The sequence below is a fragment of the Arachis hypogaea genome, chromosome 19 (assembly GCF_003086295.3).
Source record: "Arachis hypogaea cultivar Tifrunner chromosome 19, arahy.Tifrunner.gnm2.J5K5, whole genome shotgun sequence".
Taxonomy (NCBI): domain Eukaryota; kingdom Viridiplantae; phylum Streptophyta; class Magnoliopsida; order Fabales; family Fabaceae; genus Arachis; species Arachis hypogaea.
Genome location: NC_092054.1, coordinates 150142621 through 150205727, shown reverse-complemented (window position 1 = coordinate 150205727; position 63107 = coordinate 150142621). Strand labels below are relative to the sequence as shown.

At 29.6% G+C, this 63107-nt stretch overlaps 5 protein-coding genes and 1 long non-coding RNA gene across 8 annotated transcripts; 2 read left to right on the top strand and 4 right to left on the bottom strand.

Annotated features, from left to right (window-relative positions):
• Positions 1-19194: 19194 nt before the first annotated feature.
• On the top strand, positions 19195-24946 carry LOC112775617 (carboxypeptidase SOL1). Of its 3 annotated transcripts, none has more exons than XM_025819370.3 (15): positions 19195-19487; positions 20035-20107; positions 20227-20322; positions 20493-20523; positions 20621-20677; positions 21066-21161; positions 21683-21805; positions 22013-22117; positions 22644-22690; positions 22921-23046; positions 23145-23247; positions 23472-23534; positions 23864-23947; positions 24202-24265; positions 24497-24946. In XM_025819370.3, the coding sequence occupies exons 1-15, from the start codon at positions 19364-19366 to the stop codon at positions 24808-24810; spliced, it is 1506 nt and encodes a 501-aa protein (XP_025675155.1). In that variant the 5' UTR covers positions 19195-19363; the 3' UTR covers positions 24811-24946. The 3 variants fall into 3 exon arrangements, with proteins under 3 accessions (XP_025675155.1, XP_029151308.1, XP_072083786.1); XM_029295475.2 differs by having other exon boundaries at positions 19482-19890; XM_072227685.1 differs by lacking the exon at positions 19195-19487 and adding an exon at positions 19518-19649.
• Positions 24947-25822: 876 nt separating this feature from the next.
• On the bottom strand, positions 25823-29635 carry LOC112775618 (S-adenosylmethionine carrier 1, chloroplastic/mitochondrial). The gene is made up of 12 exons (XM_025819371.3): positions 29447-29635; positions 28945-29049; positions 28766-28848; positions 28592-28668; positions 28106-28196; positions 27557-27610; positions 27386-27481; positions 27156-27245; positions 26961-27012; positions 26641-26702; positions 26459-26539; positions 25823-26268 (listed from the first exon to the last, which is right to left on the bottom strand). Exons 1-12 carry the CDS (start codon positions 29478-29480, stop codon positions 26164-26166), a joined length of 930 nt encoding a protein of 309 aa, XP_025675156.1. The 5' UTR covers positions 29481-29635; the 3' UTR covers positions 25823-26163.
• Positions 29636-35424: 5789 nt separating this feature from the next.
• LOC112775913 (probable choline kinase 1) lies at positions 35425-39920 on the top strand. Its single transcript, XM_025819814.3, has 8 exons — positions 35425-35755; positions 35961-36373; positions 38447-38568; positions 38663-38858; positions 38961-39078; positions 39191-39238; positions 39354-39454; positions 39552-39920. The coding sequence occupies exons 2-8, from the start codon at positions 36017-36019 to the stop codon at positions 39687-39689; spliced, it is 1080 nt and encodes a 359-aa protein (XP_025675599.1). The 5' UTR covers positions 35425-35755; positions 35961-36016; the 3' UTR covers positions 39690-39920.
• A 778-nt stretch (positions 39921-40698) lies between these two features.
• On the bottom strand, positions 40699-41877 carry LOC112775914 (uncharacterized). Its single transcript, XR_003189743.3, has 2 exons — positions 41744-41877; positions 40699-40906 (listed from the first exon to the last, which is right to left on the bottom strand). It is a non-coding gene; the product is annotated as an uncharacterized lncRNA (long non-coding RNA).
• A 4794-nt stretch (positions 41878-46671) lies between these two features.
• Positions 46672-48099, bottom strand: LOC140182410 (serine/threonine-protein phosphatase 7 long form homolog). The gene is made up of 3 exons (XM_072228606.1): positions 47513-48099; positions 47323-47419; positions 46672-47232 (listed from the first exon to the last, which is right to left on the bottom strand). Exons 1-3 carry the CDS (start codon positions 48097-48099, stop codon positions 46672-46674), a joined length of 1245 nt encoding a protein of 414 aa, XP_072084707.1.
• Positions 48100-50583: 2484 nt separating this feature from the next.
• Positions 50584-61213, bottom strand: LOC112776301 (probable aquaporin NIP5-1). Its single transcript, XM_025820402.3, has 3 exons — positions 60473-61213; positions 51692-52176; positions 50584-51143 (listed from the first exon to the last, which is right to left on the bottom strand). Exons 1-3 carry the CDS (start codon positions 60704-60706, stop codon positions 50939-50941), a joined length of 924 nt encoding a protein of 307 aa, XP_025676187.1. The 5' UTR covers positions 60707-61213; the 3' UTR covers positions 50584-50938.
• Positions 61214-63107: the final 1894 nt, after the last annotated feature.

Here is a 63107-nt window from a genome sequence, read left to right as displayed (position 1 = left end):
TGCATTATAACATTCACGAAACTACAGTACGGGCTCTATCAAAGCATAGAGGCTGATATTGTGAAGAGGGTAACCAACATTCTCTACAGGAGTCCAGTTGTCGTATTTGGTGGCCTGATGCAATTTGAAGTTATGCCAATCGTCGACGAAACAAGTATTCAGCGGATGTTTCGTATTCACCAGCAAACTCAGGTGCAACACCCGAGGATTGAGTTATATGTTGAGTTTGAGCATATTGTTGCAGATGAGGTTCAACATGACCCAAATGTACAAGATGACAGAGGTGAGGCATACTTGGGAAAGAACGATGATAACGATGAGGAGTTCGAAGCTACGTATGAAGCCGGTGATGAGGACAATGACGGCGATGTGGGAGGTGAGGCAATGGCAGAAATTTTAGTGGTTCTAGCAGCAGTTAGTCAACCGATGGGCGTTCCACCCATTATGCGTAGTTTGGATCTTGACGCCATGCATGCACCGGAATTTCCCGAATATACAAACATAGGTACATGAACAGTGGATAATATATTTACTTGATTTTGTTTTAGCGGATCAATGAACGACAAATATGTTTTTTTATAGGTGTTGCTGATCCTGAGGATGGGGAGTTTAGGATCGGAATGGAATACGGTTCAAGAAAATCAGTCATTGCGGTAATTCGGAGTTACACTATTTTCAGAGGAGTCGATTACGTTGTTTATGAATCCGAGTCACAGATGTTCTATGCAAAGTGTAAGAATTACGGACGTGGGTGCGACTGGCTTATCCGAGCCAGCTTGATACAGAAAAAAGCATGTTGGGAGATTCGAAGATACAACGGGAGGCACACGTGTTCCATGGGAATGATCTCACAAGATCACTCGAAGTTAGACTCGGACACGATTGTTGAGGCTATGAAGTCATTGGTTGAGTCCAACCCATCCACAAAGAGGGTGGTACCCAGCAGACAGAAGATGTGACACCTAACATAACGCATAACTAACTCCCATGTGTCCAAAGACCGTGTGTCTCTAATATGGCGAATCCATGAAATATTTATATAGCTCTTCGAGGAACTGCTCACTTGGGGTTCGCTGCCGATTATCGCGAGACTCTGGGTGACCAAGAAGTCGTGACTGCTATCGGTCCAACCAGTAACAATCTCTCCGTCGATCGGTAGGCCGAATAAGTGTAACACGTCCTCTAGTGTCACTGTAATCTCACCCACTGGCATCACAAAAGTATGTGTCTCCGGCCGCCACTTTTCAAAAGAGCAGCTAGCATCACGGAATGTCCTGTGATCACTCCAACTCTCGAGACCTGGTAGAACCCAGTGGTTCGTAAGGCTTCCTCAACCGTCGGATGTCACGTTTCTGGATGGTCAAGCTTACGGGACAAAAGATTCGTATGAACCTAGTAAAGTTCAACAAAAAAAGAATTAATTTAATAAATAACAAAAAAATAATAATAATAAAATAACAAAAATATAAAAACACAAAACAACATATAATAGCCCGTTTTATTAATTTATTTTACTAAACAAATGAACCACACCTAACGAAAGCAATAATAATAACAACTAATTTTAAATTAATAAATTAGATAAAGAAAAAGTATAGGTAACGAACAATATTTTTGAACAATATGTGAACAATGTGAATTAATAGGGTTAAAAGAATAAATTAATCTTAAATTTAATTAGTAACATTAAATTAGGATGTAGTGTACTTTTATTTGATTGGTGGTTGTTCATGTTGTTCAAGATGATCATTGTTTACCTAACACTCCCCTTAGATAAATTAATAATTTTTTTGTGTACATTCAATTATCTTATATTTAGTGTTAAAAATATATAATAAATTTGTTATCAGTTTAAATTTATTATCTTATTTAGTTAAGATTTAATATTTTATTATTCAATCAGTTATATATTCTATCAAAAAATATGGAAACAAAACTATATCATGATCATACAAACTATTAAACTAATATTAATCAAGTAAATACTAATAAATTAATAAAAAATAATAAACTTACATAATTAGGATGCCCCAGATAATTGATAATATGATCTTTAAAAGACGTATAATTACGTACTATTATAAATATATTAATCCCACTCTCAATTTCAAAACTAATTCAAAATATTCCTAAACCCCAAATCACACCACTCCTTTGTCACTCTCAAAGAAAACAACGAAAACTATCAAAGATTCACAGTCCCACCACTATTTTATATATCCGCTGTCAACCCCAATATCCCACATTAATGGCTGCTATTCCCAGTGCATGGCCTCCCTCTTGCGACGCGACACGTGGCAACACGTATATAGCGTGCTGATATATGTGCGACATGTGGACGACCGATAGAAACACACAGGTTGCGTGTTGCGCAAGATGCTGACACGTGGACGGATGAGAGCAACACACAATTTGCCTGTTGCGCAGATGTTGGACATGTGGCTGGACTAGGCTTACACGCAGCCTGCATGCTGAGTTGACATTGATACGTTGTATTTGTGTTTTTAGTGGACACGTCAATACATTATCTGAGTATTGATCAACACGTTACTTGCGTGTTAGAATCCTTTTCTGATAAGTCCATAACTCTATAAAATACCTCAAATATTTATATTTAAATAAAGTATTACTAATTTTTCTCTATGTAAAATAATTTCCGTACCGATTAGCATATCCATATGGCATATGCAACATGTTTTGACTCCCTGTACAGGTTCTGACAGTAGAGAACAACGGTACAGTGTGGCAGTCCACATGTACAACGATGTTTGCTAGTTCGGCCATCAACAGTGGTTAGGTCAGCATTAACCATTACATTCTCTCCATTTTAGATCCGAATGCTTCCTTAGCTTTTGTATTTTTCTGTCTCATAATCTTAATGATTATATCATTCTTCATTCATCTCCCTTTGCCGCACATGATGCCATGTACTAGGCAAATACTAGTACACTTTCAAAAGATAGAAAGTACAATATTCTTTTGTATACTATGGTTAAATTTTTTATATACTTATTCCGTTATTCGTTAAATTAAATATCCAAGTTTTAATCTGTCACAAATATTATATTATAACAAATATTTAATTAGAATAAGAAATTATTTTTATGAATTTAAATTATCTATATAAAACATAATAAATATATTATCAAAATTTGTCCACATAATAAGAAATACAACAGCGTTTAACTTAATAATGAGCGTTTTAAGAGTATAGATCAATGAAAATTCTCTTAAATATTATTCTTATATTAATATTAAATAAAATAAAAAATAAATATAATTAAAATTTTATTTCTAAAATAATAATAGTGTAAAGAAATTGTTTATTTATTGTCGTCTAATCATATTTTATTCTACATGATAATTTACATAATGAGTTTAAAAAAAAAAAGTACTTTTAATAATATAGTGTAACATATGATTATAATAAATTAAATTTTATGACTAATGCCTTAAAATTATTATTCTTATATTTAAAAAATTATATTAAATTCAAAGAGGAAGAACACAAGAATTAAAATCTGTCTAACCATAAAATTGGATTGCGTTACTATATGTTAAAAAATGTCTCACGGAAGATTGTAGAACTAGAAATTAATCAAACTAACTTAAATTCGACTCATTAATAATTTAATAAACTATCATCAACTTGTGAGTCAAGTTCAATTCATTGATTCGAAAATTAGTTCAATTATATATGTATATTAATTATTATAATTAATTATATATATTAATATTTATTATATATAATGTATTTTATATTTTAATTTATAATAACAATATAACACACACATGTTATTTTTGTATATAATTATCATAAAAAACATAAATTATAATTAATAAATAAATAATATATAATTAATAATTTATATATATAAATATTAATTTATTTATATAAAATTATAAATTACGATCATATTATTTAAGTAAACTCATAAACTTTTAATATTCTATTTAACTTGCGTAGCGAGTAGCGAGTGACCGTTAACAAATATCTGGTGCTGGAGACGCCTGGAAGATATTTATGCTAGGGACTCGGGCGAGTTGACTCGGTGAATACGTGGCCCAATCAGAGTGCAGCTTCAGATATACACAGATCTATTTCTCAACGCGTGAACCCTGCTTCGTTGTTTCGGGGATTCAGTCCCTTGTTTTTTGTTTTTTATTTTTATTTTTATTTTATATGTGCCTCCACTTGCTATGGGTCCCACATTCTCATGATGATGGCTTGCACATCATGGTTGTATGCTATGATCCCATGATGTATGTCATGCATTGGAAGTTACGTGTTTGTTTTTTATTGGTTGATAAAGTTATTTGTCTAGGTGGCGTTGGATTCTAAGTTTCTAACCCTTTTTTTTCCTCAACTCCTGCTACTTGTATTTATTTGAACGAAATGACTAAAACACCCATCCTTTACAATATTGAATATCTCACTTCACCCTTTTTTGACATCAAATAATTTTATGAATTACTTATTTAATAATTTTATAATAATTACAAATATTTATATTAATATATACATATCATCTATAGTGTTAATTTTGTTTCAATTTTTGTTTTGAAAAATTCAATTTTCTCTTACAAATAGGGTCTTTACCTCAACATACTAATACTATAAGTTATTAGAAAATGTCAAAATGTTTTGATATTTTTTCTTTTCATTTCTCTTATATTTGAATTAATACTAACTATTTTTTCACTAAAACTATTAGTTTCCTAACATTCTTTAATTTATTAAAAGCAAAAAATATATTAACATACACAAATCAAGGAAAACATATGGAGTAGATCTTGGTAATATTAAAAAAATAATGTAAATAGACATAATTGTCTTTGTAAAAAAAAGGGTAAGTTTTAATTAATACAATTAATATTATACATCATTTTTCTTAAAATTATATTATTTATAGGAGTAAATTTAGAAAAAAAAACAATACTTGTTAACTAAATAATATAAGGGAATAAAATTTTTAAGATTTTAAAAAATATAAATAAAAAAATATAAAATAGAGGGAATATATAACAAAGTAATAAATAACCCACATGCGCCATAGCTCATTTGCATTTATTGTCGATTTTTCTTATATATAATATAATGTTAGCTTATAAAGTAAAGATGTAATTGACGTTTTAATAAGTAGCCTCATGTTTCACCAATTTTTTTGTTTGTTAAAAAAAATTGCCAAAAAACATAACAAGTAAAAGGAACTTATTACCAGAAAGGAGTATTAGAAGGTTTGATTTGGTAAAATTTTTTGAAATATGTATTTGTGTTTTTAAAGAGTATAATTTTTTATTTTGTATTTGATAAATTAAAAAGATTAGATGTTTGTGCTTATAATTTTTGAAAGATAAAAATGCTTCTACAAAAATCTAAAATTGAGCTTTTTAAAAATAACTTATATTTATCAAAATTAAAAAATATATATATAATATAACCTTACATATTAATTAATATCTGTTATGCAAATTTTTTACCTAAGTCGTCGATGTCAATAATCAACTATCAAACGTTGGGAGTTTTTAAGCCAAATTATAGAAAATTTTAAGATAAAAATAAGGAAAAAAGAAGAATCTGAAATATAAAATGGTAATAAACTTCAATTAAAGATTATAATAAAAATAAAAAATAAAAAATAAAAAATAAAAAGGAGAAGTATAAAATATAAATGAGAGATTGAAAGGAAAAGTGAAAAAAATATTTGGTTTTTCCTATGTGAATTTATTTGCGTTAGTGTGACATTAGGATATTTAGAGTATTTATTCTGATTATGAAATTTTTATTTAGAGAAAATTCTAAAAGTTGCATGTAGAAGATTTATCAAAAATATTATTTTTGATATAATAAAATTTAATTTTTTTATATTAATATCTATTATAATATTTTAAAAATTTAAAAATTATCTTATTAAATATATTTATTATTATTTATATTTATTAAAATTTATTTTTAATTTAATTTATCAAACATAAATATTATAATTTTTAAAATTAATTTTTATAAATTATTTTTAAAAAATAAAAATTTTACCAAATCAAATAGAAGACTATTTAATAATTTGTAAGCATGTCAATGTAAAAAACGAAAAAGTATATATATATATATAAGAAAATAAAAATGGAAACAATATTAAACTTGAAAACAATATATATATATATATATATATATATATGTTTTGGATGGTAATGTATTAGGCATGATAAATTAGTGATTATTTTAAACAATGTTTGAATATACAATGACAACAAAGAGGAAGGAAAGTACAACAAAATCAAGAGCCATGCATTTTACCTTTTTGTCATTGAGAAATCAACAATAAAATCATATATCATCAATAAAAATATCAAATAATACAAAGAGAAAATCCTACGAGCAATGAGTTAAACAATGGATTGAATATTTTGTTTTTTTATTAAAGAAACATGGCAAATCATACTAATTGAGTCTATTATTTAACTATTTTTATTATATATTTAAATATTTTTATCAATTAAATTTAATTAAATTAACCTAAATTTAATAAAAAATGTTCATAATATGCGTGTAAAATTACATATTTTATCTTCTTTCTATAAAGAAACGGTATCAAATTTTTTTAACGGTGACATAAAAATTTTATTAACTTTGACACAAGATTTTTTTTTACATCAAACTTTTTTTAAAATTTTAGATTTGATGCTATAGTTTTTTTTTCTTTCTTCTTTTTTTGTGCATAATTTATGTATTTTTATCTATATAATTTGTGTTTTTGTCATTGTAAAAAAAAAACAAAAAATAACAAAATTATATCTCTTTTTTATATTTTTTGTTTAATTTTTTAGTCTCTTTTTATGTTTTTATTTTTTTAGAGGATAACACAATAATAATTACGTGAGTGTAAAATAAAAAAAACTATAAAAAATAAATAAGAAGGAGGAGGAAAATTTACTCGAAAAAAGTATAAAATAAAAAAATAGCCACCGAAATTTTTAACTGCAACACAAAAATCTCTTAACTTTAATATCAAAATTTCTTAACTCTAACACATAACAAAAATGTTACAATTTTTTTTTTTATTCTCCTTATTCTTCCTCTCTCTTTTTTATATTTTTATTTATGAAGTTATGTATTTTTTTTTCGAATTTTTTGTGTTTATTATCAAAAAAGATAAATTAAAAAATGAAATAAAAAGTTACATAAATTTTTTTATTCTTTTTGTTTTTTTATTTGATTTTTTTTATTTTTTTTAGCGGGTGAAACAATATAAATTATGAGAATGTAAAATAAAAAAAATTATGAAAATATAAACAAGAATGAAAAGGAGAGCATAGGAGGAGTTGTTTGAAAAAATATAAAACAAAAAATAATATCAAAATTTATTAACAGTGCCATAAAAAAATTTTAATTTTGACACTAAAATTTTTTAAATGTGATACATAAAATTGAGTACTGTAGTTTTTCTTATTATTTTTTGGAAGAAGAAGACAATAATGATGACGACGACAATGCTAAAGAAGAATTATGCAGAAAAAGATGACACACTACAATTTTTTTTATTATTTTTTTGGAAGAAGAAGACGATGATGATGATGAAGATGAAGATGACAATAACGATGATGATGATGTTGTTAAAGACGAAGTAAAATTTTTTTGTTTTGATACAAAAAAATTTTAAAAGCAACACATAAATAAAACGTTGCATTTTTTTTAAATACAAAGATAATGTTGAAAAAGAATTGCATAGAAAAATATGAAAAATAAAATAGTGTTGTGAATTTTTTTTTTAAAGAAAATAACACGTTACAATAATTATTAAAATAATGATGAAAGAGAAAAATGATAAAGGTAAAAAGGTAAAAAAAGAGAAGGTGATAATAATGATGATAATAAAAAATAAGGAAAAAGATAAAATAAAAAAAAACTTACAAATTAACTTAATTAAAAAAAAAAGCATACATAAATTTAACTTAATTAAAAAAAACCTAGGTTATCTAGTATTTCTATCATTCAACTAGTCGATTAACATGGCAAGTTAAATAAACATCAAATGATTCAAATCTCATATATTCTTATGAGAAAATAATTAATGACAATGTTTAGCATGATCCTTGGATATTTGTGAAAGCAATAACATCATATTGTTAAGGGTTAATCCAGTAATTATGAATTCTAAATATCTTATGAGTATCGAGTATGAAGCTTTCAAGTTTGCCAACAATGGAAAAGAACAATCTAGAACCATGACAAGAAAATAAAAGCTAAAATAGCACTACATGGTTATTAATCGAATGTGGTCGGTATACGCAATCACAAAAGCCCAACAGAATTGGACACCTTTCAATTCCAACGGCCGAACTAATCACTTGCTTAGCTAGCTACTAATTACTTATTAATTCCATCTTAGTACCTATATCATTATACATGTTAGGTGAATATGAAAAATAATTATTAAATTTTTTATATGTATAAAATATATATTAAAAATATATATAATTGTTGTGTATACATATATTTTTTATTATTATAATACTAATTAGAACATTGATGATGGTGAATAAATTTGTGTTAATTAAAGAAAAAAATAAAAAGGAATGGACAAATTTGCATCACGGGGGCATCGTGACATGATAACAACCGTACACGTGTCCCAAATGATGTAATTAGTAACACTTTATGTTAACATCATGTGTTAGTGTGGTCTTTGTGTCGGCAAAAGATATGCTATTAAAGTCTCTTTGGACGGTTCTTATGGTTAATACTTAATACTACTTAATTAGCACTTTCTTCTTCGCAAATTAATTGTTTTTTTTTTTTTTTTGTCTTATCTTACTACACTCACACACATTAAAAAAGATTTTTGATTCTATGTTCTAATTCTGAGTTCTGAGATTTAAACTTTGGTGCAGCTGAATGAGAGATCTATAAATTTTTCATTTGTGCCAAGTATCAACTGTAACAAATTAATTGTTTCTCTTCATGTTTTATGTCTATTTTTTTTAATTTATCATAAAATTGGTCTATTTTAAAGAAAAAAATTTAAAGACCAATAAATTTTATTATTTTTTTATTAATATTTTTAGTTATTAGTCCAATTTTTTTAATTAATAATATATTTTTAGTTCATACTTTTAAATATTATTGATTAACTGCTATTAAAAATAATAAAATTTACTGATCTTCTAATATTTTTCTATTTTAAATACATTTTTATCTGAATATATTGATATTTTATTAAATAAAAAATAATTAATCTAAAAAAACGTATATAAACTTAAAATAATAACTTGCGTGCTATTACCGCTGACTTGGTTTTCCATTAAAAAAATCAATGACCAATCACTTGGGCCTTTCGGGTTTTTCCTTTTATAGGTTGAACTTTTTCATCAATTTATTACTCTCTTTCTATGAATAATTGATTTTAAAAGCATAAATATTTATATAACAATATCTCTTATTTTAGAACTTTAAAGTAACAGTAATTAATTAGTTTCATTTATAATAATTTTTAATTTTAAGTAAATATTTTACAATTAATTAAGAACCGGGATTCCGTTCAAATCATCATATAAAGCTCTAAAACATGATTACTTAGCTTGTGGACAACGAAAATATCTCCCTTTATTTATAAGTATTTTATTTTAGAGAAATTTTAGGTAATTAACTATTTTTTTAACTAACACAGTCAATAGCTTTCTTTAATTCTCTTTCATTCACACAAAGTGAAAAATATGAGATAACATAGTACTATATTAGTTGTTTTTTTTTTTTTTTAATTTTGTTTTATCATTGTTCTTGATGTCGTGCCCATATATGTTGTAGGTTCGCTATAAAATGTTATGTACATGTGAGTGTGCTTATTTATTGAAAGGGCAAAACACATAAACAAGCTATTAGGGTTTAGAATTTACTCGTAGATGTCCTAAATATAAAGAGAGAATATGAATGTTACCTTAAATCTATATAAATCAAATCATTGTAATTTGATTTATTATCATTTCATGTAAATCAAAGCAATCTCATTTGATTTGCCTTAGTTTTAAATAAATCGAAGCCATTAAACTCGATTTACTACCAAAATACATAAATCGAATGATATTGATTCGATTTATGTTTATGCATGTAATTCGAATATGATTGATTTGATATACGTGGGAGGAATGTAATACATATAATTCGAATCAATATGATTCGATTTACACTAAATAGCTCGTCATAGTAAATCGAAGCTACTAGATTCGATTTATTTGAAAAGAAATGAATATTATTAAATCGAAATGATTTAATTCGATTTACTTAAGGAGCGACTCCTATATAAATAGGATTATAATGTGAGGAGTTGAAGAGAAGTGAATCCACAATGGCTCGTGAAGAGAGTTTTCTAGTTTTTGTGCACTACAAAGACACGATTAAGAAAAAAATACGAGCGGGTATAAAATTTATTAATAAGAATCCGTTGAGTGTCTTTATTAGACTTTCTATGAGTCTAGTTGATTTTCAGAAAACCGTATGATAGAAATTGGAACTGCATGGAATGAAACTGACAAAGAAAGTTATATTATAGAATTCCGATTTCTGTTGTTAACGATAGGGTGAAGTACGACTCGTTTGTGATAGACATTGACGAGGATCTGCAAGTTTTATTTCACTTTCGTCGCCAGTTTCCAGAAGTGAGAATTCCTGAACTATTGGCTAAGCATGTGGATGTGGTCTATAGCTCAGGAGGGTCGAACCGAAATCATCAATCAATACCAATGGCAGTAGCCTCCAGTTCAACCCCTGTTGGTGTGTCTTCGTCTCTGCCTACAATGACATCTACGGAAGATTTGGTGGCATCTCGATCCTTCGCAGCCGATCTGCACCGCGATGAGATTATTGATGTAAGTGCTAACATCAATACTCCTGTTATGATCCCGCATTCTGTGGAGGTTGGAGAACCGGATGCGGTGGAAGATGTACTAGGGGATGACAATGATGTCGAGCCCGCAATGATTGAAGATGACAGCGATGATGACATAGGGAAGAGTATTCTTGTTGGGACTGGTGGAGCATCGAGCTCGAAAACTCAACAATACTCGCCGCACTTTTCGACTATAGACTTAGATGCCATGAGACATAAGGGGTTCCCGATGTAGAATCCAGTTTTGGGGCCAAAGATTCACAAGATACTGCAGGTCTAGCTGAGTTTCAAGTCGGATAACAGTTTCAAAATAAGGAGAAAGTTGTATTGTGTGTGGAGACTTATAGCATCTGGTGGGGGTTGAGTACAAAGTCCTGGAATCGGACCATGCCAAGTACTACGAAAAGTGTAAGACGGTATAACAGATCTAGGATGTTAGACGGTATAACAGATCTATACATGTTTGGCCACCTCGACTCCAGTGATCACAGGAAGTTTGACTATCATGTGATATCTGCTTGCATCCTTCCTATGATCAGAGCTGATGCGGCTGTGTCCATCAAGGTATTGCAAAATGCGACGGAGGCACGTTTTGGGTTTAGACCTACGTTCAAGAGGGTTTGGCTGGCTAAGTAGAAGGCCGTTGTGCATATATATGAGATTGGGAGGAATCTTGTAATGAGTTGCCAATGTGGGTATTTGGTGTGCAGATAACGATGCCAGGAAGTATTGCAGTTCTGAAGACAAGATCTATGCGAGTTGGAGGCCAGGTTGACGGGTCGTCAGCATTTTTTCACAGATTTTTTTGGTCGTTCCCACCGTGCATCGAGGCATTCAAGTATTGTAAGCCGTTGGTCAGTATTGACGGAATCCACTTGTACGGTAAATATGAGAGAATTTTGCTGGTTGCAATTGCTCAAGATGGAAACTCTAATATCGTTTCCATTGCTTTTGCCCTAGTAGAGGGTGAAAATGCGGAGTCATGGTCATTCTTCCTGTCTCACTTATGACAGCATGTGACTCATCAGCCTGGCATTCTCGTGATATCAGATAAGTACAATGGCATCAAGGCTACCTTGGTGGCACCTGATGGAGGATGGGCTCCACCATCTGCTTATCGTGCATTCTGTATTAGGCATGTCGCTGCGAATTTTGCGCTGAGTTTCAAGGGAAAGGATGCAAGGAGGCTTCTAGTCAATGTTGCTTATGCGAAGACTGAGGTCGAGTTTTAGTATTGGTTTGATATCCTCCGGACCAAAGACCCGGCAATGTGTGACTGGGCCAACAGGATGGAGTATGACAAGTGGATTCAACACCGGGACAAGGGCCGAAGATTTGGCCATATGACTACAAATATTTTTGAGTGTGTTAATTCAATGCTGAAGGGTGTCAGGAACCTTCCAATTTGTTTCTTGGGGAAATCCACCTACGGGAGATTGGCGGAGCTCTTTGTACACAAGGGAAGAAAGGCTGAGGCACAGTTGAGGACAGGTAAGCAATTTAGTCAGTCACTTGTGAAGACAATGGAGACAAATCTAAAGACATCGAGATGTTTTACGGCGACACTATATGATAGGATAATTCGGGGTTTAATGTGGCTGAAACTACTCCAACAGGTAACTTCTCACTTGGTGCTTATAGAGTCTCGTTGAGAGATCGGACTTGCGACTGCGGGTACTTTCAGTCACTTCACTACCCATGCCGCCATGCAGTCGCTTGTTGTACATATTCCCGCCTGAGCTGGGCAACTTATATATGTCCACGAGGTATATCGGCTCAGTACGGTGTTTAGTGTCTACATGATGGGATTCAATTCTCCGATTTCAGAATGCTTTTCCCCACTATATGATGGTCCAACCGTCATCTCTGATCCCAGTAACAGACCTGCATCTGAACATTGTCCAAGGAGCACTAGAATTCACACTAGTATGAATGAGGTTGATCCGACTAGTCCTAAGCGAGGTGGGCTATGCAGACAGCCTGGTCATACTCGGTGGAGTTGTCCATAGGGAGGAGACTTTGGGAGGTCTGGAGCAACTAGCAAAGTTTAGTGGTTTTTTTTTTATTGTTGTCTTTTTTTTATATGTATCTTTATTATGCTTTATTGTTCTTTGACTTCTTTCGCAATGTGCGTGGCATTCTGTGTTATGTTTTCCGTATTTGTAGTTGTATTTCCCGTGTTCATTAGCAATATGATTGCGTGTTCTTTTTCATCCCGGTGTTACCTTCACTTTTTTTCCGTAAAATTTTAACTAACATCAATTATGAACATCTTTACTTTATAGTTTCCAACCTTGTTTAAGTATTATATAATGACATAGCATGATAACCTAATACTGAATACAACACAACGGTAATCACGCAGCATGATAACATAATAACATATAGCATATAAGTCAATCGAATAGTCAGAATAGATGTGATCCTGTGAAGCAATGGCGTGGGTACCTGATCCTCTGTGCTCTTTGGCTACGTTTGTTTTTGTGGACAGGACACACAGACATGGACAGTAAATATTTAAAAAGTGTTTGGATAGAGAGACATGGACACTGGACACAGTGTCTCCAAGACAATTTTTTTCATTTTTGTGTCTATTTTTAAACGAAGGACAATGATGGATACATAATTTGGGAGAGTGGACCAGATTTTTGTATGAATTTTTTTTTTGTCCATAGATAATTATTACCCCTTCTTTAAAAATAATAATTTGAACTTCTGCTCTACATCGTTGTTCTCATATAGGTATTCAGAGGTACTCTCTTCTCTTTCTCTATCTCTGTGTTCTTCTTCTTTCACTGTGTTCTTCTTCTTCTTCTTCCAATTAGAGTAAAAATATCAAATTCAATACCTATTAAATCTCCCAAAAAAAGATCAAATTCAATACCTATTAAATCTCCTAATTTACACAACAAAAAATTCAAAAGCAAAAAAATACAAAATTTAAAGAAATACAAAAATAAATTGTACAAAAAAAAATTTTAAATATTGAATTGGGCAATAGAAACTGAATTAGCAGAGGCATGAGTTTAATAGGTATAACAAGTATCATTTCTTTACCAATCTTTCAGCAACTGGGAAAGGGTAGGCAACAAAAAAAGAGTCAGAGATAGAAAGAGGGAGAAGAGAATATGAGAGATATGTCTATTTTAGTCATTTTACATAATATTTTAGCCTTATCCATGTGTATCTAAATATAATATTATACATTATATTCAAATACAATACATAAAGAATAATTTTTAATGTCTCTATTTTATTGTCTCTGTTTTAGTATCATGTTCTATCCTGTCCCCAAAAATAAATGTAGCTTCTGAAACTTCTAATAAAAACATACTTTAATGTAAACTATATTGCAGACCAGAACATAAATAATATAATATTTAAGAATTAAATTAAATTAAATTAAATTTAATTTAATTAACCTAAATTAAATTAAATTCAAACATAACATACTTAATCTAATATTTAAGATATAAATTAAAAAAATTAAACTATAACTAAATTTTTAGTGCCTCGTTAATCTAACATTTAAAAATTAAAATAAATTTAAATAAATTAAATCAAATTAATTCTTTTATAACCTTCTACTACCTAGTTAATCTAATACTGGAAACCTAAATTAAATTAAATTAAACTCTGATAAAACTTTTAACCTAGCTAAACTTCTAACATTTAAATCTTACAAATTCTAATCGAACCTCATATCACTACTCTAACTAATACTTATTGATCACTCCTCCAACTTATATTTGTAGTCTTCAACGTTCTAACAAATTATTAAATTACTATTCTAGCTACCATTTAAAGTTTAAAAATTCTAATAACACGAACAATAAAATTCTAAGCGACTTAATATCACTAACAATTCTTTATTTTTTAACGAAATTAAATTTCATTAACTAACTTCTTCATAGATGCTACCAGCAATGTGGGCGATTTCATCCAACCAATAGATATGATTCGGGTCGCATTCTATTTCAGCAATTTAAATATTGTGGTTTCTTTTCCTAAATTTTCTCTAGAACCAGTGTTCTGGAGAATAAGATTTGGTGAAATATAATTCAAAATAAGTGAATTTGAATTGTTTATATAGCCATATATATATACTAAATCGAACCTCGTGGATTCGATTTACCACTATCGAAAATTATTAATGAATCGAAGCCATTGAATTCAAATTACTAAGGACATAAACCATGGTATTAGATCGAAGTACCTAGTTTCGATTTACTATGGATAGAGAAAATTCAAATTGCAATTCATAATAAATCGAATCTACCAATATCGATTTACATATACACCTAGTAATTTGAATCTTGTTGATTTGATTTACTACTATAATGGATAAATTGAATTTAGTCAATTCGAGTTATATATAAATGTGATTAAAGACATGCACGTAACGTTTTTTGTTTTAGAGAATCCATATAATTTTGACGTCTAGTTCGTTTTTTTATGTGATTTGCCCTTTATTAAAATGTAGTTGAATATTAGTTTAAGCGATTCAAACAAAGATATTTAAAATATATTTAAATAAAGATGTTGATTTTGTTCATTGGATAAATTATTATGTATTAGATTTTTGATAGGTGACATAGAATAAATATTGTCATTATTAAAGTGTTACTATATTTTTAAAATCATTACTTTAGCTTTGATACCAATTTTTTAATTTATTTAAAATTTAGATTTTTAACAAATATTAGAGGATTATTTTATCTTTTTATTACTTTTATAAATTTTATGATATTAGTTTTTTACTTTTATTTCATTATTATTTTGATATTTTTTTTTCATTTTTTAAGAATTTAATAATTTTTTACGAGTTGAATTTTTATTTATAATTTTTATAATTCTTTTAATAATTCTTTTGTTTTTTTTTATTTTTGCAGATTTATATTTTAATCTATCAATTTTATTGCTAATTGTTTTATTTTTAGTTTAATAATTTTTATTAATTTTTGAATTTTTCAAATAAAATTTATTATAAATTGAGATTTTGAAAACAATAGTTTTTTTATTAATTTAATAAATTCAGTATGATTTGAATTAATATTAATTAGAATCATTAATTTTTAGTTTATTAGTTTAAATAATTTAATTATTTCTTTTCTTAAAATTTTTAATTTATTTGTTAATTCAATTTTATTCATAATTTATATTTTTATTGTTAACTCACACTCCTTAAAATATGTTTTTTAATTATGACCAAATAAATAACTTAAAAAAGTTATTTTGTCATATTTATACGAGTGAGCCATGGCTATTATTTTATTATGTCTCGCTTATTTAGTATTCACGATGTCCTTTGAGATGTATTTAAGCGATTTAATTTGTCTACAAAATATTTAGATAAAATTTTCCAAGTGACAATAAAAAAGTAAAAATCACTTTGCTAATTGCATACTAGCTTTGAAGCACTATTGGCTTATACATGTATGGGAGACCTAAACCTCCTTGTTATTGGCATCATTAGTTTAAGGGTAAAACAGAAAAACGAAAGAAAATTATTCGTTCAGAATTTAAATTTTACATATTTTCAAATACATTTTAAAATATTAAAAATGTTAGGATATAATTAGGATCAATTAGTATTATTTAGTATATCTGAATATTTATTATAGGAAATTACCTCTTTATTATTACGATTCTCTTAGTACCTATAAATACTCTTTTATATTGTATCATTCAAAACAACTTGAATAGACAAATTGAATACACTCAATAATATACAAATATTTCTCCAGTTTAATCTTTTGTTTCTAAAAGAAAATATTAAAATGATTTTTTTTAATACCCATACCAAGTAGTTTATTAGCTAATTCCTTGTTTTAGTTAGACTAACGAAAATAACATGAATCACCTATAGATCATTGTCTAAGAGTTTATGTTAGATCAGTGAGTATGAAAAATGAATAATGGAAAACCAGTAAATTACATTGAGTAATATCTGGTTTAAAATTTGTTTAAGTGAAGAATAGAATAGGCAAAGAGTGAAGATTTTTATTAAATTTATAAAAAAGATGTATATTGTGCATGACAAACTTTTTTTTATAGATTTTTTTTTACCGCAAAAAATTTTCATTTTTCATCCTAATATTACTTAGTTAGCAAGCTAACTAATTTAACTATTGAAAGACTAACTCTGCAAACTCAACTAACAAGTAACTAACCAACTTTTTTAAGTGCATGTTTGGGCGCCATTATTTTGTTAAAAAAAGATCTTTTTTCAATGAAAAAAGATCTTTTTTTATTTTTTAACGTGTTTGGCAAATTTCTAGTAGTAAAAGTAAAAGCACTAGTAAAATAAAAAAAAGATATTTTTTGAGAAGCTGTAATTTACATCTTTTTTTAAAAGATCTTTTTTCCTTAAAAAAAAGATGTTTTTCATGTAATAAATGAACAAAAAAGTACTTTTATACTGTTATACCCAAACATAATTGATAGATAAAAAGACCTTTTTACATGAGATATCCAAACATAAAATTACTTTTACTTCTCTATAAGATCTTTTAAAAAAAGATAACTCAAAAAAAGATCTTTTTTTAAAAGCTCACCCAAACAAGCTCTAAATAATTAAATACATCATCAGGTGCTAATAAAAGATAAAAAAAACTCTGGATAAGGGTATATATATGTTGAAGCAAAATTGAGGCCACATAAAAACCACAAGTAACTACTTAACTCACCATGGACCATGCTACTATATATAGTTCGTACTTCTTGTTTCTTCTTCTTTATATATAACGAAACTGAACAAATGGACCATCACAACGCAGACCTTATCCTTTTAAGCAAAAATATGCTTTTATTTATTTTGTTTTCTAGACAATAAGTTGAAGGAGTTTGGTAGTCCCACGTTCATGTTATCCTCCATTTCCCTTCAGTATTAATTCGTTGGCAAATTAGGTATTTAAGGGAGGTAGCTCCAAAAGCAGCAATATTTGTACGCTATCTTGAGTTAGCACTAATAAATTTTAAAATGTTATTTATACACTAAAATTTGTTATTATAATTTTTTTATAAATATATATAATTTAATTTATTTTTAATATATATTTTACATTAATTGATTAATTTTGGTGATTAATTTATAGTATATATTTAACATAATTGTAATAAATTATGTTTTTTCAAAAACTATGAAAAATAATGTCACGAAGAAGAATATTAGATAACTAATAAAATTTATTATTTTTAGTAGTAACTAGTTAATAATATTTAAAAATATGGAATAAAAATATATTGTTAGATTGTTAAACTAAAAGAATTAAATTAATGACTAAAAATGTTAATCAAATATAATAAATTCGACTAGTTTTGAGCTTCTTTCTATTACAAATGAATGTGATAATTTAATTTGTCTAATTTTACTTTATTGTTCTTTACGAGTAAAATCATTATCCTTTGAAACAAACAAACAAACAAAGATTGTTTTTTAACTGTAAGTTTACGTGGCATGTGTGGTGCGCTTGGTTGACGTATGTTGATAGGTCTTGGGCTATCCTGGGAACTGTCAAAGGATTGTTTGAGAGTTGGATTGGAGTATTTGGTCGTAACTCGGAGCATAAGAAGTGGCTGATAGGTTTCTTTGCAATTATGTGGAACATTTGGTTGGAATGGAATAACAGAATTTTCCAAAATAAAATTCAGAGACAGATATTGATGGAATTATAAACATGTTGTTTTTGAGTTAAAAAGAATGGTGTGTTGATTCGTTTAGTTATTGATGGTTATGTTCGGAGATGACAACGGATTATATTTCTTTTACTATATTTATTGTCTTGTGCTGTTTAGATGAGCCTTATACTCTCCTACTCCACTTTCTTTCTTTCTGTGTTGAGCTTGTTTTGTTCAAAAAAAACCCTCAATCTTAAGTATCATAACATCCGCATACTACCTACTCATCGAATACAATACCAAAGAGTTCTTTTCCAATACTTGACCCATTCATCAAGGTTCAAACCCAAATGTAACATACTAAGACAGTGAGACTTACAAATTACAATCATAATATTGGTAAAATAATATGAATATCCAACCTATCGGAGTTGCAAATTGCACTACAATCTTATCCCATTCACTTTTAATTCCTCAAATAGTCTCGTCCAACTTAAAAAAAAAAAAAACAGTAATATATATATATATATATATATATATATATATATATATATATATATATATATATATATATATTCCTAAAGTTTTTTTGTTTTTGTTCAAAATCTCATATTTTTTAAAATGTTAAAAATTTATTTTGGTCGAAGAAAACGAGAATCAATAAAATAAGTTAACGAAGCCCAAATATAGCACAGAGTTGGATCTGACACAATTTTTGTAAGGAAAAAAAAAAGTGGCCAAGTTTGCTTGAAGTTGAAGATGTCACGTCACGTGAGAGACACGTGATGATCAACGATAATCTAGAAGAACAAACAACGTTACAGCGAAAGGCTGAATCCGACACCAACGTCGTCGTCCCATGAATGAAGATGAAGAAGCTGTTGTTCTCAATTCTTCTCTTTGCTTTCACAGTTTCTTCTTTTCTTCTTTCCCTTTCTCTTGCTAAGGGTGCCTTATTCAACTTCGCTTCTTCTTCTTCTTCTTCAGGTTCTATATTTATTTATTTTCGTTTATTTGAATCTTGAATCTAAGTTTGCATCACTTGCTTTGTGTGCATGTTCCTATTGTGCTCTTTAATCTATTTACGGGAAGGGAAGAAATGGGTCATTGTAAATTCGAGCTTTTTAATAGTCTTTTGTGGTGAAAATGGTGGGGTTCTTTTGGTTAAATCCAAATCTGGAACTCAATTTGTTTAGGATTTCGGAGTTGTTATTTGTATTCTTTGTTGATAGATTCGAGTTGCAACTTCTTAATGTTCTGAATTAGATGTGAGAAAATATATTTATATATATGAGAAATTTCTATACCCTTTTCTTCCCTGCATGTGATTTTGTAATTGATAGTTTTTCAGAGTTTTTGAAGTGATTGATTTTGAAGTTTGAAGTGAAAGGTCAGAACTTTACCGGGAAAGAGGGGGGGGGGGGTAGAGTTGACATGGATTTGATTATTTGCTTTATTCAGCTAGTTCTTGTTTAACTGGACTTTCTAAAATTGCAAGTTCTTCTAACTGCTACTTTGTTGTTGGTACTTGAAGATTTTGATAAATGTATTAATACAAGTCATGCGAGGCATTTGCTCGAGGACGATGTATTAAGGACTCAGACAAGGTAATCTTAATCCATGATTTCCCTGTGTAACTATGGTCTAGTAATTTCTACCATCTGTTGTAGCATTTAACTTGAAATAAGATTTCATGTTCTATAGTATTTGAAATATTGTTTGGCAGTGTTGATTTGGCCAAAGGATACATGACAAATGCTGACCTTGAAAAGGCCATCAAGCAATTCGGACAAAGATGCAGCAACATTTCTAGGATATACAGGTGATTCTCATATCTGTGCTTCTTTTCTTTCTTGATTGCATATATCAAAATTATGTATCTACAAACGACATTAGAGATCGAAATATATTATTTACTAATGGCTTTCGTGAATGAACATACTGCTTGAATTTTGTTTCTCTCTGTGAGGGATTCTTGGATTTGGCTACTAGTATTGGGAAGAGTGTGCATGGATTTCCGCTGGTAATTTCTTTTTCCTTTTCATAACATGCGTATTGTTGGAAATATTTGTTTCGATTTTAAAAGTGAGTGTTGCATCCCTTTATTTTCCGACGTGTAGTGGGTGATAGAGATTTCTGACAAGCCAGGAGAAGAAGAGACTGAACCTGCATTTAAGGTGAGTGTTTTGTACTCAATGCCAGTTAAGCAAGATGCTTATGGTTCTTTTTTTTTAAAATTTTTTTAGGCTTTTGACATACTAGACTTAAAAGATGTAAAAATATTAAACAAAGAGATGTGAAACTTTACTACTTGCTTCTTATTTGGATTTTTAACTTAATGGAGAATGTATTCTTCTCCAGTTTTCCTTTTCTTCTTTGTTTCCTTAGGATTTCGATATACATAACGTAATGGATGGACTTTCTATACTCATATGGATTAGTAGGCTTTTTCTATGTCTTTATGCTCCACACCATATTTCTACTTTTGGCTTGTTAAATTAATTCCATAGTATATATTGAAATTCTGTATTCTGAAATTCTATGACCAACATCATGCTGATGCAGTATATTGGAAATGTACATGGAGATGAACCTGTGGGCCGTGAGCTTCTTATATATCTGGCCAATTGGTTATGTGACAACTATTTGACGGATCCTCTGGTATTTTGCTTCCACTTTCTGCACATAAATATATGCTGATCTCTTGCCCCTTCGATGTGGCATGCCAAATCCAATTTTCCCTATTGTTTTTCTGGTATTGCTAACAAATTATTGAAAGTTTTTAAGCTGTTGCAATAATATTGGAACCACAAATTATAGTTATTGGTAAAATTTGAATTATCCTACATCCTTCTTGTTTCCAATTTTTTTCATTGAAACTTATTTTATTTAGTAAATAATAGAGAAGAAATAATACTAGGTATATATCAACTCACATGATTTCTTGAGAAAACGGAGAGGGAAAAAACACCATCATTTCAGTTTCAAATTTTAGATGAGCAAATTCCATGTACTTATTTTATATGTTCATTTAATACATGGATATAAGCTACAAAATCTACAGTATGCTGGAATAATTTATCATTCTCAGTATTCAAATCCTGTATTTTTCAGTATAACTCTAGTTATTCTATAATTTGATCTTTGTGCTTAAAATGCCAACCTTCTATGAAATGTTTCAGGCAACATTGATCGTGGAGAATGTTCACCTTCATATACTTCCATCAATGAACCCGGATGGGTATAGTTTAAGAAAACGTGGTAATGCAAATGAAGTTGATTTGAACCGGGATTTTCCTGACCAGGTATATCTTTTCATAGCAAACTAATCTATACTATAATGAGAATCTTAATCTAAACTTAATGTTGCCTTTTGATGGTTTTAGTAGTAGGACCATGTGCTTTTTCTTTCTGGATAATGATGTATTGAAATATTTTTGTGTTATAATGTATATATTTCTAGAGATCATGTTGGCATTAACCTCACGTGTCTATCTCAAATGAAATTACAGTTCTTTCCCCTGAATTATAATGAGGATTCTCGGCAACCTGAGACAAGAGCCATAATAAATTGGGCGAAGGATATTCGATTCACAGCATCTGCCACTTTGCATGGGGTATTACTTCGTTGGGATTCATGTCATATTTTTGTGATGTCTACTCTGGGCCGAGATGTTTATTTTCTGATTTTATTCCACTTATGCGGATCCTGCTGTAGATTAAGTTAGACTGGTTTGGTTAATAGACATAAGTATTGTTGGTAAAAGTTATTGAAAACTTTTTTTCTTTTCAAAATCTAGAATAAAAAGGTAGCCAGTTTCCAGTGCATGCTTCCTGCTTTCTATAATTCTGAGATCATTCTTTCTTTTTTCCAGGTAGTTTTTCGTTTACAACTTTGTTCTTTAAATCAAAATCTTTGTTAGGAACTAAACTGAATATCTTTTTCCCATGTAAACACAACTTATGTTCATTTGTTTTTCATTCTGTAGTTGAAAGACCAACCTATGTGATTCAATCTTGTATACTTGATCTTGTAGAATTGATTACAACTATAAACTAGCTGCAGATTTTTTTTTTCATCAACTATTATATCTAGATTCTAGTTGTGAAATTTACTCGTGGATTGTTCTTTCTTTACCTCAGGGAGCACTTGTGGCAAATTATCCTTGGGATGGAACTAAAGATAGAAGGTGGTGAATTATTTTTCCTTTCTTCACGTCTTAATTTACAACTTCTTAGTTGGAATATGGCAATCAAGCTTTCACATGTTTTAATATTACCGCTTGTTAGATGGAATATGGTTATCTAGCTTTATTTCTTGAAGATCAGTTATATTATGTTAGATTTGTCTCGAATTGCTTTCAAACCATCTTGAGTTCTTTATGACATGATATTGTCTTTTGATATGAATGGATTACAGTACGAGCTATTTTGGATGTCCCGATGATGAGACATTTCAGTTCATGGCAAGTATATATAGTCACTCTCACTACAACATGTCTACAAGCAAGGAATTTCCTGGGGGGATTACAAATGGAGCATCTTGGTATGGTTATCCGAAAGCAATAACTTGAAATTAATTGCTGAAGTTTATGTTCTCTTCTCAATATGTTCATAAATTATTTCAGAAGATACTCACTGCAGGTACCCAATATATGGAGGAATGCAAGACTGGAACTATATACATGCCGGATGTTTTGAATTGACTTTAGAAGTCAGCGACAATAAATGGCCTAATGCTGCCGAGGTTGGTTCTTTCTTCCGTATCTGAGTGTTGATAAAAGCCAAACTTTAGAGTACTACATTCCATTCACTTCTACAACTTTTACCACACTGTCTGCTCCATCAGATAAAAAAATATTATCCATTTTTTATGATCTTGTCTTTTTCTTTCATTTTTGTTTTTTCCTGTTTAAATTGCAATATCTTTTCTTAGTTCTTGACTCCTGTGTACTATATGTTAATATGCAGCTTCCTATCATTTGGAGATACAACAAGATGAGCCTGCTTAATCTTGTTGCAAGCCTTGTAAAGGTATACTATTTCTGTTTATATACTTTACGCCTAAAGAAAAGATGTAAAATCTCAAATCTCTATCCTCTTCTTTTACTCGAAACATCCAAAAACCCTTGGTCGGTTCCTTAAGCCACTAGAGAGAGGATGTAAGAGAGAATTCCATTGAGTGTACATAAGTCACCAATACCTTGTGTTCATTCTGTTATAGTTAGTTGAACACAGAGAAGGTGACCATTTCAATTTCAAACTTATATGTGAGAGATCTGTTGTATGATTCTTAGGTGTTCTTCACTTCTTCCCATTGATTTTTTATTGGATTGCTTAACTATTTGTTATCTACTCTGTAGACCGGATTGCATGGAAGAATATATTCTTCGCATGATGGAAGGCCGTTACCAGGCATTATTTCCATCACAGGAATAAATTACACGGTATGTTTGGATGTACATCGCATCTGTTTCTATTTTTGTTCAATTAGAACATGACATCTTAGTTTGATGCGAGTTATTGAAAATGCTACATTTTTATATCTTATCGCAAATATTTTTCGGATTCCACAATGTGAACTATGTTCATCCTACTTTCTTAGACCTTTCAAATGTTTTTCATATCCTATAGCTGATCCTTCCACCATTAAATGAGTGTTTGACTTTGAGCTTCATTTTTATGATGTACTAACCAACAGGTTAGAGCTGGAAAAACCTTTGCTGATTATCATCGCTTACTTGCCCCAAAAGATAAATATGAAGGTAAAATGATATATTTTGGATTATATTATTATAATAATGTATCATGATTGAAGATTACAAATTTACAATTATTGGGCAAAAATAGAATTATTGTTGAACGAAAAAGAAAAATTGAAAATTATCTCAAATTGAATATTATCATACAAAACTTACTTGAATATGATATATATTATCCTTAAGTTCTATAATTTTTTGTAGAGTTTATAATCAATTTCTTAATCTAAATTGCAGTGGTGGCAACAATGCCCGGCTACAAATCGAAGAACACAACTATATGGTTGGATGAAGGAGCTGTGTCACTGGATTTTGTTCTTGATCCTGAATTCACTGTCAAAGGCAGTGTACTACAAAATGACTATGATTGCAATTGTAACAATAAAAGAACACTAGAATTTGTTCATTTTCTTGGGGGATTCCATTTGGAGTTGTACTTGATTTTCATTGCTACTTTAGGGTTCTTATGCTTATTACTGCTGAGGAGAGGGAAACTAAAATTTTCCACACAGAGATTGTCACCAGTTGCAAAGAGAACTGCTGTGGTTTGATGCAATTGATAGATTTGTTGTTTGTATTATTAAATTTTGTTGTATATTAGGGTGGGTGAAGAAGGAAAGACCTTTTTCCCATGTAATGTAAAAATATTTTTCATATGGTTAATGTAAGTTCAAATATTACATAAAATTAGTTAGTCCTATGCAATTACTTTTTGCAGATGGCTAATGTTACTCTCTTCCTTTGTTGATTTATTGAAAGAGTTATGTCTATATTTATAATTTATGTAATACTTATTTTGATCTTTGAAATTGGTTTGACGAGTCAATTTAGTCTTTAACTTTTTAAAATGATTAAGCAAGTTCCTTTAAAAAATATGATTCTTATTAGTCTCTTGGCTAAACTTTTGTTGTCACATATGTTAGTGTAATGCTAATATGGACAATTAAATGCCACCTTGATATTGCAATGGTTACTTATGATGATAATTTTGAATTGTGATTAATTTTATTTGCAAAAGTAGTTTATAAAACTTAACCACAATTAAAGAATGTTCATGTTCAATTAACCATTACATGAAGTCGCACTACACTAAAAATGATGAGACTCGCTGTCTAAAAGAATCATGTTTTTGAAAGTGTAAGATTTAGTTTGTCATTTTAATATATAGAATACTAAATTGATTCATCAAACGAATTTCAAGAACAAAATAAACACTACCTCAAATCTTATATGAAAGCAAATAATCTCGTAAAAATTGATGTGAGCTGATTTCAATATTTCATAGCAATTTTTTCCTCGCACTTCAACCATGCAATATTGAGGAGCTAAATTATTTTGTAGAGAAACTGTTTTTTTTTTTTGTCAATAGAACATATACGCTCCCTATTTTTCACACATTACATACACTCCCTCTTAGGAGTCAAAACTTGGAATATGTTTTTGGAATTAAGGTCACTACACAAACAACATTGAATTATTTCATGTGTATATGGGCCTGATGCCACTAGTTCTCATAGAGAGATCTAGAGGCTGTCTGGCCCATGTATTTTTTGGGACTCATAATTAGGCCCAAATCGCAAACATGACCAAAGTCCTTTTATTCCCAACCCAATAAGCGAATGATTAATATGTCGTAGACCTAAACTCTATTTAAAAGTTTGCCACCAAATTGCTGCATATATAAGGCAGGATTGAAGACACCTTGCTTAAGCGGACTAGTGAGCTAACTACTAGACCAACCCCAGTTGGTCAAATCCCTTTCTTTTTTACTATCAATCCTTTGGGGCTTGGGCTAAGCCCTTTAGGGAAATATTACGCAATTCAATGATCAACGGCAAACATGAAATTAAAATTAAATCAATCCAATTTGATCAATAATAAAAAAAAAGAAATCAATTGTGAGCCTAAGCTTTTGGATGCTTCTGAGCAAGAATTTTCTTTGTCTTCTCAAGAACACCAAAAAATATTGAACCACCAATTCCTATCCACAACACTCTTGGCCCCATACCCTGCAGAAAAATAGACATGTAAGATTGATTTAGAGTTAGAATTATATAATAATGATTTTGCCATTTTGGGCTCCGGCCCCATTTCAATACCCAAAAAAGAAGCTTTATAATAAAAACATAAAATGAAAATGAAAATGAAAACCAAAAAACGCCCTCAGAATTACAATGAATGATTACAATGTTACACTACCTTAAAAAGAGCATGAGTTCCTTCTTCTTTAACTATTGTGTTGACACAATCATAAATGCCTTTGTAATGGTTTTGTGATCCCTGATGTTAATGAGAGAGAGCCAAACATTACCATATTTCAAATCAATCCCATACCTTAATTTAAGGGAATAAAGTCATAAACAAATAAAACTCTTAGGCACCTGAACCATTAGTCTTGTTTTTACTACATCAAGAGGTGTTGTTACTGCTCCAGTTATGGCACCTATCAGGTATCGAAATTACCATCCTCAGTTCATATATTGATTTGAATCTAGATACATTGGTATATGAATGTAACAAAGAAATCAAAACCACCATCATTATGGAACAGAGAGAGTAGCAAACAAACAATATATACCACCAAATTAAAGAAAACAATCTTTTTTCAGTGATTCATGAATGTAGACTCAGTTTAAATGGAAGCACAAATATATGATTCCTTGAATACTCCAAAGCAAGCTTCTAAGGGATATGAAAGTACCAGCAAACGCCCCGAGCATAGCATTTTCTGGATCCTTTAGGTCTCTTTTTGCCTGCCAAGAACAGAAACACCCCCAAATCACTTTTTACAAGCTTCTTATGTGAATAGAAAAAGGAAAATGTTTCATTTGCGCGCGCGTGTGTGTGTTAATGTGAGAGAAACAATAATAAAAAATACAATAAATAGTAGGCTTACTGCTAGCTTATAACCGATCCGGAGCTGCTCATAGATACAGAATTGTATGGCATCGAATGGTAGATCTCGCAATAAGAAAGACCCATATCCCTTCAATCTCAAAAAATCAAAATACAGATCAAGGCAGGCAAAACAAAAACCAAAACTAGGATGTACTCGACATTCACGAACAAAAACTGAACCAGTATTTAAATGTCCATTCCAAAAAAATGCAATTAAGTAAGCCATACCGCATAAAGACCTTTAAAACCTTCATTGGCAACGATAAGACGCACAGCAGCTGGTGCTGATTTAAATTGACCCATTTGCATCCTTTGCTTAATAACCTAGAATAAAAGGAACGGACTTCAAGATCAAGGAAGAAGGGGAAAATACTCAATCCAAGGAGCAAAGCTAGTTACCTCAGTTGGAACACGAACAAGAGAAGATGCAGCTCCTGCAATAGCACCTGCAGCCTGTACTCAGCTTATAATATCAAATAGCAAAAATGTTTAACTAATCATTTACATGTCCTCTAATATATCTTAGTTTTTATGGCACTATAAGTAGGACAATTTATCCTAAAGACATAATAAAAATTGATTATACCTATTTAGAGCAAACAAAAATATGTAACTTATATCAAATTTGTAAAGTTACACCTCCAACTATTAAAAATTCTCCATCGAATAAATATGTTTAGGTAGATGGTTTGGAAGTGCCTTTACCCTTCAATATTAGTATTACAGATTTATGCTTGTGCTTTTGGTCATCTACTAATCTTGCTGCCACTCTTGTTTCTTATACCTTATGGTTTATCCCAACTATGTAATGCTCAGAAACATCTATGTATCAGTATAAAAAAAATAAAATTGAAAAATGAAACGAATTTAAAAGGTAAAAGTTGTGTGTTAGGTGTCACCATAAAGATAATATGAATGCATTTTTAATAATAAAGAAAGCTAACTTACAAAATGAGCTATGGCACTGAGATTCTCAGGAAAGGACCGTAGCAATTTTTGCTTTGTGGGTTCATACACACCAACAAAAATCGCAGATGCTCTGTCAAGAGTGGATGGATAATAAGTTATTTATCGATACAAGGATTAACCTAGTAAACACAAGCCTGAGAAACTATAGCTAAGGATTGACATGGTAAAAGAAAGGGACAAAGTATTGCCACAAAGGAAACAGCATTTATAGACTTAAGTTCCCATATTTTCAGTCAGGGAAGAAAGTTAGCATAAGATTGAATAAGTTAAAACACTAATGAGATATAAGTCCAAATCATTTAAATGAGATATTAAGCTACTAGAATGCATCTCATAAACTATATATTCATGGGACAAGTTCTCATTTTATAAATTGAATGATTGATTATAAACTGAAAAATATTAGCTCAAATATGAATGCTTTATCAATGGCAAAGGGTAAGGTGTACAAGAGAGTTCACTCACGGTAAGACACCAGCAAGATTTCCAGCCAACCCTGAATATAGACCTTTCAAGATAATTTGCCCTCCACCACGAGCAACCTAATATAGGAAGGAATGAGATGTAAAATCTTAAGTACAATGTAGATGTAAACACAGATGAAGTAGCCTTATAAGCTTACTCATATATTAAATTCACCTGTAATCGAGTTTTGATGGTATCAATGGGGTACAAAGCTGTTTCTACAATGACTCCGGCAACACCTCCAGCAATGCAACCATCTGCCATATCATACATATGTCATTGAACAAACACAACGCTAATAGTACTATAATCAATGCATCTACTACATCTTCAACTGAAATAGCAATTCTTACCGTACAAAGCACGTAAAACATCAAATGGCTTTTTCTCTCTTTCGCTGATGGACATGAAGAACTTATCTGAATCCTTTCGGGCAGACATTTTAAACTTCAATGCATCTGTATAGACAATGCATTTTATCAAACACGACAAAAGGCAAGCCCCAAGTAAAAACTTCTGCCCATAAATTGACACTTCAATTTTCAAAAGCATTGATTTTAAACGCAATAGATAAGCTACTCATTCAGGGGCCTGAGAAGAAAGGGAAATGAATAACGAAAAACCACTATGGAGCATTCTCTGGCTAGCAATCTAACATCAAAATCCACAAACCAAAATTGAATTTTGAGGACAATCCATGTCAATCCTGATCCAGTAGTGGCTAGAACGATACATAACTCAAGCAAACTATCTTTTTAAAACAAAAGGACAAAACTTGAAATTTTGAAGAACCAAAAAAAAAAAATTGAAAATGAAAAGTTGAGGTGTGAATGAGGAAGAGAATAGAGAGTATACCAAGTGAATCAGTGTGGGGATCTTTGGAGCTCATTGTAAATGTGCAAAAGATCAAATCTTTTATGAGACAAACCAAATTTCTCCGACAACAATTGTTGGTGTAAGAAAATTTGAGAGGTGCGAATGGTGAAGCTGAAGCTCATGCAAAAGGGTTTTTGGTGGGGTTTCTCGGAGATTATCACTTAACTCATAAAATTAATTAATTAATTAGTAGTCATTAAGGAAGTGTTCCTGTTTCACAAATCACAATCACAATAACTTTCAGTTTGAAATTGATAATGGGCCCAAATGACGACTAACAGAGTACAAGGCCCACAACCGACTTCTTTAAATAATGGGCTTCAAACAAGATAGGATATGGGTCCATCAATTGACAAATAATTCAATTACGTAGAGAAAAACAAAAATTAAGTGTACGAATATAAACCAACTTGGATTGCCAGAAATGATCAGTTCACTTATCTATTTAAACAAATATTAAAAATTCAAATTTAATTATGTCTAATTTTATTCTTAACATATATTTTTAAAATAAAATATTTTATATTTTATATATACACGTGTCCTATATCATAGAAAGTTATTAAATAATTTTTTTAACAAGTGTCGATACCAAATAATTTTGGTAACAAGTGTCGATACCAAATCGGCAAATCCTTTTAAGTTTTTGGGCTTCTGCTATAGATGAGTAGTATGGGAACTTGGGATGCCAGGTGTTTTAATGCTCTCTCTCTCATCTTTTGAGCTTTTAGTGTATGCAGGTTTTCCACTCTGCTCACTCCGACTCTAATTAACGATGGAAAAGCTAGTATATATATCTAAATTGAAAAATAAAAGTTTAATTATTAATATTTTTATAATTTATATTCAGTCTTATTATTTTCACTTATTCATATATATAGATGTAGCATATGAGAGAAATGGCCACGGAAAACGAAAAAAGTAAGTTCATAACATAAGGAAGGATTATTAGTGTAGCATTTAGAATTAGGGTATAATTTTAATTTGACATTTTCATGAACTATTACATTAAAGTAAATTATAATAGTTGGATAAGAAATGAATATTAGCCACACAAATAGAATATTTTAAATTGATCTTTTAAGTTCTTTAATATATTTTTTTCATCGTAGATAATTTATCTTTATTTTGTGTATTCCAGCACTTTCATAAAAGAGAAGCTCTCTCTCTCTTGTAAAATTTGAAATTACAAATACACTCTAATATATGGTAAACGACACTGAATATCATCTAAATAAAGATAAAAATATTATATGAACATTAAGGTACATATGCATCGATCTTATTATATACAATAAACCTATATAACTGATAATATTAATTACGTTGACATCTAAAAAATAATATTATTGATCCTTAAATTTAACTGCATCTTCATTTTTAGATATCAACATAACTAATATCTCTTTCCATCATATATATATATATATATATTCAGCAAGATCATCTCATATATAGTAATAAGTAGTACGTAGTGTTTGTCAGATGATATATAGGTAGGCAGTAACCACATCAATATCAATATATAGTATCTAAATTAAAATGGTGGGACATATATATATATAGATAGATAAGACCAAAGGTTTATTGTCATACGTATGCATGACAAGAAAATTAAACACATAACCAGTACTAATAAATTAGGTTCATGTGGCTTCAAGTTACAAGAATTCAGAAAATTAAAGTTTTCAACTTACAAATTGCTAGCTATAATAATGTTCCATAAAACACTTGATATATAAGTGCCTTATTAAAAGGTTAGTACCTCTACTTTATTAGTAGTGCAACAAAACAATATTATGTAATCTATGGATAGAATTAATGAAAAATAGAATTTAATTTTCTAATATTTTTATTCTTTTTATTTTATGCATACATAGAATGATAATAAAGATTGATGAATTCTACTCTTTTATCATAAAAATTATAATATTATCATAAAATTATTTATCCAACAAAATTAAATTAAAGTACATATTAAAATAATTATATATCTAAAAATAATTAGTATGTAACTTCTTTAAAGTTTTGAGAGAGATAATTTTGCCAGCTAAGTAGTCCTATTAATACTCAATACTATAAGTAGAATTATCTTCTGTAATATATATAATATATATTTATATTTTTTAAAGAAAAGAAAGTTGGTTTTATTTATTTGATTATATATTTTCTGTGAGGATGATTCACACGTGATTCAGGTGATGAAATTAAAAATGGAAGCATGTTAAAATTATCATATTTTGAGAAGTTGATCAAATCCAGATAGATCACATTCATACTTAGTCCAATTCTTATTTATTTTTCACCTAACTTTCTTTGTATTTCGATCTTTTATATATATACAAAAGATCTGATTATTTATCCTGTAACGAAAATTAAGAGTAGTACACAATATGACAAGTCCATAATATATTTTAACTGCACTTCCCACGACTTCATGCATTTGGTTCTCTCATCTCTCTATTTCTAATTAAACAATAAATTTGTCTCTACATGATTAGAGTAATATTTTAAATCAGTTTTTTTAAAAACGTTTTAGTCACATATTTCAATTAGTATTATTTTTTAAACTTTGATTTTGAAGATAAGCTAATTTTGCATCAGATGATTCGTTTATATAAAAGAGTTGATATGAAAAAATTTTAAGATTATTATATATTTATTATTAAATATTAATAGAGACTAAAATTAATAAAATGATATAATTTAAATAATTTATAAAATTATAAAGAATATATTAAATTTATAATTAAATATAATTAAAAATATCTCCTAATATTATTCACATAAAAATATATTATTATTTTATACATACTTTTGTAATTTTTTATTTAGTTTTAAATTTTTATCGCTTATCTTTTTAATTTATATTTTTTTCTCTTTTTTTCAAATATTTATTACATTTAATTTAGAGAGAATACTAATGTTGGGATTAATAATTAGAATCAAGATTCAATTATTTAAAAAAATTAATTTTAAGTTAATTTTATAACTATTAATATAAATTTTTTATACTAATATTAAATTATATATATATATATATATATATATATATATATATATATATAGAGAGAGAGAGAGAGAGAGAGATTATTTTTAAATAACAAACATGAAAATTAATTATTTTTATTTGTGCAACAAATTTAATACATAATTAAATATAAAAGTATGTACATTAAATTCTTTTAAGTTTTAGATAATGAATGTTAAAATTAATTATTGTTAACAAAATAAACTCTTTTATATGAAAATAATAACTAAAAAAATTATTATTTAATTTTTTTATCTACGGATATCCTGGTCTTCTTAACCAATGGGACTTTTGTTCATTGCAACCTTTTTGTAAGAGTAGTTTGATTCTATAAATTTTTTCTGTCATAATATATAATGTCAGGACAAAGTCAACATAATTTTAAAAGATTTATATTTTCATAATATTATTAAAAAAAACTAATAAATTTATCTAATAAAATAAAAAATTAAACACTAATTTAATAATTAAAATTTATTGAGAATTAAAATGTTTAACTTAATAATGTTACCTAAATAATTCTCTCTAATAATTGAAGAAAAATAAGATAAAAGAATGTTTAATTGAAAATATAAATATACGTTACATACTTTTATTTCTTAATTTTTTTCATAACTCTATCGTATATTTGTCCATTTCAGTTGTCTAACATTATCTTTTAAATATATGTATGATAAGATAAAAAGAAAAATAAAATATAAATTTGATGAGCAAATAAAATCAAGAAGTGTGACACTGATGATAATAAAATTTGTGTGGCAAACTTTTTGGCATGTGCTGGTACCCCACAGACATAAATGAGTTGTGTACCTTCCCATGAAACATCACCTCTTTGTCTTCTTTTTCATTTTCGCTATTTCCACTTAATAACCATTTAATTAATAGACTTAAACATCACGATTAACCCATTTAACTAATTAAAATAATGCATTTCGTGTATAATTTTCCTTTCAGTTTTTGGGTGCATGCTAAGTTGCTAACTGTGCTAACATCACTTATCTTATTTCCTATTAAAATATCCCAAAAAATCATTTAAGCCAACATAGTGACAAACTTATTGCTCACCCTAATGTGACAAGAAAAATTAAATAAAATATCTTACTTATTATAAAACTTTCAGTGTCCCTTGCATGCACTCGTTTTCAACGCTCATTGCCAAAGAACCAGATGGAAAACTCAGTTTTCAGTTTAATATTTTTTTAGATAAGGAAAAAAATACATTATATCCTTTCCCTGTCAATGTGCATACCAAGAAATAAAAAGAGTGCGTATTTATTTAATTTTTTAAATTTTCATATGTATTTTTTGCTTTTGAATATATAAAAAAAGTTTTAGCCGTGTAAACTGATTCTAAACGGCTTCACATGTGTCCACAATTAAATATACGTGGCGTGGAGGACGCGGTTCTAAGTTCTACCGTCTAAAGGGACAAATTTGACTTTTCCTTATTCTTTTTTATCTTATTTCTTTGCATTTTCTTTCACATGTAGTATTATTTAGTTAAGTGTGTTTAAATTAAACCAATGAGATCACCTGTAAGTCTGATCTGTAACATAAATTCCAAGTGAGGCTTTTTATTGAGCCTTTTCAGATGCATCCAAGCCGAAAGCATCAATATATATATACACGTAAAATGATTTCATATATGAATTTATTATTTAACATTATATTATATCGTAATATCATTTATTCCATCATTATAAATTAGTTCTAAACTAAAAAATTAGCTAAATAATGTAATAAAATAATAATCTTAAATCACCTTTAGTCATATAACATCTAATTAATCCATCCTAAAACCCATAAATTATATAACTTAACCAATAAGATAGCTTGTTTTAGTAAGTAAACTCTTCTTTTGACTTAGATGTCTTGCTTGCTACATTGAATTAGCAAAGTCAATTGTATAAACTGAAATTTTTTTGTATTAATTATAATATAAAAAAATTAATTTGGATTGATCGAATAATCAGTTCATTTGTTTGCTTAAACAAGTGACTGGGATTTGAATCTTTTCTTATGCATCTAACAATTTATTAGGCAACGACAGACTCTTAAATGGAGCTCAAAATTGTGACGAATTAGTTCTTGACCTATCAGACTAAAGAATATCGTGAAAAAAAAATATATTATAATATAAAAAATTATTAAAATTTTCTCTTACATTAATTAATGTACTAATTAAATAATAAATTGTTAATAAATATTTATAACAAAATCACTTTAGAATATATGATGTAAATTAATTAAAAAGAATAAATTATTTTATTTTATTTTTAAAACATCTAGTAATGACTCTTAAAATATTATGCGTATAGAATCTGCATAGCTATCTATAAGTTTGACTATTATATATATTGTTACCCGTTATTACTTGTGGATCAGATTTCCTGACTCATTACCTGATTTTTTATTAAAAATTTAGGAGTTAAATTATTTACACTCATCTAAACTTTATCGACATAATTAAATAAATAAAATATTATTTATACACTAAAATTAATTATTAAAATTAATTATTATATATTTATATATAAATATATATAATTTAATTTATTTTTAATATTTTATATTTTAATATATATTTAATATAATTATAAAATAAATTGTGAATATCAATTTAAATAATATTCATAATCTATATATAATTAAATAATAAAAACCAACGTGTAGTTGACAAAGATAATTAATATTTTGATACATTATCTAAAATTATTTTACATATATATATATAATTATACGATAATATATTAATAAACCGAATTATTTTTATATTTATTATGTAAATAATTATTTAAAAAAATAAATATAATTAAATAATTATATAAAATATTTTATATTATTAATACATCAGAATTAAACTACTAATAACAAAAATAACAACAAAAATAATAATAGAATAAAGTAGGACTCCAAGTTGTTCCTTGTGTCTATAAATAGAGGTGGAAGGTATCATTGGCACCATTTCTGAGTTTCAGTTTCTCACAAAATCTCTATAAAGAAGAAGCAGCTTTCATCACATCATTTCTTCTTTTACTACTTCTTCTTCTTCTCCTTCTTCTTGTCATCATCCCTTACGGTTGTCGATTCCTGCTTTTTTTTTTTTACCTTTTACTCTCTTTTCAACAACCCAATTCCCAAAACAAAAACTTTTTTGGTCTCTTTCACGCAATCTTCACTTGAACAAGGTTGCTTTCAAAGCTTCAAACTTCAAATCTCCATTTTTGTGTCACAACAGTTTCCCCTGTTTTCCTCAGGTGAGTTTCCCCATGAAAAAACTCTATCGTACTCTCTTTTTTTTTTCTTCCTCCTTTGAATTTTCAATAATCAGTTCAAGGGTCATACAATTATGCTATTTTCTCTCAATTGGGTCCTCAAATTTTGAATCTTTTTTCTGATTTTATCGTGCATGCATGGAAACCACTAATAACTTCACCATATCTATCTCTCTGTTTTTTTCAGCTTCCCCTGTTTTGAAAAAGAGCTCTCTGTTTTTTCTTCCTTCTTCGCAATCAAGAATGGCCATAAAGACAATCGAATTGTTGAAGGGGTGCGCTTCCCAAGAAGAGATGATGGAGGTTCTTGCAGCTGTGGCTTCCGATTTGGGTGATGTGATTGAAGATTTGAACAACTTGCAGGTGATTCCACTGAAAGGTGCAATGACCAATGAGGTTTTCCAAGTAAATTGGCCAACCAGAAATGGTGGCGGCGGTTTGAGGAAGGTTTTGGTTCGATTGTATGGCGAAGGTGTTGAGGTTTTCTTCAACAGAGAAGAAGAAATTCGAACCTTTGAGTGCATCTCAAATCATGGACAGGGTCCAAGGCTTCTTGGAAGGTTCACCTCTGGCAGAGTTGAAGAGTTCATTCATGCTAAGGTTTGTCATAATAATCTTCTTTTTTATTATTATTTTTTGTTTACTTTTAACCTTTTTTTTTAATAATTTTCATAACATGGTGGGTGTTGAGATTAATTATGATGCAAAGAATATGATAAGTCAATCATCCAATGACATGTTTTTATTTGGAAGACTTTTATGTTTGTGGAGATTGAGTCTACTAATAATTTTTAGAATAATTATCCATCTTAGTGTTTGAGATTGTTAAAATTAAACACTTAATCTTTTAATTTTAAAATACATAAAATAGTACAAGATACGATAAGACAATATAATCTAATTTGATTTGAAAAGTAGAGTTTAAAAAAATATTAAATTTTTTTTTAAAATAACAATAACAACAAAGTTTCGTCCCACTTTGTAGGCACTTTGTAGGTAAAATAATCTCAAAAACAATTTTAAAAGTTTTAAAATAGTTATTTTAATGATTAAACTAATTAAATTAGAGGACAGTCTATTGTCTAATAGAAATAAATATTCTTGAGTAATTATTCTAATTTTTATTGATGTAAGAATAATTCATTATTTAATTATATAACTTTTTTATACTTGCAAAGTCATAGTAGGGTATCAGCATCCTTAGAAAATAAAAAAGTATAGTGAATGAGGTTTAGATTGATGGTTATATTTGAGTTTTGAGCCAAGTCAATCATACAAGTTGGAGTTAATTTATGTTTTCTTTTCGAACTTTATCCTTGGAAATTTTGCTAAAGATATTGGGGAATTGCGGAAAAGTTGGAGAAAGTTTGACTTTATATTCTGCACTAGAAAACATTATCACTCTTTTCAGGGGTGATATTTGATGGTTGGACATCTTCTCAATGATGATACTCTCCTGAATAGAAATTATATTTCCACAATTTTAATATTAAAAAATATATATTTTAATATTAATAATATTTCAATTAAACAGTGTCTTTAGGTGGAAAAAAACATCCATACCCAAAAGAAATCAAACATGTCCACACACAGCCTAATTTTACTTTTTAATAAATTTCTTTTTGGAGGGGTATAGAAAACATTGAAAATTTAACATCATTGAAAATATCAAGATATTATTGTAAGTTTTATATATACCCTTAAAAAATTAAATGCATAAATTTAGTTGTAACTTGCAATAATTATAAACTAATGTTTGAGCTTTGAAGAACATATGCTCAATTTCAAAGTTAATGGGAATTACTAGTCCATTTTACTTTATTCTGTAGTAGTCAAATAGCTTTTCTTTGTTCTGAATTCGCCATTTTCTGACTTTATTCCCATTTTCCTTTTAGCAAAGAATGGTTAGCATTGCCTATTAATTGTTTTTGGTCAATAATTTTGAAGCATCTTGAAGATATTAAATTGAATGCTTGACCCAAAGAAGATATTTAATTGGATGGTGCTGAATCACTAGAATGAGATCAGATTCTCAAGCTGATTCTTTTTTTTTTTTTTTTTCTTTTTGCAAAGGTGCCTTTTTTCTTCTTATTCTTATTCCTTCCCTGATTGATTGATATTTCTGTTTGTGGTATTATACTAATTACTAAATCAATTTGCTTACATGAATTGAAGGGTATCTTAAAAGTGTTGAGCAAATATGGAATTATCAGACTTGGAAGTCTTTTTGACTTGGTGTCTATTTCATTCATAGTTGCATGCTTATCCATTTATACTATAATATTAGAATATCAAAGCAATTAAGTAATTTAGGAACCAAGGTTTCCATTTATACTTCCTTCAAAATATGCAAATGAATGTAATAGTATCTCCCTTTGAACTAGGCACTTCATTCCTCTACTTGAGTTCCAGAAGTGAATACAATGACTTTACAAGAAATTAATTAAAATTAATTTTGAGAAACCTCTCAACTACAAACTATATATTTCTGTATGATTAGTCCTTTTCATCAGCTGTTGATGACACTTCGAATTCGCAGTGGACAGAAATTGATTCATCAAGTCTTTCCAGAAGGCAAAAAGAATATGTATAATTTGATTAAAAAAGGGCAATATTATTTGCATTTGTAGCATAAGTATTGTGTATAATGTGCTGTTTTTCTTCTCCTTCCAGACTCTCTCAGCTGCCGACCTCCGGAACCCGGAAATATCTCCTTTGATAGCCTCTAAGATGAGAGAGTTCCATTCGCTTCACATGCCGGGTCCTAAGAAGATTCAGCTATGGCAGAGACTAAGGTAAACATAGATTTCTGAAGTTAAGGTGTTAGAATTATTATAGCTATGCATAATCAAAATTCTAAAATGTTCTCCCCCATATTGTTATTACCAGGAAGTGGCTTAGTCAAGCCAAGAGTTTGTGCTCCCCTAAGGATATAAAAAACTTTGGTTTGGACAATCTAGATGAGGAAATAAATATGCTTGAGAAGAAGTTATGTGAAGGATATCAAGAGATTGGTTTCTGTCACAATGACCTTCAATATGGTAACATAATGATGGAAATAGAGACAAGGGCAATAACTATCATTGTAAGTTATCTTGAAATTTCTCTTCTTTTTTTCCCCATTTCTTATGTTATTTATATGATTTGAACTTGGTATTAATCTTTACTTATTTTCCATGTTATATAGGATTATGAATATGCGAGTTACAATCCTGTTGCTTATGACTTGGCGAATCATTTTTGCGAAATGGCGGCCGATTACCACACGGACACCCCTCATGTTCTGGACTACAGTAAATATCCTGGTAGGTTCATCCACCAACCTATTCTGCATATGAATATCAAGTTTATTCTTGAGTTATTAGTATGAATTCTAGCAAGAACTTTGCTGATACAATTTCGACATTTTTATTGCAGGACTAGAGGAGCGCCAACGCTTTATTCGAGTCTATCTGAATTCAGAAGGTTCATCCACCAACCTATTCTTTCTATCAAAGAATCAATACTAGCAATTAGAATTCCAAAGTTATCAGAACTTGGAAATGTTTCTAAAATTTGTTTTGTGCATCTTTGTACACAGGAAAGAAGCCAAGCAAAACTAAAGTGGAGCAACTACTCAACACTACAGAGAAATACACTCTTGCAAACCATCTATTCTGGGGTTTGTGGGGGCTCATTTCTGTAAGTTTTTCCAAAACTAAATCTTAATTTTTGTGTGTGCTAATTTGATTAATGCCTATTATTGATTTATGTATGTATGTTTTGTTTTGTTTTGCAGAGTTATGTTAATAAAATTGACTTTGACTACAAAGAATATGCAAGGCAGAGGTTTCAGCAATATTGGTTGACAAAGCCTGCTTTGTTGGATTCAGAAGGCAATGTTTCTGAAGATGAAATTGTGGCATCCTTCATATAATTACCTTCTTAGCCAAGTTAATCTTAATTAGTAGTATTTATTCAATAACAACCTCTAATGGCATGATCATATGCAGTGTTATATTTGTAAATAATATAATCACTGACAATGTGTGATGAATTTTTTGTCATTTTTTTTTCTGTTTTTACTAATATAGTTGCTTATCAATGATCAATCCCTCTCTATGGGGATTGAGATGGTGAATGAAATTGAGAATTACTAGTTATGTTATTTGCAATATCTTCTTAATTTTCTAGCTCTGACATAGTAAAGTAAGAACTAAACTGATGTTATGATTGGAAAAATTTAAATAAGGATGGGATTGTAAACAATAGTTTTAAATATAAAAAATACAACACTATTGTGAATTGCTTATTCCAATCTGATCAATTTGCTCAAAATTTTTTTACATCTATAAAATTATTTTTTAAAATTTAAATAAGTATGACATTGTAATAAATAATTACTATTGCCTTAGAGAAGCTAAAATAGGATAATTGAAGCACAGATCACTTAATATAAACTTAAAAAATATTCCGTAGTGTCATTATATGGAATATTCTTCGCTTAATTTAATTTGTTTCTCCTCCTTACACCGAGAGCTACAAGTATAAATACCAATATATAAACAAACAAAATAATAACTTCTTATTGTACAAAAATAATATTGTTATAGGATAGTTTATTATTTTGGTTAGCCTTGCCTACCTCTTAAATTTGACGAAGGGTTTTGCTGTGGTGCTTAACGGTTTTTTTTTTTTTTTCTATTATTTGTATCAGAATATAGGACAGTTTTTGTTCTCTTCTTTGCAGGGCAATTAAAAAGAATAACATGTTTAGCTAGAATTAAATATTATTATTTAATGAATTATTTTATTTTGTTTGAGCTAATTGGGTTAGGCGCTTTTTAGGGCGGCGATTTTTGCTCTCTGTTGGGCTTGCTTGGTAGCCATGGATAAAGGCAGTGCTTAAATTATTTGTGAGTTACGTTCATAACCAAAAAAAACTGTTGTATGTCAGTTTACACGGAATTTATTATTGTAAATATATATGTAATAACATAAATAATAAAATTAAGTTGGGTTAATTTAGTGGTTAAGTCACTAATCCACTTAAGTAAGTGTTGGGTTTGAATCTTGCTTTATGCATGCACTAACTCATTGACCAGCAATAAACCTTTAAATAAAGTTTCAATCCGCGATAGATTAGTCCTTTACCTGTCATGTTGGGAAATATTGTGAGAAACAAAAAATAATAATAAATAATAATATATTACAGCAATAATTTTTTAATTATTCAATTATTTCTCTCAATGCCGAATATTAAATTAATATTTTTCATAATTCTAAAACTATTTTTCATGTAAATATAAACATAGTTGTGAATCAGTAAAGTTCTAAAATTTAGAAGTTTTATTATACAAATTGGAATAATGGTACAATTAAAGTCAGGTTATAACTCATTATGAGAAATAGATCACAGATCTTAAAATTACCGAGGTGCGCTAAATTTTAAGGTTAATGAGTTATAAGTTGTTTAGGTGGGACAACATGACCTTTTTGTAAAATTCACTAGTAAAATGTAGAAAAACTTGATTAGGGTTCACGTTAGAGTGATGACATTACGTGTCACGCTATAGATGAGTTGTTCAAATGACTAATTTGTCCCTAATATATAAACACAATATGCTGTCATTGAGTTTTAGGATTTTAATTTAAATTTAGAGGAGAAAGATATCACAAATTTATAGACTTGTGATTTTAAAATGGGAAGGTTAATGAATTCTTAAATTTAATTAAAAATCTTTCTTTAAATTCATAGACATCCAAAGAATAATCATTACTAGAAATTTTCTATTTAAAAAAATCACTAAAAATATATATTACTTGACAATTATTAACTTACATAATCATATTAGGTTTATACTAAAAATTAATTATTTATATAAAATATATTTTAAAAAATAAATTAAATAATATATATTTATATACAAATACATAGAGAATAAAAAAAAAATTTATTTGCACGTAATATTTTAATTTTTGGTAACTTACATGGACATACTTGGCATAAAGCTTCTCGACGCATATCCTGAATCTTTTGGGATCAGTGGGTTCGAGCAAATGACATTCGGAAACACAACAGCTCATAATGCATGTTTGCCTCTTTTCGTGACTATATGAATACTGTTGCCTGCATTGCTCGATACAAATGTTCAACGTTGATGCAATATTATAAGATGAAATCCAAGGTCCTTCTAAAATACTCTTATACGATTCACCAATCACTGAAAAAACAACTATTCCGATTGCCAATATTGCAATTGCATCTCTCATACCATTATTCTTAGCCATATGTCTCTCTTTTTTTTTTTTATGCCAATTCTCTCTCAACTTTACCATACATCTGGCTTTATATAAACTTAAAATATTCCTTAATGCCATTATATGGAATATTGTTCTTCGCTTAATTTAATTCGTGTCTCCTCCTTATACCAAGAGTTACAAGTATACATACCAATATATAAACAAAAAGTTTAATTATATATATTTGATTGAGTTCTTATACTATCTTAGATTTTATAATTAAATTCTTGTCATAATAAAAATGTTAAAATTAATAAAATATTTCATTAAATAAAATAAATATACCTAATATATATTTGATTAAATATTCTGTATAATTTAACAGAATATTTTTTAATTTTAATATTTTTATTACGATAGAAATTTAATTAAAAAAAATATAAAAATCGAATTACAAATTTAATAAAATTATAGCAACCCAGAGAATACTTAAACCTAAACAAAATAATAACTTCTCATTGTATAAAAACAATAATAATAATAATGTTGTTATACGATATAGTTTATTATTTTGGTTAGCCTTGCCTACCTCTTGAATTTGACGAATTCATGAAAATAAAACGCCATGATATAATAATGCTAGTTGAGTTTTTCATAATAAGTTATTATATGATATAATGGTATTAATCAACAATGACTAAATATAGGTTAAAAGAATTAAAACAAAAGCTAGTTGTCCAAACATAATAACATTACAACAAAAAATCTAATATGGATGCAGATGCTCTGATCTGTACAATAATATTAAGTACTTGTTTGAGCGTCATTATTTTGATAAGAAAGATATTTTTTTAATAAATTTTTTTTTTTTTAACGTGTTTGAAAAATTTTTAGTAGTAAAAGTACTAAAAACAAAAAATCTTTTTTTTGAGAAGCTGTAATTTATATTTTTTTTAAAGATATTTTTCCTTAAAAAAAAGATGTTTTTCATATAATAAATAAATAAATAAATACTTTTATATCGTTATACCCAAACATAATTGATAGATAAAAAAATCTTTTTGCATGAAATACCCAAACATAAAATTACTTTTACTTTTTTATAAGATCTTTTAAAAAAAAATAACTCAAAAAAAATTTTTTTTTAAAAGTTCACCTAAACAAGTTCTAAGTTATCTTTTAAAAATATAAAGTTATTTCTCTCCTACTAAAAAATATCTTTCCACATAATTTACACACGTTTAACTTCTGATCTCATTTTTTTTAAGTATTAGCCAAATATATGAACCTTTAATCACAATATATTACTAAAAAATTATATGGGGAATTGTTTTATACCATTTACTTCATTTGATTGATGTTAACTTCTATTGTCTTATGTATATAGAATTAAAGTATTGATACTTAAACATAATTGAAACCAATGATTACAAATTAAACTGAAAATAATATAATATAATCAAGCATAAAGTATCATCATTATGAATAGCTTCTATATTTGATTAACTAAAATTTTTCTCCATCCATCAAATAATTTATTTAAGGGTAAAGTGTTCTTCTGGCCAATATTTTTTTAATGTTTTCAGATGTATTTATTTTTAAGAATTATTTTAATTTTATCTATTCTCTTATATTTTTTAAGCGTCAATCATTTGGGCTGATTTTTTTTTATATGATTTAGTGGTGTGAGTTATGCTGCGTTATGATTATTAGGAAAAATTATACTGTTATGACTGCGTTGCGTTTAAGAATTTGGAGGGAAGAAATTGGTGGGTCCGATTTCAAGCAGAGAGAGAGGAAGGAATACAAATCGGACCCACTGATTTGTGTGAGAGAGAGATTCAGTTTACATCAAATCGGACCCATCGATTTGTGGGAGCCCAATTTCATAAAACGGAGAGTGCAGTAATCGGACTCACCGATTTCGGGTGGCCAAAATTTTTTTTTTAAACCGGCAGTGCACCAATCGGACCGAGCGATTTGTGTGGCACGCGGTCGGTCCGTCCGATTCGCCTGTAACTACATACATAAAATGAAAAAAAAAAATCATAGAAGCCTCATTTCTTCATCGCCGGTCTCAGCTGATGTTCTTCCTCTTCTCTCATTCTTTTCCTTCATTCTTGTAGAATAGATTTCAGTGAGTGTGAGAATAGGCAAGTACGTATACTGATATGGATGATAGAGTTGTGTTGAAAATATATTATTATGGGCAGATTTTGTTGCAAACATATGAAGGAGTTCAATTTGTGTGTGAAAATCCATTAGGTGTTGTTATTCCGTTCACATTGTCATTTGAGGAATTGAAAGGTGTGATTTGTGAGAGATAGATTCTCAAAGATCTAGGAGAGTATCGTGTATTTTGTACAGGTATCCTTTATCTGTGTTTGGTGGGTTTGTTCAATTTCAGACCAAGTACGTGACGGATGAAGTGAGTATGCATGAAATGTTTTCAATGTATATGGAAAATTGCCACCGAATGTCGTGCATCGAGTTGTATGTTGAGTTTGAGCAATCTGAAGCGGACCGTAACATTGAATTGAAAGATTATAATAGTGAAAGCGAGGATGAATTTGAAAGTAACTATGAGATCGTTGGTCCAGGTGAAGACGAAGATGAAGCTGGCGGCGCCATGAACGCAGATGTGGCGGAAGTTACAAATGCACTAGTAAACCCGCATCCGTTTTAGGAGCCTTCTTTCATGCGGTCGTTGGATTTGGAGGCTATGCACGCACCGGAGTTTTCGCAATATATAAATGCAGGTGCGTAAAGCTAGACAGCATTGTGAAACTCTGTAGTAGCTGATCAATAAGTCAGATGAGTAATATATGTGATATGTGGATAGTCATTTGTGACCATAGCATTTGATTTTTTTTATTAATTAATAGTTTTTTGTTATGGATTATATTTAGTTGTTCTTTACATAGATAGAATAGCGAAAAAAAAAGACTATTATGATCTTACATGGTAAAGTGTGTTTATTAATTGAGTTGTAATAAATGATTTATTACTGAGTACATAATACAGGATTTATTTCTTTTGATGTATGCAGCGCTTCCTGTTGTGGCGGATGGTGATTTCACAGTGGGGATGGAATTCAGTTCAAGGGAGGCAGTAATCAAGGCAATAAAAGATTATACCATCCGGAGAGGTGTAGACTATCGGGTATATGAGTCGGAACCAACGACATTCTATGCCAAATGTACAGAATATGGCAATGGTTGTGACTGGTTAATCAAGGTTACCAAAATGCAGAAGAAGTACTGTTGGGAGATAAGGAGATACAATGGAAGTCACACTTGTACTAGGTCTACTATTTCTCAAGACCATTCGAAGCTGGATTCCAAGACAGTTGCAGAAGCAATTAAGTCGTTGGTAGAGGTTGACCTGTCTATAAAGGTAAAATCAGTCATTGATGAAGTCCAGTCAAAGTTTAACTACACCATCAGTTATCGAAAGGCTTGGTTAGCAAAGCACCAGGCGGTGGAATCAATTTTCGGAGGTTGGGAAGCATCATATGAAGCTTTGCCCATATGGTTTGAGACCATGTGTCACAAGGAGCCATCAGCAGTGGTTCACTTTGAAACAATGCCTGCTTACCAAGGGGATGATTTGGTTCCTGATATACGTGTACTGCATAGAGTCTTCTGGAGTTATTACCCTTGTATAAGGGCCTTCAGACACTGCAAGCCAGTGATGCAGGTGGACGAGACTCATTTGTATGGAAAATACAAGGGTTGTTTATTGGTTGCAGTCTCACAAGATGGTAATAACAACATCGTGCCTATTGCATTCGCCATAGTGGAGGGAGAGACTTCTGATGCATGGTACTTTTTTCTGAGTAACTTGCGTCAACATGTGGTGACACGTGATGGTGTGGGACTTATCTCTGATCGACACGATTCTATTAGGTCAGCTATTGAGAGAAGTAATGGGGGTTTGGTCTCCTCCTAGAGCATTCCATATGTTTTGTATCCGGCATATTGAGTCCAACTTCTTGAGGAAGTTCAAGGCACCTTACTTGCAGAAGCTCATCGTCAACATTGGTAAGTTTAAATACAATGAACTTTGAATTTATTGTAAGTACGATCAAATAGAATGGTGTTCATTGTTGACTGAATATTTTTCATAGGATACTCGAGGACGACCAGGGAGTACCAGATGCGCTATGAACGATTAAAGGAACGGGGTGAGGCTTACACCAACTGGCTTGATCGGATCCCACGTGAGCAGTATGCTTTGGCATTTGATGGTGGATACCGATGGGGTCATATGACCACCAATCTTGTGGAGTGCATCAATTCTGTCTTAAAGGGTGCACGCAATCTCCCGGTGACTGCGCTTGTTAAGGCTACATTTTACAGACTGAATGAGTTGTTCACTAGAAAAAGAGCCGAGGCTGAAGCCCGAATTAATGCTGGACTTGTGTTCTCTGAGATGGTGACCTCCAAGCTGCATGCAAATCAACGAGCATCGGGTAACATACAGGTTAGTTGTTTTGATAGAGAAAATGAAGTATTTGAGGTACGCGAGATGCCGAGTGGGGTTGAGTATGCAGTTGACCTACGCCACCGTTGTTGCGACTGTGGTGAATTCCAGGTTGACTGAATTCCGTGTCGACATGTGTTTGCTTGTTGTGCAAATCAGCGGTTGGACTGGCAAGTGTACGTTCATAATGTTTACATGATGTACCGGGACTGACGCTGAAAAATAATCAGACGGATGCGTGTCAGGAACATATGGTGCAAAATACTCAACCCCTGTTGTGGCGGTTCCGGTGGCGGTGGTGGTGGAGGTACCGATTCCGGTTCCGGTGCCGGTGGTGATGGTGGTGGAGGACCTTCTGGATTCTCTTCGAATACAAGGTTCGACAATTGCAAGTGGTCACCAAATGCTTCTCGGTACCAATGCATGTAAATTTCCAATGGATAATGTAAATGCACCAAGTCATCAGAGAGAGTGTGACTATACCGATTGGTCCACTGCATCACCCAAAAATAGTGGGTATTGGCCCAATCTTGATTCTTAGGCCCAGTTAGATTTTCACCGTGTGATGCACCTAGATCCTGCTCTTGATTAGGAACACCCTGTCTCAATCCAAATTGCCTCCTGACTCTATCAGATGTATGACACTCGATGCATTCAAAAGATATAAGTGGCATTGTGGCACTCCAGATAACCGAATTATGACGGATGTCTAAAGGAATCACGTCTGGGTCGATGTTTCCAATGCCATAAGCCTGCCAAATAAACTGGACACATCGAACCAGTTAGATGATTACACAACAATTAATTCACTTAACAAGTTACATAAGGTACTTGTATTTTACAAAATACATGTCCTTCTTGTAGATCATCCAAAACCTCCTGTAGTGCGCAAGCGTTTTATATCGGTAGGCATAGTTTTCACGGTCCCAGTTACGCCACCTGCCGTCGGACAATCCATTAGTTAAATTATCTTGTGGAAAACAAAATACAATTTCTATCAATTCTTTCAATGTATACTTTAATCAAAATTACCTGTTTACAATTGGAAACACTCGGGGATTGCCGGGAATCGGCGCTAGAAATGGTAGCCGGATCCAAGCCCAAGTGAGCAACAGTGTCAGTGGACCATCCATCTCCTTGCAGTCGACACGAGTTGCCTTACACAATGATCTATACAAGTATGCCAGGCATGCCGAACCCCAACTAAACTGTATGATCTGACCAAAGTTACGGAGCAAAGGTAAAAATTTCCAATGCACAGCTGCACCTGACTTATCTCCAAACAGAATTGTCCCAAATAACAACATTATGTGACACTTTACATACATCTGAATGTGCACATCATCATTCAACACTATACGATCTTTCAAACCCCTAAACCATGTTAATTTTATAAAGCTCCCTCTACAGTCCGTCTTCCTCGGTGCCACTCCAAATTGGTGCAAGCACTCGGCTTCCAATGCCTCAAAACTACTCATGGTCGGTCCTGTAACCAGAAGACCATTTGTCGGCAGACCGAAAATTATCGCCACATCCTCCAAGGTCACGGCACACTCACCAACCGGAAAATGAAATGTGTGAGTCTCAGGCCGCCATCTCTCAATCAGAGCATTACTCATTGCTGACTGACATTGGATAATTCCAATTTGTGAAACATAATAAAATCCAGTCTCGCGTAAATGTGACTCAACAATTTGGTTGTATGGATCCGACGGCTTTAAATGATCACACATCAACATCCGTGAACTCTACAATATCACATTTATGCTATAAGTACCTGTATAATATAACTATATTCTCAAAAACACAACTATCCTTACATGTCCATTATAACTAATTCCAGCATAATTGCATTTCAAATATACACAGTAAATCTGTTATACAAAAATCCTTTAATCATATTCATTATCTTATAACAAAAATTATTTAACCTTAACTAACTAACCAGAATAATTTCACGACTGATAAACTATTTATTTGTAAAACAGTATACTAATTTTATTATTGTTATTATTATTCATAAAACAGCATACTAATTTTATTATTATTATTATTATTATTATTATTATTAACACGGCATCATAATAATAATTTCCTAATCTAAGTTTAGTTATTACTAATTTATTGTCTAAATTTTACTAAATTAAAATTCAATTATTAATGATCATAAATAAAATAATTTATTAAATTTTTATTATTAATTATAATAATTTACTAAACTTAATTACTACTGCTAATAATAATAATAACAACAACAATATATCAATCTACTCTACTCTATTATGTACAGATCTCATTCCTTCTTCTCCTTCTTTCTTACATTTATTCATTCTTTATTATTTTATTTTAACCAATAAGGCAATAACCATTAAAAAAAAAATCCAATTCTTCCGTAGAGCACCATATCATACATACATACATGATTAATTCCTATTTTGATTTCTATTTCTAACCACCTAACAATAAAATCATACACATATACATAGTTAATCTCTACTTAGTGCCATTATAATATATATCGCTAATAAAATGTAATATTATCACTATTATTATTATTAAATCAGATTATTAAAAAATAAAAACTTACATAATTTGGATGCCCAAGATAATTAACAATATGAAACTCTGGTTGATTTACTTCTTTAATTTTTGGTCTTCTTGGCATTTTCTTTAAATTTTTTTGAAGGTTTGTTGTAGTCCAACAATGGTGATAAAGGAAGAAAGTGGTGGAGTTGAGTGTGTATTGAAGAGAGTGATACGAGAGTAAAAGGTATACTGTTGGGAAGGGGAAAACAATGGTCTTTTGGATGAGGGAATCATGGGCCAACCAAGGAGGGCTGCATGCGTGACGTGTGGACAGGGAGCCCAAATCGGTGGGTCTGATTGGTGCACCTGCCGCGTCCTGAAATCGGTCCGTCCGATTTTCGTCCACCAAATCGGTCCGTCTAATTTCCTTTACCCAGCCATCACATCTCCGTGAAACACCATAAACCCCTATATCACTACTATACTACATCAACCCCTCCATATCAAAATTAAAAATTTCCAATCATTTGTTTTTTTTGTCTGTATTTATTCTTATCCCATCCAAAAACTTAAGGGTAAAAATTAAAATAATTCAAAATATTAAAAATAAAAAATATTATTCGAAATTCTTATTCATTATTTTTTTTTTCCTCTTCCAATCCTGCCGCTTAAAGAAATACAGACCTAAATGCTTAAAGAAAAAGGCTAATTTTTTTAATATGGATAAAAATTATGTTATCTATTATTATTATTGAAATGATTAGTATTTTTTTAATATAGTATTAATTTTTTAAAATTATTATTGAATAAATTGGATGATGAGATTTGCTGAGGGACGAAAAAGAATATGAAATGAGGGTCGATTTTAGTGTATATAAATTTTTGGAAGTGGATCTTTTTTAATAAAAAAAATTAGATAATGTACAATATTTAATTTAACCATTTATTATTCTTTCTTTCATTTATTTTTAGTCCCACTTATAGAATCAAATGTGAAAGATTACAGTAGATTCTGTTTTCCTAAATTTTTTTCAAACACCACACAAATCCATAGGTTCAATTTCAACATTTAAATTTTATAATTGTTTAAAATTAAAATCGGATAAGCACAAAATCAGATGCACGGACGTGTGGATGCACAAAATTGAAAATTTATTATTTTTTATTATTATTTTTAATCATAAATCTAATTTTTTAGTCTAATTATTTAATAATATATTTTTATCTCATATTTTTAAATATTATTAACTAACTAATAATTAAAAATACTAAATTCTACTAATTCTCTATCATTTTTTTTATAAAATGATCGTATTACTAAAATAAATTTGGATCCTCTAAATTTTGAATTTCACTTTAGAAAGTAAAAAGTGATCTCTTATCATTTATTTTATAAGTAGGACCAAAAAAAAATATAAAAAATAAATTATTCAAGAATAAGAGATTACGTTTTATCCTCTAAAATAAAAATTCAAAATTTAGAGTATTTAAATTTCACTTAAATACACTTCAAAACTGAACGTGTGCATTATGGAGTTTTCTTTTCTAATAAACAAATTACTTTGAGAAGAGGATCGTTACACACACAATGGTAGTTCTTATTATAACTGAATCAAACCACAATACAAGCATGACATAGTCAAATCACGCTTCACGCCCATTAGCGTGAATGATAACGCAAAACAAAACACACCAAACACTTTTTTTTGTTTTTTGTTTTTTGTTTTTTCTCTTCTTATTATCTTATCATTTTTATTTTTTTTCCATGGATCTGATATGCACACCATACACACTTAATTTCACATAACTAAACATAGCATAATTAACCAAGGATCCCCCACACATTTTATTTATTTAATATATATATGGTCCTAATAATATGAAACAAAAAGGGAGGGGGAGGTAGCAGCATGTGTATATGTGATTGCTGGGCTAGCCTGCCCTGTCACGGAAGCTCCTAGTCTGTCGCGGCGGATGAGCATCGCTTTCCTGCAGCTTAACCAGCGTATAAACGCCGGCGCCTGCAAGGGCACCCAGTGTTGGCGCCACCAAGTACAGCCATATGTGTTTGTAATTCCCTGCGGCTACCGCTGGACCCAACGTTCGAACCGGATTCATCGAACCGCCGCTTGTTGGCCTAACCAATTATTCAATACATGCATACACCTTTATTTTTTAATGCTATGAGAAAAAAGAATACCTCAAGGATTTTTAAAAATAGACAAAATTAATCTATCTTCTAAGTTTATTACATAAATATTTGTACCAAGTGGATGCATCGATAAAGTTGAGCAAAATTTATTTTTGATAAATATATAATGACGAATATTATGATTATAAAATTATAGATGTTATGTTATATAAAATAATTTTAAATATTTTTTTATACTGTTATACACACTACAAGTTAGTGCTATCTAATAATTTCACTTAGGAGTTAATTAACTTAACCTACTGATACGTCATCGTCCCTTAAGCTCCACTTGGTCTAATAACTTCAATAGAACAAAAATAAAAGGAAATTTTTTATTTTCCAAATTACGAGAAATACTAGGAGTGAACATTTTTAGCTTAAAAAAATAGAGAATTAGTTTAAATGTTAAGTAAAAATAAAAAAAAATTACCGTAAATTAATCAATGAATCAGAAAGTAAAGAAATGAAAGGTTCCTTAATTACGAACGTACCCTGAAATGAGAATGTTGAGCAAAACAGTGGCACCAACAGCTATACCAGCCAACTCTCCAACAGCACGAGTATCAGTGGCAACGGCAGTTACAACAAACATGAGAATGAAAGTGATGATGAATTCAGTGGCAAAGGCCTGGCCAACAGTGATGTTAGAAGGCACGGTGACGCCGCCGGAGAGGTAAGGGTGGTAAACGCCCTTGAGAGCAAAGCAGGCGCAAATGGAGGCAGAGACTTGCGCGGCAATGTAGGCAGGGACATGAGTCCATGGGAAGTGGCGAAACGCGGCGAAGGCGATGGTGAGGGATGGATTGAGATGGGCGCCGGAGATGTGACCAATTGAGAGGATTATGAACATGACGGTGAGGCCGGCGCATGCAGCGTTGCCCATTAGAGTCTCTGCTCCGTTGTACTTGTTGTTCACAATGGGCCCTGCTGTTGCTGCAAATATCAGTATGAATGTTCCAACAAACTCTGCTCCAACCTGTTTTGCATTTTTTTATATCTTCATCAATAACACTTCTCATATTATCATTATTTTCTTCAAACATGCATGCTTTATGATCTTCCCATCTCACTCTCTGTTATTACTATTAGAGTATATACGAATTTTTAATGATTTGATTACTGTGTTGATCTTTATAGTTTTGTAAAATTTTTAATTAGGTTTTTATATATATTTTTTTAATTGGATTCCTATGTCAAATTTTTTTTCAATTAGATCTCTTTTAATAATACTTGACTTAATTATATAGGGACCCAACTAAAAAAAATTAGTGTAAGAATTCAAATAAAAAAAAGTGTAGAGACTCAATAAAAAAATGTAGTACAAGAACTCAATTAAAAAAAAAAAAGTATAAAAACCTAATTAAAAATTTTATAAAAGTATAAAAATTAATAAAGTAATTAAACCATTTTTAATTCTTCTACGGTACCTTCATAATCATATTTGGAAGTTCATTTCCCTGGTTTTTTTACATTTTATTGTTTTGAGTATTCATGATCTATAATGTACAAACACTGATATAGACACGGAACATTATAGATACAAAATATGTGAACATATAAATTTTAAATTTTTATAAAATACGAAACATGATATATATAAAGATTTAAGTGATTTTTCATAACAAATTTGTCTTCAAGTAATTTTTTTTAATTCAAAGGTAAAATTAGTTTTTAAAAGATTACTTGCTTTTTAATTGATTTTCAAAAATATTTTTTAATCAAATTTATTCTTCAAAAATTTTAAATTAGTATATATTAGTCTTTTCATCACTTCCATTACTAATATAATAAGTTTATGAAATTAGATCAAATTAAAACGTAATTGAAAAGAAAACTGGAGACATTAAAATTCTTTCATTTAGAGTTGATTCAATCTAATTTTATAAACTTATCATATTAGCTTACAATTAGAACTACTAGTTTATAGTGTCACTTAACATGTCACATCAGCAAATGTTGACATTATTAATAAAAGAAGTGACCAAAAGATTAAGGTGATTAACTTAAAATCTTTAAATGACTAATTTAATTAAAAAAAATTGGAGACCAATTTAGAGAATGAATCATCTTTCGAATGAATTTGACCATTTATTCTTTTTTTTTTTTGCTTACCATATATCCCAGTTTAAAAGGCCAAATACTAATCAGCTGCGAATGAACTTTATTTAAGGGTCTGTCGCTCATTAATATGTTACTATATTCACAATACAAAATTTAAACTCATAACACTTATCTAAACAAACGAGTAAACTGATTATTCAATTAACATAATTGGTTGTCTTTATATAAAGATAAAAATTAAAAAATATTAAATAATTTAATATATTAAATTAAATTATCATCTAATAATTTTTAATTATAATATTTATATAAAGATATTTTTATATGAATTGTTATCGTATTTTAACTCAATTTAATCAAATTGAAGGGTAAGGCTAAAATTAGCATAAGTTTTTTAAATTTTTAGTTTAATAAATACAATATATTTTAAAAAATTTATTGAAAATTTCAAATATTTTTAGTTGCATATGACCGCCTTCATTGAATTCTTGCTCAGTCCATTAATGGTCTCGTTACTTCAACTTGAGGATAACTTAAAATAAAGAATCAAGAGTATAGTACTATTGAAGTAAAAACAAGTATTATCTCTTAAACAAAAAAAAAAAAATTTTATTTATTTAATATCTTAAAAAATATAAAAATCTTGTTTTTTGTTTTACTAAAAATTTATTTTTGTATTCTTAACTAACAAGTAATCTAAAATATTTGTTATTAAAACTCATCATATATTATCACTATTTTAAGTATTTTTTATATTTAATCTTTAACTATAGTAATTATAAACATATCAATTGAAAAATACTATCCATCTTAGATGAAAATATCAAGTAATAAATAAAGATAAAAAAATGTGCATTTAATTTGGATCTTTTATTTTATTTTTATTATATTCTACTTTTAGGATTTTTAATAAAAAATAGTAAAAATAATAAAATTTTATTTTCTGCTTTGTCTCATATTTTTTTATATATAAAACTTAAAAAATGTAAAATATTAAAAATAAAATAATAAATAAAAATACAAAGCGAACGAACTTTAATTTTTTTTCCCTTTAATGTTTGCTTATTAATCAATGCCCTTTGACTCTTATTGAGATATAAAAGAGGAAAGTACTTACCGAGAAAGTAACTTTTAATGTATTTGATATCTTATCTTTTTTATAATATTTTTTTTAATTTTTGACAAATATCCTAAGAACAATTTTATTAAAATTCTAAATATTTAATACAAGGGTTTGGCCGGGGAAATCAACAAAAGAATTCTTGAATCGATTAACATTTCTGAGAATATATATTTTGTGTGTTTGAAAATAACTATCCACTCTTAAAATGTTTGTTTCACAAATCATAACTATTTACTTAGAAAATTAATATAATTAATTACAAATAATTTTACAAATTAATTTTAAATTCGTATAACTTCAATATAATAATACATCTCAATCATTATTATTTAGCAAGTAATGAAGTCAGAGTAGTAAATGTTGGGTCTTGGGTGTGGAGTTATTCAAATCTTATATATAGAGTGTGGCCGATGAGACCAATGAAAAAAGACCTCGAATTGAAGAATTGAGTAGGAGAAGATAAAAAGTCAAAGGATAGAAAATCAGTACCGACCTAAATGCATAAGAGGTCAAAGGAAAGTGACTACTCAACTCCCCTAAAATTTTTTAAAAAATTAAAAAAGAAGAAAAAGAGAAGCTACTAGTAATAACTAATAAGTCAACGGGTCAATGGCAATATAGTAGTAGATAGTAGCAGCAACTAGCAAGAGACACAATCGATGAAGATGGGAAAGCAAAACTGCTGAGTTGAATTAAACCACACCAAGGAAGTGAGGAACAGATAGTCAAGGGAGATGGCTATTCGGCTAAGAAAATCCATCTGCTTTTGAAGAAAAATGATTAAATATTATTATTAGAATTTTGCTAGGTACTTGTTAAAAATACCATTTTTTTCAAACAAATAAAATGATTATTATTCATGCACTGGGTTATTATGAGAGTCAAATTTAAAATAATTAAAAATCCAATCAACAATCTATAAAGATTAAAAGATCAGATTAATTTTGGTAATTATGTCCGACTTGTATTCAAAGTTTAAATTTTCTCTACTTATGTGCTCGATGAGGTAAATACTATATCGGTATTCGAAAGATTCTGTCGCTGATAAAATGGTACCTGACTTTTGTTATTGACAAAATAGTTCTTGAAAGATTTTAAAATTTGACAAGTATACCCACGAGTTCGCCAGAGCACATCTCGGCAAGCACAATGCTGACATGGCCACTACATTTTAATGACATGGTGAAAACCCTCCCCCACCCTAATCCTTCCCTTCTAACGCATTTTTTCTTCCCCCTCCCCCTCCCTAATCCTTCCCTCCCCTTTCCTAACCCTAATCCCCCCCTCCCCAACGCACTCCCCCCCTCTCCTAAATCCAAAATCTCCCTTTTTGAACCCTAATCCCCATCCCTTACCCCTTTGAATCCTAATCCCCTTCCCAACACACTGTCTCACACTCTCAACTCACTCTCCCAAAACGGTAGTAGAGTTCAAACTTCTCAGTCTTACAGAGCCAGTGTCACCGACACCATACTGTCGCTATCTCGTTATCGGGTCTTTTGCGTCCGCCAGTGTTATCTATCTCCTTCGTCGGCATTGCGTCGTCTGTGTGCCTTCACCACTGTTGCCTTCATTGCTTGTATCTGCTTGCTGCTCGCCCCTAGTCGCTGCCTTGCCTCCTCTATCTGTGTTTCATCTTGGCTCCATTGTATCGTGCCTCCTCTGTCTCTGGTGTTCTTCTTCTAGCCTTGTCTAAATCTGCTTCTTGCTTTGGTGGTGTCTGTATTAAACTTTATTTTATTTTATTTTGATTATTGTATATGAATTTGTTTATTTTCTCTGAGTTATATTGTTATTAATATTTTTTAATGGTAAATTAACCTAACAATTTGGGACAATTCATGATTCGGGACAATTCTATTGATGTTGGATTGTTGTTGCTGTGAATGGTGATGTTGAGGGAGGGAGAGGAGAATGTGCGTTGAAAAAGGGGGAGTGGTGGAGATTGTTGTTGCTGTTGATATTGAGGTTGTTGTTGCTGCAAGTGATGGGGTTGAGGGAGGGAGGGGTAGTGTGAATTGGGGAAGGAGAGTGATAGAGGTTGTTGTTACTATTGATGTTAAAGTTGTTGTTGCTGCGAATGGTGGTGTTGAGGGAAGAAGGGGGGAGTGTAGGTTGGAGAGGGGGTTGCGATGGGGGAGAAGTGTGTGTTGGGGATGGGGCTGCGACAGGGAGGGAGTGTGTGTTGGGAGGGGGTTTTGAGGGTGGTTTGTCAAGTCACCAAAACACGGTGGCCACGTTAGCATTGTGCTTGCCGGAGATCAAATCCGACGAGCTTGGGGGTACGCTTGTCAAATTTTAAAATCTTTTAAGAACTATTTTGTCAATAACAAAAGTCAGGTACCATTTTATTAGCGTCAGAATCTTTCGGATACCGATTGGGTATTTACCTCTGCGCTCGACCTTATTTGACTTAGTGTGCAGAATCTTAACTGCATCTACAAATATGCTCATATATTTAAAATATGAGATCTTAACAACTCCAATATAAAAGGGACTAACCACCCCCACAAAAAGGAGAGGAAGTTACAAAGTGATGTGATCCAATCAATACTTACTCGACGTTATAGAGGTCGGACACGATGACAGTAATTCAGCTCTACTTATCTAAATAAGTAATTGACTCCTAAGATATCTCCTAATAATCTATAAGGGAGATCTCAACAACTTCTCTAACAAAAGAGAAGGATTATCCACCATCAAAAGTAGAACTAGTCTAAAATGTGGTTATCGATTCTACTATAAATATACTGAGATTCAAGGTATATTCAAGTCTTAATCTATTAAAACTTACCTAAAATTTTTGCAAACTTAACTATCAGAGTTTTTTGTAGGTACTACCCTCCATCTCCTCACGAGAAACTCAGACAATGGCATCTCGACACCAGCACAAGTTGGACGCTACTTTAAAAAGAAATTGGACCTCACATTCAAGTCCAAATCACCATTTTAAATAACTCTCAAAACAACTATTATACAACAAATCAAATGATAAAGATCCAAACTCTAAATAATCTATGAGACTAGGATGATCCAAAACTTGTCTTGAATTAGGTAGTCCAAAAGATTATACCCTAGGTAAAATATATATATATATATATATATTCTCTACAGCTTGATTATTAATAGAATGATTGGTGCATGTAGCATAAATAATATTCTTTTCGTTTTTAAATAAGTGTCAATTTTGTTGACATGTTTTTTTTTTTTAAGTTGTTGAAATGTGTTAGAGCCAACTGAATTGACCTAGAGATATATTTGGGTGTAATTATTAGTAGCAATGCTGGAAGTGATTGGCCTAATGTTCGCTCGTGTGATAGATGTGTTTTATGAATAGGTAAGTGTGAGTTTTAGATGATTGTATTTCATTTATATTTTCTTGTCCTTTGGTTCCTTTTGGCTATGTTTCTATATAGGCATGAGACATTAACAAAGATATATAAAAACATAAAATTATGTTTAGTAGATAAAATATAAATAAAAATATGTATTAAAAAATATTGAATTAGTATATTTTGTGTTTATTTTGACAAGAAAGATAAAGACATTAATAAGAGATATAATTTATTTTTTTATTTTTTTATTATTTTTGTTAATTTTTTATTATTATATTTTTTTTTCAAAATTTTGAATAAAAATAAAAATAAATTAAACTTTTATAATTTATTATAGTTTATCACCAAATAAAATACAATAATACTAATTTTTGTGTCTTATTCTTAGTGTCTTGTCTTATCCTATTTATAGAACCAAACACAACTTTTATCAGTTTTATGTTCTCATCTATATTTTGGGTGTATTAGTTGTTAAGACTTGTATATTTTTAAAAAATATGTTAGAGTTATAAAAATTGAAAAATAAAATTTTAGAATTTTTTCACTGATAGTTATTATTTTTTATATTAATTATTTTACTAATCTATGCTCTCTCATATGTTACTTTAGGAGTTTGAGTAGAAAAAACAATATTGTTACATTAATTTGCTAAGTAAACACTTCTTCGTGGATGAACAAAATTTAGAAAATAGAAAATTATTTAAAAACAAAAGGAGTAATGAGTAATATAAAATAAGGTCTTGCTGCACCCTTGAATAATTTTAAAGATATCATAAATACAAAATTTAATAAAAAATAAAATTTTAAAATTCTAATGTACTAAGTATATCAATACTATATTAAGAGTAAAAAATCGTTTTAATTTTTTAACTTATATTTTTAAGATATTCTTCAATTAATTTCTATAAAGATTTTATCTAAATAAAAAAGTCAAAATACAAACATTTTAATAAATTTAAAAAGTGAATTCGACATTTATTGGACGCAATGGCTAGCTCTTTTCTTTTGACTGGGATTGATGGATGATGACGATAATGAGTTAATGATGAGAGAGTTATGGATCCACACTCATTTGACTCTGTGTTTTAAATATATAAAAGATATATAAATTGACAGGCTTAGGCTACTATTGCTCAATTATACACATTATTCAAGTTATTTTTTTTTAAAAAAAAAAAGATAGTTTTTTTTTTTTTTCTATTGTTATCTCTGATTAGAAAGGGAAAATGAAAATCTCTCTCCCAGACACATACATATATAAAATAATTTACAAATTTTAATTTATTTATTTTAATACTGCATATTATTAATATGTAAAATATTTTATTTTAACAATCAATAATTGAATTTCGTTTCATATTAAATTAATTGGATATAATCCTTTTTAATTAAAACTAAAGTGTGGCGTAAAGATAAGGAATTAGTTTTTGTAGCTTATATCTTTTGTTAGTTAAGCAAAAAGCCAAAAATACTTATTAATTGGGACAAAAAGCATATAATAATTTATATTTGTTTTTGTAACTTCACTTCTTTTTGTATAGCTAATTTAATATATATTTGTAAGACCAAGCGTATATTCTATTATTATATTTATAGGGATTAACACTTACATTCGTAAGTATATATTAATTACATAAAATTATTTGAAAATAAAAAAATGTGGAACTAAAAGCTAAATATTTATAGAAAGGATTAAAAACCAAAATAACATAACATTCAAAACATAAACAAAAAAATACAGATATTTTTGTTGGGCCAACCGTGGAGAGCTTTTGATTACCGGAGAAATTCCGGAAAAAAATCAAGTAAGAGAACATAAGATAAGAAGACATCACATCTAACTTAAAACCTTAAAGTGTCAAGTTAATGAGTCTCTCATTTTATAAACTCCTCACTCTTTTTTGTTTTTTTTATGTGGGACTAACTTCAACACTCCTCACGCTTACAACACTAACAATTTTTGTATTATTATTATTTGGACGTTATCATTGTAACAGTAACAGAAACGGTTTACTTTGGCATTCACTATATCACACGCTTCTTTTTTTTCTTTTTTTAATTTGATAAAAGTTCTATTAATAATATATTAAAATAATAGACATTTTCTAATACTTTATAGTACATATTGTGTAAAACTGTTTGGATTCATGTTTTCTCATCTTAACTTTTCATATAGTTTAGTAATATATTTTTATTCTCACTAAAAAATATATCTTGACATTCGTGTTTTTTCTTTTTGTTAATAATCAGATATTAGACATATGTAAAATATACACCGTACCGTACGTTTTAATAAAATTATCCATTTGGATGAAATTATAAACCACACACTACTGATGAAACATTCCCAATCAATATAATTCATAGAGATATATCCTTAAACCAAAACAATCATGATAACAATTTTAACAATAATAATAATGAACAACAACAGTTCTATGCATGTCTGTTCAAGATTAATTGTTCACATGGCTCCAAACACACATTTTGCATTATTTTATTAGTCTCCCATTCAAGCACTTCACTTAGATCATGAAATATAATAATAAATTACTTGATTAAAATTGTTAAATTATTGACTAAAAATATTGATTAATATAAGTTAAAATTATTAATCTTTGAGATTTTTTAATTTAGTTATTATCATTAGAAATTACTTATTAATTAACGAAAGAAGATGGTAATTAAGAGAAAATGCAACAATAATTGATAGAAATTAAAATTAGTGGGTAATTAGTGAATTAATTACGTACCTTTTGAGCGAGAGAAACATTTGGCATTGGAACACCAACAGTGAAATCAGTGATGCAACTATGGCTCTTACTCATGGCAGCTGGCAAACACGTGCCGCACCTTCCCGCCATTGTAAACGACGGTTCGTGTGTCAGCGAGTCCACTCGAAGCGACGTGAACAGCGGCCCTCCCGGAGTATCCGGCGTCGCCGGCATAGACGCCGCTGTTGGCGTCCCGGTCTCCGATTCTGGCATTCTTTTTTTTTTTTTTTTTAATACAAGGTAATAAAGAAAGACTTAAATGATCAAAACTATACGGATTGGATAGAATAGTGGATACACCTAAGGGTTAAACACTACATGATTTTTCAAATTTGAGGATAAAAAAGGAATTTTTTTGGGTTTTTTTGAAGATGTTAAGGTAGAAAGAGGAAAATATTACATAATTGGTTGGTTTTTATTAAGGTTTTTGCTAAGGAATAGAAGGGGAGAAGGGACCCAGGTTGGTGATTACAAAGAGATGATGGTTCTATGTAGAAAATGGAACAAGAAACATAGATGATATGAATTTGGTGTTGTTAAGATTGGAATAATGGAATCAAGGGAAAACTTGTGGTGGTGGCTGTGATCCAATTTTGAAGTTTGAGAAGATGGAAAATCAGAGAAAAAAGGTAGTGAAGAAGGTGGAGGAGAGAGCTAAAGGTGGCTTAACAAATGGGGAAATGTAAAGTAGTTGGTCAACGACGAGTGAGGGAGATGGAGGAGAAGCCATGGATTAGTTAATCCCTACTTATATGAGTTTAATTATTTAATATATTAATTAATTTGTGTTGGTTGAGTAGTCAACCCACTCGTCCGTTTAAGTAAGTTTTATGGATCAACGACAAGTTTTTAATTTGTTATAAAACTATTTTATCATCAAAATTAAATTTTTAAAAAGTATAGTAAAATTAAAAAATAAAAAATATTACATAATTCTCCGATTAAAATATGTTTTATTGAATAATCGCTTAAGTTATAAAAAAATGGTTATTTTTTATATAATTATAATAGTTATGATTAAATGTGTTAATATAAAATGATTTTATACTGATTAATATAGATATAAAAATTAATTAATTTCTATGATATATGAATTAATAGTACTAAATAATAATAATTATTATTATTAAATAAAGAGTTAAGGTAGTGGTTATATATGAAGGTTGAGTCGGTGAGTTGCTTGCATGATACCCGAATACAGCACACTTTGAGTGATATTATAATCCAAAAGTCAAAGGCCGTTCTTGCATTATTGCTTTATTCTTTATTACGTGATAATTATGCAATTTATAATGTTCTGTTACGTGAATTTGTATTTTTATGAATATTTTTTGTTTTCATCATATATAAGTTAAGTTTGATACAAAATACGGCGAACCCACATCGATTAAATTGCACCAATCAAGTATTCTGTAATGTTAAGTTTGGTAGAGAGATAGAGAATTAATACTGAGAAACAAAAATTTAGAGATAGAAATTGAAATAAATTTTAGTATTCTATTTGGTATAGAGTGAGAGGCGAAAATTGAAACAAAAATAAAATTTTAATTTAATTTGTATAAAAAATAAAAATTAGAATTAATTAATTGAAATAAAGGTATTTTAGATATAAGATGTTATTAAAGTTTTAGTATCCGTCTCTAAAAATTTTAGTCCATGTGTTTCTATTTTTTAGAAGTACTGAAATATTAAAATTTTAAAAATAAAGACAAAAATTTTAATATCAATCTCTAAATTAATAATATAATATTAAATCTCAATCTTTTAGTCTCTATCCCAATACTTCAAAACAAATGTAAACTCTAGTAGTTTGCACAAAATTTCAAGAGAAGCACTCTTTGAAATTATTTTTTTCGTTGTTTTTTAAGAAGAAAAAGTTCTACCTTTTTGACAAATTAATTACTCAAGGATTTACGAGTGAATAAAATTACAATAATAAAATAAAATTATAGCAATAATTTGATTTCCAAAAATAATTTTATTAATAGTGTTTTTGGGTTAAAAAAAAGATTAATTATACCATTCTTCAGAATTGTTAAAAAATGGTGCACTATGTAGTCATTCCGTAATAACACGTGCTATTAATTAAGATCAAATTATCATGGAGGACTTTATGATATGTAACTTGTGAACTAATAAATGTGTGTGTAACTGCGTTGAAAAGTTTAAATATGAATTTTTTTTTGGTTACTTAAATAAATAAATAAAAAAAACACAAAACAAAGGAATTTCTTAAATAGAAGGACAGTTTTGTTTAAGACTCTTAAACTTTTTTTAAGGTGAAAGACATTTTACATGAAAAAGTTGTAACTTCATCGTTATCATTGTCATAGTATCTGCCACCGTATTTGCATATCTCATAATCAAACGAAAGTCAATATGCCAATTTCAATGTATGATATCTTTTATTTTGAGTACCAATGGATTAATAAACTCAAAACCATCTTGGTGATTGGTAACAAGATTAAACGCTTTCACACAATCTGTCTCACAAATAATATCTCGTTAACCCACATCCCAATCTAAGAGATATCCTCTCCAAATAGCAAACAATTTCCCTTGAAAAATACCATTACTCTCAATCATTCCCAAACACCCCATTTGTCAACTCCTA

What these genes read in the sequence shown, in the direction of transcription:
- LOC112775617 (XM_025819370.3), top strand. Translation starts at nt 19,364, where the DNA reads ATGAAGATGAAGAAGCTGTTGTTCTCAATTCTTCTCTTTGCTTTCACA. An exon ending in TTCTTCTTCTTCTTCTTCAG is followed by an intron (nt 19,488 to 20,034) that starts GTTCTATATTTA and finishes TGGTACTTGAAG; the next exon opens with ATTTTGATAAATGTATTAAT. An exon ending in ACCGGGATTTTCCTGACCAG is followed by an intron (nt 21,806 to 22,012) that starts GTATATCTTTTC and finishes ATGAAATTACAG; the next exon opens with TTCTTTCCCCTGAATTATAA.
- LOC112775913 (XM_025819814.3), top strand. Translation starts at nt 36,017, where the DNA reads ATGGCCATAAAGACAATCGAATTGTTGAAGGGGTGCGCTTCCCAAGAA. An exon ending in AAGAGTTCATTCATGCTAAG is followed by an intron (nt 36,374 to 38,446) that starts GTTTGTCATAAT and finishes TTCTCCTTCCAG; the next exon opens with ACTCTCTCAGCTGCCGACCT. An exon ending in CAGCTATGGCAGAGACTAAG is followed by an intron (nt 38,569 to 38,662) that starts GTAAACATAGAT and finishes TGTTATTACCAG; the next exon opens with GAAGTGGCTTAGTCAAGCCA.
- LOC112775618 (XM_025819371.3), bottom strand. Translation starts at nt 29,480, where the DNA reads ATGAGCTCCAAAGATCCCCACACTGATTCACTTG. An exon ending in TCCCCACACTGATTCACTTG is followed by an intron (nt 29,050 to 29,446) that starts GTATACTCTCTA and finishes TTGTCTATACAG; the next exon opens with ATGCATTGAAGTTTAAAATG. An exon ending in AATCTTGCTGGTGTCTTACC is followed by an intron (nt 28,197 to 28,591) that starts GTGAGTGAACTC and finishes CACTCTTGACAG; the next exon opens with AGCATCTGCGATTTTTGTTG.
- LOC140182410 (XM_072228606.1), bottom strand. Translation starts at nt 48,099, where the DNA reads ATGAGTAATGCTCTGATTGAGAGATGGCGGCCTGAGACTCACACATTT. An exon ending in GTGTTTCCAATTGTAAACAG is followed by an intron (nt 47,420 to 47,512) that starts GTAATTTTGATT and finishes GTCCGACGGCAG; the next exon opens with GTGGCGTAACTGGGACCGTG. An exon ending in ACAAGAAGGACATGTATTTT is followed by an intron (nt 47,233 to 47,322) that starts GTAAAATACAAG and finishes TTTATTTGGCAG; the next exon opens with GCTTATGGCATTGGAAACAT.
- LOC112776301 (XM_025820402.3), bottom strand. Translation starts at nt 60,706, where the DNA reads ATGCCAGAATCGGAGACCGGGACGCCAACAGCGGCGTCTATGCCGGCG. An exon ending in ATGTTTCTCTCGCTCAAAAG is followed by an intron (nt 52,177 to 60,472) that starts GTACGTAATTAA and finishes AATGCAAAACAG; the next exon opens with GTTGGAGCAGAGTTTGTTGG. An exon ending in CTCAACATTCTCATTTCAGG is followed by an intron (nt 51,144 to 51,691) that starts GTACGTTCGTAA and finishes ATAATTGGTTAG; the next exon opens with GCCAACAAGCGGCGGTTCGA.